Source organism: Lepisosteus platostomus, chromosome 11 (assembly GCF_059453375.1).
Source record: "Lepisosteus platostomus isolate fLepPlt1 chromosome 11, fLepPlt1.hap1, whole genome shotgun sequence".
Classification (NCBI taxonomy): Eukaryota; Metazoa; Chordata; class Actinopteri; order Semionotiformes; family Lepisosteidae; genus Lepisosteus; species Lepisosteus platostomus.
In genome coordinates, this window is record NC_142621.1 from 9,973 (window position 1) to 79,793 (window position 69,821).

General features: G+C 43.8%; 5 long non-coding RNA genes across 14 annotated transcripts; 2 read left to right on the forward strand and 3 right to left on the reverse strand.

Annotated features, from left to right (window-relative positions):
• Positions 1-14,698: 14,698 nt before the first annotated feature.
• On the reverse strand, positions 14,699-20,942 carry LOC148651667 (uncharacterized). 4 transcript variants are annotated; one of them, XR_015925107.1, is made up of 5 exons: positions 20,674-20,942; positions 19,770-20,550; positions 17,022-18,560; positions 16,650-16,691; positions 14,699-16,350 (listed from the first exon to the last, which is right to left on the reverse strand). It is a non-coding gene; the product is annotated as an uncharacterized LOC148651667 (long non-coding RNA). The 4 variants fall into 4 exon arrangements; XR_015925109.1 differs by having other exon boundaries at positions 19,770-19,818; positions 20,350-20,942; XR_015925108.1 differs by having other exon boundaries at positions 19,770-19,818; positions 19,947-20,942.
• Positions 20,943-21,118: 176 nt separating this feature from the next.
• Positions 21,119-53,356, reverse strand: LOC148651668 (uncharacterized). 3 transcript variants are annotated; one of them, XR_015925118.1, is made up of 9 exons: positions 43,024-45,022; positions 40,582-40,716; positions 40,269-40,372; positions 28,937-29,054; positions 27,196-27,327; positions 26,661-27,081; positions 24,459-24,896; positions 22,122-22,250; positions 21,119-21,345 (listed from the first exon to the last, which is right to left on the reverse strand). It is a non-coding gene; the product is annotated as an uncharacterized LOC148651668 (long non-coding RNA). The 3 variants fall into 3 exon arrangements; XR_015925116.1 differs by lacking the exons at positions 21,119-21,345; positions 22,122-22,250; positions 43,024-45,022 and adding an exon at positions 51,736-53,356 and having other exon boundaries at positions 23,959-24,896; XR_015925117.1 differs by lacking the exons at positions 21,119-21,345; positions 22,122-22,250; positions 40,582-40,716 and having other exon boundaries at positions 23,959-24,896.
• Positions 28,567-32,940, forward strand: LOC148651669 (uncharacterized). 5 transcript variants are annotated; one of them, XR_015925110.1, is made up of 5 exons: positions 28,567-28,655; positions 29,866-30,024; positions 30,214-30,340; positions 30,947-31,007; positions 32,835-32,940. It is a non-coding gene; the product is annotated as an uncharacterized LOC148651669 (long non-coding RNA). The 5 variants fall into 5 exon arrangements; XR_015925113.1 differs by lacking the exon at positions 32,835-32,940 and adding an exon at positions 31,874-32,260; XR_015925114.1 differs by lacking the exon at positions 32,835-32,940 and adding an exon at positions 31,890-32,260.
• Positions 53,317-56,672, forward strand: LOC148651670 (uncharacterized). Its single transcript, XR_015925115.1, has 2 exons — positions 53,317-53,433; positions 56,143-56,672. It is a non-coding gene; the product is annotated as an uncharacterized LOC148651670 (long non-coding RNA).
• Positions 56,673-57,767: 1,095 nt separating this feature from the next.
• LOC148651671 (uncharacterized) lies at positions 57,768-60,305 on the reverse strand. Its single transcript, XR_015925119.1, has 3 exons — positions 59,988-60,305; positions 58,765-58,866; positions 57,768-57,869 (listed from the first exon to the last, which is right to left on the reverse strand). It is a non-coding gene; the product is annotated as an uncharacterized LOC148651671 (long non-coding RNA).
• Between the last annotated feature and the right edge of the window lie 9,516 nt (positions 60,306-69,821).

Here is a 69,821-nt window from a genome sequence, read left to right on the forward strand (position 1 = left end):
TCTCGCCTTTCAGTCCTATCACAAGATGCAAAGCCTCTCCAGAAATACATCACAGACTTTCGGGTTCTGGCCTCCCAGCTTGCTTGGAATCAGGAGGCCCTCATTCAATTCCGCCGGGGTCTGTCCCACGCTGGAGAGCTTTGTTTCGCTGGTCGTAGAGTTAGACGTCCACCTGCAGCAACGTAGGGCTCTAGCCAAACCCCTCCCATTCCTACTCTGGCTACTCCCCCTTCGGTCTTATTCCTGAAGAACAGAGCCGCCGACTCTGAGGGATGCTGTCTTTATTGTGGGGCCCCGATCACCTCAGAGCCTCCTCTCTAGTCCAACCCCTTCGCACCACCCATCCCCCTGCTAAGGTCAGTATCCATTCTCTCAGTCCTTCCACATCCGGGCTCTCCCTCCGTGCTACTCTTTCCTGGGGCAGTTCTCGGGAACCCATCTTGGCTTTTGTTGATTCAGGTGCTGTGGGCAACTTTCTAGACTCCAGTCTCGCCACCTCTAAGGATTCCCCTGCTGTCAGTCTCCCCTCTCATCCACATACAGTCCATCGACAGCTCCTCCCTCTCTCCGGGATTGGTGGAATGGCATACGATCCCCCTCTCTCTGCATATTGGTATTACTCACCAAGAACAGATCCAGCTCCTCCTCATCCATTCCCCATCTCTTCCACTTAATCTTGGTTTTCCCTGGTTGCAAGTACACAATCCTCGTATTTCCTGGCTTGCCGTGATATCACTGCCTGGAGCCCTCGCTGCATTACCCATGTCAGGGAACCTATAGGTAGTATAGGAGGATCCTTATGCTTGACCAGAATTCCACAGAACACAGAGTAGCAAAGGGACGATCCGAAAGACGAAATCCAAAGGCTGGGTCGATTAGGGAGGCAAAGGGTTTGGTAACGAGAGATATCCAAAAACAATCCAAAAGTCAAAATCCAGAAGGCGAGGTCAAGAGGCGGAAGCAGAAGATTCTAACGGGAGATCAGTCAAAAGGCTAGGAAACACACACTGGAGAATACTGCGAGAGGCTTCTCAGTAGTGAGCGTGGGAAGGTGTGTGAGGGGAGTTTAAATACTGAAAGGAAAGGGGTGTGATTGGATGATTGTTTAGGGAGTGAGAATTTGAGGAATCTGATGCATGTGAGAATGTGATGGGTTCAATCAGGGATGAGATTGTGAAGCAGATTTTCCCAGAATGTAACGTCATTTGCAAGGGAAAGTGTGGGGTGTGACAGGGACAGAACGGCGTTTGAGGTACAGTGTGGGGCGTGACAACCCATTGTTGTCAACTTCCCCAGAAACTCCCAATCACCCTCATCTCTCAAGATATCCCATCCACTATACCCCCTGCTTACGCCAATCTTCATCTGGCAGTTTGTAAACAGAAAGCACTGTCTCTCACCCCACATCACCTTTACAACTGCCCAGTCGATCAAAATCCAGGTACCTTACTTCCCAGTGGATGCATCTACCCTCTCTCTGTACAGGAATCCTAGGTCTTAGAAACCTACATCCAGGACTCTCTGAAATCAGAATTTAGTCACCCCTCCGCCTCCCCTGCCTGTGCAAGTTTTTTGTTGGTAAAAAGGATGGCTCCTTAAGACCATGTGTGGATTACCACAGGCTTAATGCAATTACCGTACAGAACCATTACCATCTGCCTCTTATCCCCGCCGCCAAAGAATCTGTCCGGGCCGCCACCATCTTCTCAAAATTTGACCTACGTACTGCCTACAACTTTCATCCGCATCTGCAAGGGCAACGAATGCAAGACGGCTTTCATTACCACTCACGGCCACTACGAAAACCAGATCATGCCTTTCCATCTCACCAACGCTTCGGCTGTTTTTCAGAATTTCATGACTGACATTTTTCGGGATATCATTAAATCGGTATGTCCTGGTCTACCTGGACAATATCTTGGTCTTCTCCAGCACCCTTCACGAACACACAACCCATGTCCAGGAGGTCCTTGGTCGCCTCATTGAGGACAAGCTATATGCCAAGTTGGAGAACTGCCTTTTTCATGCGTCTAGGGTGCAATTCCTAGGTGACATTTCTCCACTTGGTGTTAAGATGGACCCTGCCAAGATGGAAGCCATAAGGGACTGGCCCACCCCCAAGATCTTGAAGCAGATTCAGCACTTCCTGGGTTTTGCCAATTTTTAACGCCACTTCAGTTCTGTTGCAGCCTCCAATACCTCCTTGACTGCAAGGGCTCCAAGCAAGGCAAATGGACTCTTGAAGCACCTTTCATCACCTTTTCACCTCTGCTCCACTCCTCCACCACCCTGACCCCTCTCTGCCTTTTGTCCTGGAAGTTGATGCCTCCTCTCACAGAGTCGGAGCTATCCTGTCCCAGCATCATGGGGACAGGGGCGCTCCTCACCACTGTGCCTTTCTCCCTAAGATTGTCTCCCACCGAGAGGAATTCTCTGGGTGACAGGGAGCTACTCTCCATTAAACTCGCTCTCGAAGAGTGGAGACACTGGCTGGAGGGGGCCCTGCATCCCTTCACCATCCTCACCCATCACAAGAATCTGACCTACCTCCAGTTGGCAAGGCGACTCAATTCCCGACAAGCCTGGTGGTCCCTGTTCTTCACCCGATTTGACTCTCTCATCACTTACACTGCTGGCGCTAGGAATGTCCAGGCTGATGCCCTTTCCTGCCTGCATGATCCTTCCGACTGAGTAACCCCTTAAAACCATTATCCCTCCCCGTAAGATTGACGCCATCCGCTGCAACATTGAGAACCTCGTACGACGCTCACTGTCCAACCAGTCCGTACTCCCCCCCCAGTGCCCTCCGGATAAGCTTTTCATTGCTGACCAGGTCCGCTCCGACATTCTCCGCTTGGGCCATGACTCTCGCGTTGCCTGACATCCGGGGGTTCGATGCACCAGCGAGGTCATCTTCCTCTCGCTTCTGGTGGCCCTCCCTCGAGACCGATGTCACCGACTATGTTAAGGCTTGTTCCACTTGTGCCAGGATCAAGACACCTCAGGATCAAGACATACCGACTGATATAGTCTCTGACAGAGGCCCTCACTTTACGTTCCACTTTTGGAAACCTTTCTGCAAGGCTCTAGGGACCTCCGACTCCCTGCCTACCGGCTACCATCCCGACGCTAACGGCCAGACCGAGCGTCTGAGCCAGGAGCTTTTAACCTACCTGCGAGCTTATGTTTCCCCATCCCAGGATATCTGGACCTCTCTGCTACCTTGGGCAGAATATGCCCATAACTCCCTCTACTCCTCCTCCACCGGCATCTCACCCTTCCTCTGCTCCTTGGGGTATCAACCCTCTCTCCTCCTGAATAGCAGCCCCGACTGACTCGGATATTCCCTCTGTCTGTCAATATATGTCTTCTCTCTCCTTAAACTCTGGAAAATGATCCGGGCCTCACATCACTATAAGAGGGCAGCCGACAAGCACCAAAGACCCTTTCCCAGGCTCCAAAGGGGACAGCTTGTCTGGTTATCAACCAAGAACATTCCATTACGCCAACCCTCTGTCAAGTTGGGACCCCATTTTGTCGTCCCTTTCTGGGTTGTTTCCAGGATCACCCCGGTTAGCTTTTGTCTTGCTCTCCCCCCTACCCTTCGAATCCACCCAACCTTCCACGTTTCTCTTCTTAAGCCTTATCACCGTCTCCCCTCTCTAGACCCCAACCTCGGCCGTCTCATCGATGGCACTTCCACCTTTACCGTGAATAAGATTCTGGATTCTCACTGGCACAGGGGGCAGTGCCAGTACCTAGTAGACTGGGAAGGATAAAGTCCCAAGGACAGATTGTGGATTCCAGAACGGGACATCCTGGATAAGTCCCTCATCAGGATCTTCCGTCAGTCTATGGCATCCAGAGCCGCCCGTGAGCAGGGCGGGGGTACCGTCACGAACCGCACTCCCGCGTGCACCTCTCCACATCAACACCTGCACCCTAGTTAAGCAATTAGCACTGCTCACACCCTCTTTCCCATTTAAACCCTCGCTCACTGTTGAGATGTCTTAGCCTCTCTTGTGCACTTACCTTACTGAACTGACTTCTGGATACCGACCCTGTTTTGTCTTCAGCAACGTCTTCATTTTTTTCTCACGGCTTTTGGATTTGGATACCTCACAGACCTGACTACTGGATACCCGACTGCTCTGTCTCCAGCTTAGTCTTCGTTTGTCTCGCAGCTTTTTGATTTGGACACCATACCGACCTAACTACTGGAAATGCGACCTACCCTGCCCATTCAACCTCGTATTCTGTCTTTCGTCCTATGGATTTCTGGACACCTATTCTCTCAGCACCGCATAGGGTCTTAATACCTCCCCCCCCACAAGTCCCTAGTGACTTCAGTGACATTTAGCCAGTTGTGGGTCAACTTCAACATCTGTCCAACTGTTTTTGATCATTTAACTAGTGCTTCTTTAAAAAAGAACAGGAAAAGGTCCTCAGATTAAAATTAAGTATTACATTAGTTATATTGAGTGAATGGCCTCCTATTGTTCATAACCCTTTTAATGGTTTTAGATTCCAGGCACTATTGATAAGTAAACAGCTACCCCACACGGCACAGCATAATAGCTATATTTGAAAACAGTAATGAAAAGTACATCTTTTCTCTGGATAACTCCCCTCACAAAGAAAGCCAAGTAACTGTTTCAATACTCCCAAAAAGCAGTATGTCTTACAAAACTTAACTTTCAGAACCAATGTGAAACTGAAATAAAACACAGGAAACCCAGAAATTACTGGAAACACTCCCCATCCCAGTGTATTACCTGCAGTGTTCTTCTAAAAAAAAAAAACAAAAAAAAAAAAACAGTTTCTCAACCCAAAGCAAGGTTGAATAAGGTGACGGGGGCTGTGTGGTGTGTAAATGCTATAGAGTCATGAAGAAGCCCCCAATTCCAGTATTACCTGTAGTGTCATCTTCAAAAAATAGTTTTACAACACAAAGAATGACTTGCAGCTGCTAATAAGCTGCCGATTAACAATTGGAATTTTCCTGCTGTCAGCAGTATTGTGTATATAGTTGACCCTTACCTGAATGAAAACAGGACATAAAGGGTTTCAGAAATCAAACAAAGCTTAATTCCCGTGCTTACAGTCTTGGTAATTAGAGGCTGCGCTGTTCTGCTTCCTGTGGTGATATAGGAGTTTTTCCACACAAAGCTGTATTGAGCAGTATTTCTCGCATTGTGAATGCGTGTACACAGCGCCCCCCCCCCCCCCAGGTTCCAGTTAGTGCATAATTAGGCATTAATGAAAAACCAGAGGTTTTCAAAAAAGAATTAGCTCACTGATAGTTTTATGTGGAGGCTGTGAACACTTTCACAAGTTGTGGTCTTTAAAATGCATTTGTTTGAAGGCTTTCTGCACTTCCCTTCCAAAGATATGGACAGAAGAATAATCGAGCGTGGTAAAAAAAAATGGCTTAAAAATGACAGTGAAGGCTGTGAAAACAGTCACAATGTACTTTGTACACAGCCAGTGTTTTCGTAACTCAAGGAGGTTTCGTGAAAAAGCTACAGGCATGCCAATGTAATCATTTTTATTTAAATAACTTTTAGAAAAGTGTCATCTATACAAAACAGTTGCATTTAATACCACTTGATAGTTATATTAGAGAAGTTCTCTATTAAAGCTCATATCAAAGATCAAGCACAGATCAAAATGGCAATATCTCACACTGGGTGTCACCATGTTGGAAGGGACAAACCATGGAATGGCAGGAGAGCAGAAAAAGACCCCATGCGAAGAGGCAGAACAGGGAGTTAGCCCGGGCTCAGCAGTGCAAAGAGTTCTGGATTGCCATATAGAAACCTTTTGTCACGGATGTCGGAAAGGACGAACCATGGAATGGCAGGAGAGCAAAAAGACCTGGGCTCAGCTGTTCAGGAAATGCCGTATAGAAACCTATGCCCTCAGTTAGCGGATGTGGGGCGACCTGGTGCTAGGCAGATTTCAGGACATCCAAATGTCAATGCTGAGTGAGTAGCAGAGCAGAAGCAGGAAATAAATAGGCTACACAACAAGACAAGAATAATCACAGGGAACTAGGAACAGGAGGAAAGTAGAGCGCCCTCTAGGTGTACTGGGCGTGACACCTATGCCCTCAGGCCACGGACGGAGCAGCGACCTGGTGCTAGGCGGGTCTCAAGATATCCGAGCATCAATGCTGAGCGAAGGAGAATAAGTTACCCAGAAATATATAGCCCCTGGGAGAGAGAGACACCAGAAGGAAAGCAAAGCACAGGAAACTAGGGACAAGACAGTAGGAGCACCCTGCAGAGGACGTGACAGTACACCCCCCCCTTAATGGGTGGCTCCTAACGTCCATACAAATAAGTGAGCTGCATAGCACTTGGGGGAGGAAAAACATCATTTAACAGAAAGGAAACCTCCAGGAGTCCACAGCTGAGAGCTGCCCCCTCCTCCAGGGTATTAAAACTTTATTGGGTAGAGGAAGGGGGGGAGTCAGGTAGAGCTCCGGAGACTTGCCCAAAAAAAAAAAAAAAGCACAAACCACAACAGAATTAAACCTGGGAGACCATAAAGAAGGGGAAACCGTGAAGTGAAAAATCAACACCAAGCAAAAAACATGTTCAACATTCCATCACTGATATCGGAATGAACAACCCAAGGAGAGCCAGGCAAGGAGCCCGCTCACAGACAGATGTCCGGAGTGATATCCGGCAATAAGAATAGGAAAGCCAGCTCAACATTCAATCACGGAAGCCAGGAGAGACAACCCGAGGAAAGTCAGATATTCAGAAGTGTATGTCAGGACGGCATGACACAGACTGACCCGCTCACAGGCTCGGAAGTCAGGAGTAGCATCCCGCGAATAGAATAGAAGAACTGAAAAAAAAAGGCACAGCGAAACAAAGAAAAACTACATTCATTATTAATTCTATTAGTAATATCTTCAGTAAAGACTGATGCAGAAAATATTTGTTAAAGGTGGGTTGTGTGCTTTTGTCCAATTGAGCAATCTTGCTTTCATCAAATATACCCTTTTTAATGTTGGATGATTAAGATGCTGTAATACACAGTTTAAAGTCTAGAGAGTATACAACTTCAAGTCATAATTGAATAAAGATTGTCCCTCAGCAGTGATCGGGATTCAAAACTGGCAATTTCTGGTGACAGCTCAAATGCTGGACATGCAAGGTTAAGCTTTATGACCTCCACCTGGTGGTTTTACAAGGTGATTCCGGGTACTATTAACAATCTAATTTGCATACGGTCAATTGCAGTATGACACGAAATTGCGCGTTTTGACGCAACACGCCCACCGCGTTGTACCACAGCGTACCCAGCTCATTTTGAATGGCTGCATCTGTACAAATCGAAACAAACCGACCCCCAAAACTAACACCTCCCTTCCTGCACAATCCCCTTGCTAAACTAATGTAATTGTGCACACTTCCATCAAGAAAAAACCAAACTGCCTCCACAATCATAGAGCAAATAAATGCTCCAATTTCAGTTCTACATTGTAGTGCATGACTCAAAAAAATACAATACAAAGCAATAGAAATTCCAAAACATGAAAATTGCAAAGTTCCAACATAACACAACCAAAACAGGCTATTCACATTGAAAATTAAGACTGACTTAATTCAAAATGTCAAAAAGAACATAAGCAGCACATTCACCTAATAAACCATAACAACCATTAACAAATTGTTAGTGTAATAAGGGTATCATTAAACACATCCAAATATATACAGGGCTTTACTTACAATGACTCAAAAAAGGTGTGAATGGTGCAATTAGCCAAAGAGCTTACCACCAGGAAAACAATAGTTCAAAACAAAGCTACTTCGGATATCATTCAGCTAAATCATAACAGAACATCTTCAATATCTACTAGAACCAATAACATTATAGCCATTGAAAATAAGTGAAGCTCCAACTCTTCTCTGAATCCAACATGGCCTCATCATTCACAACCACCCTCACTGTAAATCAGCATACCTTACTCCACAAATTCAGAGTACTAATCTAAACAATGTTACCAAAAACATTCATATTAAAAAAGCAAAATAGACTAATTTCCACATCAGCTAAAAATGACAAAACTGAAACATCAAAACAACCATAAACATCTAAGCATGTTTCAAAATACTCATATTTAAGCATAAAAATTCACAAAAAAAAAGGATAACTCCTAACCTTAAAAAAAAAACACCACATTCATCAATATCCAAAAAGCTCAGTGCAGCCAACCTGAAGCTCCTCCTCACTTTCACATCAATACTATTCATACTATCCTTTTAAGTTGCCCAAGTAGAGCATCGTGTGTAACGCACAAACTTCACATTGGCACCCAGGTTATTTCCATCACCATTCCAAAAGCCACAAAGTCAAAATTGACTCTCCTTCATTATTCCAGTCACTTAAACATTAGACCCACAAAATACACCAGCAGCAACATACTGAACCTCCAGTACAACCATCACAATTCAATAAGCTTTAAATACCACACATAACAAAACACTTGACCAAATTAGTCCCTAACCCTTTAACTCCTTCTCCCATCTAAAAAGGAAAAACCATTGTGTAATTATTCCAAATGTCAACTTCCCATCAAAACAGTTTAGGCATACAACAAAAAGGAGTTGCACACCACAAACACACATCTCAATTTCCCCAACTCAACGCTTGCCTAAACACTGAACCAGATCTAAAATACTACCTATTTGCCAACTCATTTTACATTCTCTTACCTGCCACCTTTTTGAAAACAATCATCCAAGACTGTAATGTCCTATAGCCTTGACTGCTTACAAAAACCAATGAAAATTAACAAATTCAGGTCCAAACAGGTTTAAATCCTACCACCCTTTGGAAAACCCATTTACAAAGATGACCTTATAGAACACAACCCATGGCTGAAAACATTTCAATTCAAAGAACATAACCCTCACAAGCATAAACATCAGATTTCAGAACACATTAAAATAAACTAAAGTAACTTTTCTTCCATATCTTCAGAAAAAAAACTCTAGTTTCAACTGATTATACTACCTTTAAACTCAACAAGTACCACAAACCTTCCCAAACCCACATTGCACAAATATTCTAAAACCCTTCAACCTACTTCAAATTACCCCCCCAAAAGAAAAGCATAAAAAACACCCACCTTTCTCAGTCTTTGGGCTAACACAGCTGCAAGCCATGACCTCCTACCCTTACAGGAACCAGAAACAGACTGACTACTAGACCCAAGGCTGCGTTTTTAAAACCCTCATCATTAACTCAGAGGTGTGGCTAATTCACCAGGAACCTACCACAATATGTCCTCAAAATGGTCAATTTGCAAAGCCCTATTGTTCATAATGTTACACACACCTGTTTCCAATGACTAAACAAGTATTAGCCAAGCCATCTACAGATCCAGCCATTCAAAATGCACGAGTGATAATGTGGGGACTACTTAGAGGTTCAGGATCTGCTGGGTAACAATTTGTTTTTTACAAACACTTACTTGTGGGACTGCACTACTTTGTGGAACATTTGGACAGTCTTTAGAAGACAGTCAAGTTTCAACTGAATATGTTACCTTTCCACCCATCACCTATAAAAACCCTTCCCAAACTCACAGTACAAAAATATTCTAAACACCTTTAAAAACTTCAACCATCAAAAACTTAAACCTACAACCTTCTTCAAATTACCACCCAAACCCAACAAACACATCAAAACCACTCACCTTCCATAGCAGTCTTTGAGCTAACACAGCTGCAAGCCAGGAGCTCCTACCCATCCAGGAGCCAGAAGCAGACTGACTACTAGTCTCCAAGGCTGTGTTATTAAATCCCTCATCATTAACTCAGAGGTGTGGCTAATTCATCAAGAACCTATCCCCACATGTCCTCGAAATGGTCAATTAGCAAAGCCCTATTGTTCATAATGCGACACACCTGATTCCGATGACTAAACAAGTATTAGCCAGCCCATCTACAGATCCAGCCATTCAGAAGACACAGGTGATAATGCAGGAGTACTTAAAAGGTTCAGCATCGGCTAGGTGCTGCAACTTTTTACAAACACTCAGTTGTGGGACTGCACTTCTTTGTGGAATATTTGGAGAGTCACCAGAAAATGCCTGAGTTTAAATCCAAGTCAAAGGTAAGGAACAATTCTTTGCCAGTTATAGAAATCGAATTGTATACTGTGTATGACAGCATGTTAAATATCAAAGTACTTAAAAGTAGATAGAATAAAAACAAGATTGCTTAGTTGGATATATACAAATAGTTTATTATTATACTGTAGGGTGTGAACATAATGTGACTCTTTCAGGTTTACATCGACAAAGAGAAAATCCAAATATATAATTTTATAGCAGAAAGTAAAAACAAAACATAATATATAAATAATGTACACAACAGTATTCCACCTTCTTCATACATCTTTTTAGGCATCGAAATCTTTAAGTTGGTGAATTACAGTGGGATATACAAAAGTTTAAACATGCTGCTTCTAACACTATATAGTTTATATACATGTGAAATTATTTTTATCCTTTTCAAAGAATACATATTAAATACCACTTGCTGTTATAAATAATGGCATTGAATTAATACCACTTGATTATATTAATATGGAATCATGTAACTAAGCAGCCAAAAATATCACAAATTGATGTTTTGGAAACATCTGGACTTTTAACTTTTAAAACTTTTTGAATCCCTATAGAGGTAAAGGACAATAGATAATAACACTTTATTGGCCATATATATTTTTAGGAATTTGTCTTTCCACATACCCCGTGTATGAGACACATACAGGGAGAGAGCTTGGGGTCAGACTGCAGGGTCAGCCATTTGTACAGCACCCCTGGAGCATTTGGGGTAAAGGGCCTCACTCAGGAGCCCAATGAAGTAGGATTCCTGTGCCAGCTGTGGGATACAAACCAGCAACCTACCAGCCACTCTCAGATCCTTAGCCATAGAGTCACCACACCACCCCATGGGAAAATGGGATTTCATGGCCCATGCAGGAATTGAACCCACAACTTTGAGCTCGTTAATACCATGCTCTAACCCATTGAGCTATCCAGCACCCAACAGCCCACCTCATAATGTAGCGAGCTCTACCTGTTATTCAAGCCTAAAGATTTTTTTACTATCTAGTTATATAAAAATCTTAATATACTATACATATTTACTATTTCATGTTTTTAAAAAGTAGACTTTGTTTATTAGAAAAAAAAACTTCAGCCCTAAGCAGGAATTGAACCCAGATCTCCCAGGGGGGTGAGAGGACCACTCAGCTAAACCCACTGCACCAACAGAGCACTTGGAACCTCTGCTGAAACAGACAGGTCAAACTGTTCCAAAAGTAATCAGGACTGAATGAGTCACAAAATAAACATTTACAAAGAAAACAGACTAAAGTTATACAATCAGTTACAGAAATCTTTAATATTTTGATCCATTAATGTGATTACTAATTTCTTTTACTACATATTTCTATTTCATAATCCCAAGAGGAAAGTGTGGTGGCTCTGTGGCTAAGGATCTGCACCTATGGCTGGAAGGTTGCTGGTTCAAATCCCACAGCTATCAGAGGGCTTTTTCTCCATTGGGGCCCCTAAGCAAGGCCAATTGCTCCATGTATAATGGCCCCAGACCTCTCTGTATCTCATGGACAGCAAGTTTGGGTTATGTGAAAAAGACAAATCCTTTTATAATTGTATATGGCTACCTTACCTCATTCGGTGGATTCTAAAAAGTACATGTATTTTACTGGAATAATGCAAGGATTCATAGAGAAGATTTATATGCTTTTTAAAAGAATCCATAATATTTTAATCTTAATAATGTTTTAAATTTAACATAGTCAGAAAGAGCACATCAAAACTTAACCACATAAAGTGAGTCTTTGATGCATAAAATGTTTGTAAAGTGCAATCCTTCTGTGTACTTTTTATTTAAGCTACCTCTATCAGTCTTAGACATTAAGTATAATGTTTATATTTCTAAATCAATATAATTTATGATGATATGATGTTCAAAAATTTATGCTCCTGTTATTTTTATGCTCAGCTACCAAAATTACCCTTTGGTTTTAAAATTCGATATAAAGATTCCATATTAACCAGGTTTAAACATGCACTTTGAATGCCTACATCTGTATAAATCTCTTGATCAAAAAACACAAAGAGGCTCAAAAGTGCAAACAATAATCATCAATGAATAGCTTCCCACATATGATTCAATCAGTCGCACTTTATTTAACCCCAAAATGAGAAATTCATTATCCATCTTCAAATGAATAGATGTATTATATGAAGTTTGTATAACTGTTGATTTAATTCAGCCAGCCATAATATACAGTTGTGAAGGTTTCACCCCTCACTGGACTTGGTACATTCTGAGGGGGAGGAGCCAGCCCAGCTCAGAGGATAAAAGAGCAGACTTCCTGTGCCTCTGTTTTCATTCAAGAGTCCAGGAGCTGAGGAGAGTGGTAAGTGGTGAGTACTATTTACTTATTTTTGTAAATCTTTTTTTCTAACAAAGTTTATTTTAGAAAAGGGGTACTTAGATTAAATACACTTGGCTCCTACTACAAACCTTTTGTTGAGCAAAGTATTTGTTATTTTATATTTATTAACCAAATCAACTACCTTTTTTGCAATAACCTACTCACACGTTAAAGTTTCTACTGACTTAATTGGTGGACACGTCCAAACAGGTCTATATAAATGAAGAGGATTTATTTCATAATGTGATCATTAAAAAAATCATCATTAAATCATTAAAGGTTTTAAGAATAAAAAGTGTTAAAAACAAAACCACAAATTAAAGTGTCTCTTTAGCTAAACCATGCACTTACAATTCAAAACCTACAAAGTAGGGTTTTTATGGTTAACATGGTACTTGAAAAAACTGGGATATAATTAATGAAATAGATTATAATTGTAAAGGTCATTACACTCTGTACTGGACTGACCCAAATCACACTAACCTGGGATTGGAGAAAAAGACCCCTAAACTCTAGTAGAATACATTGAGCAGCTAAGCTACTGTACCAAAAGTAGAAGAGTAATAAATCAACAAAATCTTGATAACTACCAATCTCATATGGCATATATGAATACTGGAGTGGCATATTTTATAATAAACTCAGTATGTCACCATTGTGTTTTCATTAATGAAATGTAATTACATCTACAAGCAGTTGAACTTGAAGAGGCAGGATCTGGACAACCTGACCTTTTCACACTTTTTTGGGTTCTTCTAAAAATGAAGAAAAGGTTGCTTTAACTACCAACTCAAGTTTATGATGTGATAACTAATGTGAAACTTATTTTTCCTATGAATGATGCATACCATTGCTTATTAAATGTCAATGTGCACATTCTTGCTTCTCTCCAAGCCATCATCATGGTTCCAAAGGACTCCTTCATGCAGGGCTCATGAAAATAAACACTCCTTACACATGGTACTTGTTACCAGTTTATTTTTCTACACATTACACTTTGTGGGACGACTGGAACAGAACCAGATTTGGGCTGCTCATGTAATTTTCTCTCCAGTTTGTGGCTGTCTCCGAGATGTGTTCTCTGCCACAGTCCAAGAACATGGAGGTAGGTTAATTGCATTCTGGCACAAGTAGATGAGGAAAGGAATGGCATTCCATCTGATCTTCATTGGTGCAGTGAGCAGTATGGTTAAACCACTGTAAATAGATTTATACTTCCTTGCTGGCAGAAATCATATAGTAACATCCACAACAGATCTATTGCAGAGACAGACCAAGCCCTCTCTAAAAAAGACCTCACTAACCAAAAATCTAATTAGTTTAAAAGGATGAAAATTGTGTAACAATTACATTTGCTAGACTTTAAACCTAATGTATAAATAATTTTACTGCCACCACTGCTAGCAGTTGTCTCTGCCCTAAATGGCAACCTCTATACAACTCCATACAATTCTGAAAACTCCTTTCTTAAATCTATTATATTCTCTTGGTCTATTCTATAATGCAGTCTCAATCACTACAGTATGAAATGGATTCATCTTGGCATTACTTCCAGTAGACTTTTGTTCTTTTAAAGACATCAAATAATACATTAAGACATACAAATAGCTGCACCCAAATTCACTACACATACAGAAAACCTTGTATAATGGACAGTTTAAGTAAACTGATTTTGGGACATTTTCACATGGAAGGGAATGGAAGACTTAATTGGTGTAATTTCAGTTGCACTGGAACTGCTTGTTTACTCTTAAATAAGTGTATCCATTGTGACTAATGGGAGGCACTGTAGAGAGCATCAGTAAAATAAGTCAGCCACCCCAGACGGAAAAGTACCAGTATGACATTAGCAACAACCACAAACAGTGGAAAAAATAAACCATAGTGCCAACATTACCTCCAGACTGGACTAACACTATTGAGCAGGGTGCATAAAGTAAAAAGCAAAACCTTACTACCCAAGATGCATGAGTTTGCCTACACATGGAGAAAGGCATAAAGAGACAAGCAAGGAGGAAATGAAACCTTACAAGGGTGCAATCCCCTCCAGGACTGTAGGAGTAAAAACTCCCTCTATAGGGGATGGTACTGCTAGTCACAGAGGGTGTCCAGTGTGGCTGTTACAACCCTAAGTTGTAACTTCTAGGATGGTTTTGGATGTTGGTGGGTTTCTGGTGAAAAACTTAGAAAGCATGACAAGTTTTGGTGCAAAAGATTTATTTAAAGTGACTGGTACATAAACAGGATAACATGGAACTAGAGCAGTGCCAAGTAAAAGAAAAACAAAATGAGGCTGGCTAATAGTGAGAAAGCCAACCAAACAAAAACCCAAAACACTCGGGTCTTTGGCATCTGAAACCCTGGCTAACCTTAACTACCCCCAGCCAGCCATATAAAACAAAGGCACTTGCCCATCCTAAACTAGTGTTTCTAATACAAAGACCAATGTACCCGACAACTTCAACTACGTTCACTTCAATACACTAGGGAACTACAACCAAAAGCAAAAAACAAAAGATGACAAAACATACTACAAAAGAACACAAAGGTTGATAACATGTTAGGACAAGGTAATTGCAAAAAAGTTCACACAAAAAAAAATGAAGCCAAAGCTAGACAAAAAAAACCCCAAAGTAAAACATGAGAACTGAAGAAAACCAAAGCCGAGCCAATCACAACCAATGACACCTTCATTCTAAAAACCTCTACATTACAAAGAAAATAAAGTACATTTTCATTTCTACACAACTGAACAAGGCACAAACCACCCAGGGGCAAAATCTAATAACTTTCATAAACCCAAACCATTAAAGTTGTGCTTTACATTGTCAATGCCCAAAAATATATACCAAAGCTTAGATGCCTAAAGAATGCTAATAAACATCCTCTACTTACATCAAATGTACCCAAAAAGTAGGACCTGAACCTCCCCAGTAGTAAAAAAAAAAAACTGTTAAACCAATCAATTAGGGAGCAAAATGTCCAAATAAAAACTACATGAAAAAGCAGATCCAGTGGCACAATGTACTTAATATAATTAACAGCAACTTATGTTGATGGTGGTGGTACAAGAAAAAAAATTGGTACTTTTTTATTAACATCCCACACAGACAAAAAGACATTCAATAGACGACAACATTCTCTGGCAAAGTATTTACAAAGCCACAACACAAAACAAAAATCCTCTCCCATGACAAGAGCTTTCTGTGCAGGTACCAAAAAAAGAGCCACACTCCGGTAAACTTTTCCTAAATGAGTGGATGGGATTAGTTTTCCTTTTATTCATCCCTACTTAATAGGTTTAATTCACTTTTACTCTACAGCCAAGGCAAGATTTATCTACGTGTGTGCACCCATGCAAATAAATCATTGCTTGACCTTAGCCTCTCAAACTCTTTTCAAAATGGCTAAGAATGTGCAAAGTAGCTACCAAGTTACAAAACTTGGAACTCTTTCTCTGTTTCTGCACCAAAAGTCAGTCTCCTCCCTGCCAGGTGGCTCAGGTGCTGGAGTTACAAGCCAAGGTCCTAACAGCCATTACAAGGCTGGTGTGCAGAGATTCACTCAGAGCTTCACAGCTCCTGTTGGACCATCAACAGCACCTGAACCTCTTTCCAGCCCACAATTAACCCAAAAAAGACCCCCCCCCCCTCATTTTTTTGCCTGTCATTAGAAACTTCTACAGCAGCTTTAATGATCCTCCGATGTGCCCATTGGCTTCTGGGATGGGAACAGATTCATCAAGATCTTTGCAGACAGAACCCACTACCCAGTCTGCTGCATCTGGGCTCCAGTCCTGGTGAAGGTCTTCTTGGCAGCAAAGGCCTGGTCATCCCCCTGACAGCAAAGAACCTGAAAAAAAAAAAACTAGACCGAGTCCTCTGCACTAGTCAGAAATAGTCCAGCCTACATTTCCACTTCAAACACCCAGTTTGACCTTAACTACTATAAATGTTCAGTACCACCTTTTCAGGACAAACCAACAAAACCACCCTAAAATGTGATAAAGCAAAAACAGAGTGCAGAACTCAAGTCCATTTCTAATACCTTGTTTAAAGCATTTAACATTCCCACACAAGTTCCCAAAAACAGCCAATTAAACCTCTCCCTTCCCTCAACCTTGAGGAACTAAATTGTTCTTGAATACTTACCAAGGACATAAATCCACTTGCTTCTCCTCCTAGGTGTGCTAGCTTAAGACAAGACAATTAAAACAGTTAACATTCTCAAAAATGCAATTCCTCATTAAAAATGCAGGGTTTCAGATTCCTCCACATTCCTCTGATAACAGGATCTTTCATGTTCATTTAATGTGTAAAAAAGTTTAGGCAAGAAAAAAAAGTTGTTTGTACTATACAACTCCCATGCACATGCCAACAGCTGCCTAACCAATATACTCAATTATCTAACTTGACATGCAATCTCCACAACTGTACCTAAACAAAATCAACATATACCCAAAGTACTCAAATGAAACCCCCCCCAAGTACCCAGTGTACTCAAAATGAGAACTTCTCACTCACCTGACTGGATCCTCTGATGCTGCCTTTAACTTGCAGTCTTCAGACAAGCACACCACTCTAGCAGACCTTCACTGAAAGACCCCAGAGACCAGCCCCATCTGTGCTCCACTCCTGGGCGATGAAAAGACCTCCCTCTGAAGCCCAAGCTTGCTCATCTCCTCTAGCAGCATAGAGCCTGAAATGAAGAGAAGGATTCAGACCAGGTCCTCTGCACTTCTTAGAAACAGTCAAGCCAGCATTTCCACTCCCAACATGAACACAATGCAGCACCTGTCCAGGACAAACCAACAAGAAAACACCCAGCAGAGAGCCAAGAAAAACCCCCTAGTCAAGGGTTCTTGGCACAGGATCCAGTGCAGTTCCTCCCCTGGGAGAAGAGCAGGTCCTGTGCAAACACCCATCAAGAGAACCTGGCTGACATGTGGTCTCCACAGAGCTGTAACCAGCAAGAAATCAAACTGAAGTTAGCAGCTGGTGTGCCAAGTCACCATTGTACTGCTCGGTATTTAAGTGATTAAATCCGATGCAAAGCAGTAATTGCCTTACAGAGCCAGTCAAGTGCACATTAGTATACAAATGCCTCAACCAAACAGGGAGGAAAAATTACCCAGAAGAAAGCCCAAAAAAGCTTCACCTCTAGAAACAGTTCAGCATGTTAAAGCGTGACGTTCTACACCAGAAGAGATCCAAGAGCTTAACATGTAGCCTACTCCAGAAGAAACTTTTCAGCTTCAGTAAACAGTTCTAACAAGCAAATACTAAAAGGTTATATAGCATCAAGTTTGAAATGGATAAGGTTAGACCGGAAAAGAGTGAAACTCACCTCTGCTCCAGGGACATGTCCTCTATTACACCACCCTTGCACCTGCTCCAAGATCCATGTGCATCCAGGAATTTCAAGGACTGCTTGCAGCACCTCTTCACTTTCTACTGTTCAAACCACAGACTTCATTGCTTACCAATGGGCATCAACCAGTCACACAGCTGGTATCCAGTGAGCTTCCTCTGAGCAGGGTCCTCCAAGCCTGTCACTGCACTGTGCATTCAGCTGGCCAGGAACTGCAGAGCACTGATTGAACTATAATCAAATGCACAGATCTGCATCACTGCTGACCCATCTCAGGAAAAACAGCTACACTTGCACCTCCTCTACTTACCTTCAAACCCACCTATACCTAGGCCTCAAGAGTGCACCGATTAGAGTGAGAGCAAATAACATATCCACACCGAAGATGAGGGTTACAACCCAAGCACGTCATCAGGCAGTAGGATGATTGGTTTACCCACCACTCTTTCCACCTTATTCAGAGGCTCGGGACTTTCTGTAGATGAGAACTTGAAGCAGGTGGATCACCTCACCTTACTCAGGACAAAGCTAGCCTCCTCTCTTCTGAGCTGGACCATCATGCAGCATGGCATCATGGACACAGACACCACTAACATTGACAGTTCTGGATCTTGTTGCAATACTCCAGGACAGTTCTCACCCTGGACTTAGATGCTGTTGCTTCACTTCCTTGAGATTAGCTTGGATACTGGCTGAAACCAGAAATGAAAACTAGTCAAATCGGTTGCAAAAGCAAAAAAGTAGAAAATTTGAGACACCCAATTAAAAACCTCTAGCTTAACCAACTGAGCCTTATAACCAAGATACATGATTGTTACCAAATCCATTTAAAGTAGTTCACCACGTAGATGTGCTGCACATCTTACCCATCATTAAAATCCAACCACCACTACCGAAAAACAGAACTGATTATGCAAAGCTGCATAGCCAAATAAAATAGTAATTGAAATTCAATCTTCAAGAGACCCTAAAAATGCATACCTAGTGCAGCAGAATTTTTGCCTTAAACTCAATTTGAGACGAGCCACTTCTGATTTTGCAAAAGTAACAAAAATTCAAAAACAGCAAGGATCCACAGCAGTATGAGATCAAAACACTATCAATCTTCAGTACCAAACCGCTACAGCCTTAACCAAGGTGAAAAGGCTTTAGAGCTTAAACAAATTAAACAATTGAAACAAGAGTACATAGTACTCGAAACTGATTGATAGGGCACCACGTGGATTGAGGTCTTTGAGCTGCATCACACACTTGACCATCATGGAGAGAATACTTTGAACACATACCGATTAACCCATGGTCAAACTAAGCCTCATATTCCTCAATGACTAGAAACACCTTTAAAAAAAGCTTTCTAGAAGATCAGCAGAACCACTTAACCAAGTTTCACAGCCAGTTTTACACCAATAACAGGTTTGTGCTCATGGTTAAAGTACACATCCAGTATAAGAAAGTCCAACAGTCTTCATGTAGCTCTCTCCCTCACAAGGCACAGTACACAACCACTTCTAATAAGCTGGAAACTCACTCCCCTTTGTGCACTAAACCTCTGACAGGACTTTGCTGGACATTCACAGAATAGTCTCACTGGGTAATCAGGAAGACACCATACTCTTAGTTCCTCCTTTAATTTACTTAATTCACTTCTAAAATTTCAATGTAAGATTTAGTTACATGTGTGCACCCATGAAATAAATCTTACATACTGACAATTCTCTAATTTCCCCAGTCATACCATATACAATTTTGCCAAATCCTCCCCAGTGCTTGCACAACACTTTCAGTATTTGACTTCCATCCCCTGATTAACCAGTACTTATGCTACAGTGACACTATCATTAAGGCTAAAAAAAAAACAAAGAACCCCAGCAGCTCCAGGCTACATCAGAGTCCCCTCTTACCTGGAACAAAGTCAACTTTGGCTCAATCAGCCAGGTGGCTCAGCTGCTCCTGGGAACAACCATCAAAAGGCTGATGTGTAGAGCAGCAGTCGGAAAAGAAAGCTGCTCAAGTGGTGTCAAGCCCACAGCTGCCCCACACAACCTCCCCAATCTACTCTTGAGTGGTAAGGAACTCACTGATCTGACTGGGTCTCAGACATGGTATTTCACTGTTTGAAAACATCTCCAAGGAGTCTCCAAGAGGAGGAGGCTGCTGGTGCTACAACTGCTTAAGCAAGAAACATCAAAACAAAAGCCTACAATAAAGAAACCCACAGTTCAACAGGAAGCTAAACTTGCCCAGTGAATCCCAAAACTAAGCCTAGTACAAAAGTGAAAAGGCATTGCATTTGGAATTTGCTAGCAAGACACTCACACCTGACTCCATATAAAGATGCATTTAATCAAACACTATAGTTTGATGTTTCAGTCATCTTTGATTTGGGAAAGTGTAGAGAACCAGTCACAAGGTGCAAAATGCCAAAACTCACCAATGATTAGACAATGTTCTGCACAACCTTCCCACGTGTTTAATACTCACAGAACACTCCCGATATCCTTTCGGACGGCCAATACTATTCAATGGAAGCGTCCATCAGCACTCTTTGCATTCAGGTGGACAGGGACTGGGGAGCACAAATCACAGCATTCCACCCTAAATCACAGAAACATTCCAGAGACCAAGACACTCTTCTCTTGAGACTAGGAGCATCTTGTCTTCAACCACTGCCACGTGCACCAACTGTAAAAGAAACAGAACTAACCACTCCCATCCTCCACACAGAGGGGACCAGGTTGTGCTGTGTAGGCTGCTCCCAACTTTAAAAGCTCTCCTCACACTGACCTGAATCTCTCCTTTGCTTACCTTCAGCTCACATTGTTCACTCGGCGCAGCCCAAGTTCACCAGCAGTAATGCTTCCTACTCCCCCGTTCTCAGTCTGACAGCTGCCACCTGCTCATTGGAATACACAGTGTAAAAAAAGTATTTCAACATCACTATCTTGCATCACAACACTGGCTTGAATACTGAAGATGCCCAACGGATTGCTACAGTTAAAATTAGTTGCAAAATCAAAGATTCTCAAAATATTCAATTTTCCATGCAGTAAACTAAAGAATGCTTGGCTTTCAGATTGTCCTGCATTTCTGACCCTGATTACAGGGTCTTTCAACTTCAAGTACAAACTAGAAGTAGCCAAGAGTTTGTCATACAACACTATGTCCCATGCCAAAAGCCATCTGCCCAGTACACATAAATATACACAATACAACAGTCTACACAATTGTACGTGAACTCAGAGTACCCAGGTGTATGTACTGTACCCAATGAAAATGTTCCCCATGTAGCTAGTGTACACATTGTAGTCAAACCTGAATCCTCTGATGTTATCAATGACATTCAGACTTGGAACAAGCTCCCCACTCCTCCAGTAGACCTTCATAGAAAGAGACCGGCCCCATCTGCGCTCCACTCCTGGTGATGAAAGGTCTTCCCTCAGGAGCACAAGCCTTCTCATCCCTACTGGCAGCAGAGAGCTTGAAATGGAGAGAAGGATTTAACCCAAGTCCTCTTCCTTTCTTAGAAACAGTCAAGTCCGCATTTTCACTACCAACAGGGTCCAAGTCAAACCAACAGGACAACACCCTGCAGAAAACAAAGGAAACCCCCCAGTCCACTGTCGTGCCACAGGGGAGCAAGTGCAGTTCCTGTGCAAACACCCATCAAGAGAACCTGGCTGACATGCTGTCTCCTCAGAGTTGTAACCAGTAAGGAGTCTGATTCATCAGGTCACAATTGAACCAAAGTGATTTATTTACATGTGTGCACCCATGAAATAAATCACATACAAAGCACTAATTTAGTCTTTGAGAGCCAGAATGACAGCCAGTCAAGTGCACGTCAGTGCCTCACCCAATCAAGGAGCAAACATCACCCAAAAGAGACAAGACAAATCCAAAATTACACCTCATTTCCAAGTGGATAGCATGTTGCAATGAGGTTCAAGAGTTTAACACTAAGCCTACACCAAAAGTACCTTTTCCTCCATTGTAAAATTCTTACAAGTGAGGGGGTTGTTTGATCAATTTGGACTAAGCAACATGAAAGATATCCGAAAGAGAAGCTCACTCACCAATACTAAATGGTTAGAGCATCAAATTTGGTTTGGATTAGGGAAGACAGGAGAAGAGTGAACTCACCTCTGCTCTGGGTAGTGCAACTGCTCCAAGATACATGGGCATCCAGGAAATGTAAGGACAGCTTGCAGCATGTCTTCGCTCTCCCGTTTTAAAGTTCTGCACTTTATACTCACGGTAGGGCATCAACAGGTCATGCAGCTAGCATCTTTTCGGCCAGACAGTGAGCTTCCTCGAAACAGGATTCTCCAGGCCTGTCACTCCACACTGTGCATACAGCTGGCCAGGGACCGGGAAGCACATCACTGCTGACCAAATGCACAAAAAGTTTGACTTGCAACTCACCTTTACCTTGGCCACATGGGTGCACTGATTGGGTTAGGATCAATGATCAGGTCAGCATTGAAGGTGCAGGTTATAGGTTAGGGTCAGGAATTTCAGGCAGTGGGATGATTGGTTTACAGTCTGTGAGTCTTAATTTAAGCTGATAAAAAAAAATTGAGCAGATGCATCACCTCAGCTTTATCCATACAATTAGTTAATTCACCACATAAAAGGATCAATGATCACTAAAACAAAACACTATTTTCATCCAATAAAGCTCAGGGCTACAGTACATCTGATTACACTGGCTTGCAAAAAAAAAAAAATCTAGAAAAATTAAAACCTCAAAAGAAGCTATTACTCTTACCTACCACAGTAATACTAACATTTTAAAAGTAAAAAACCACCACAAATCACAGGAGCGTCTTCACCTGCTGCAGCTGGGAACACACATGCTCCAGGGCTGCCTTATAAAACTCCTCAGGGCGATTAACAGGAGCCAATCCCAACCTGTGCTCAGTGTCCCACCTCCACACCCCCACTGTTTCCAATTCAACACAACTGCTTCCAATGACTAAACTAGCACTTACCACCTCATCTGTTAATCAGATGAGATTTGGATAATTAATGGACTACAATCAACCATAGAGAACTTTCCCACCACTATTAATCCATTAGTTATCTCAAACTAAAAAGGAAATTAACCTTTATTTAAAATAAGACAAGACTGGAGGAACAAAATTACTTAACCATGTGTTCAGCTTGGGAAGACTAGAGAAAGGTATGATATCTGAAACATACTTAAAGTAAAGCAGAAATATTAACCAGTACAGACAATTCTTTCCATATGACTTAATTACATGCAGCACTTTATGGTCCCAGGAACTAGCATGGAAACTGCCGAGCAAGAGACTTTAAGGCAGAGGTCTTAAGTCTGAAAAATTCCTTATCTGGAGCAAGCACAGCACTACCCATTGATTCAAACCAGTTTTAAACTGATACAATGCATGTAAAACCAAAAGATTCAAGCAGGAGGTGTCCATTCGCCTTAAGCTCACATCTCCTACCACTATATGGGTACAGAGTAACAGATTCCACTCTTAGACTCCATCACAGATAAGTACAACTGACACCCCTGCATGTTGTCACACTAAGTCCTTCTGGACCCAAGGCCTGCTCATCCCTTCTGACAGCAGAGATCCTGAAATGGAGAGAAGGATTTAGTCCAAGTCCTCAGCACTTTTCAGAAATACTAAGGAAGCTCAACCCCAAATCCAGGATCGCGCTGAACTTGCAAAATGTTCAGTATAGCACCTGCCCAGGACAAGCTAACAGGGAAACAATGTAGAGAGCAGAGAAAACCCCCCAGTCCAGGGCTCTTTCCACAAGGAAAAGATCCAGTGCAGTTCCTCTCCCTTGAAGAGAGCAGTTCCTGTGCCGACACCCATCAAGAGAACCTGGCTGACATGCCATCTCCTCAGAGCCTCAACCAGTAAGGAGTCTGCAGTGTGCCAAGTCACGGTTGTACTGCAGTGTATCCAATGTGATTTACTTACATGTGTGCACCCATGAAATAAAATCCCATACAATGCAGTAATTCAGTCTTTGAGTCAGAATGGCAGCCAGTTCAGTGCATGACGGTGTAGGAGAGCTTCAACCAAGCAGGGAACAAGCCCAGAAAGAAAGCCAAAAAGGTTTAACACATTAAAAACCATGTCATTTGCCACCAGAAGATATCCAAGAGGGGGGGTTGGGTGAGTGAAACCCACCTTGTCTCCAGGCACAGTGTCTTTCTAGACACTACCCTTCCATCTCCAAGATCCATGGGCATCCAGGAAACTTGAGGACAGCTTACACCTCTTCACTTTCCCCACTGTTCAAAGCAGAGGACTTCCATACTCACAAATGGACAACAGGTCACAAAGCTGGTATCCTTTTAGCCAGCCAGTGAGCTCCCTCTGAACAGGATTCACCAATCTTGTTTCTCCACACTGGATTAATCTTGCCAGGGATTGGGAAACACTGATCATTGTACTAAAATCAATTAACAATCCACACCAAAAGATCTTGACCTACACCTCCCCTCTACGTACCTTCAAACTCACCTTTACCTTGGCCACAAGAGTGCACTTGAGTTAAGAGCAATAATTGGATCAGCATTAAAGACTCTGGCTGACTGGATTACTGACCAGTATTTTCTGCAAACTGCCCATCACAGAGCAGCCAAGGTCAGGGATTCAGGCAATAGTTGAAATAGACACAGCCTTCCGCTTCCTCAACATTCTTCCTTTGACACGGCAGACGTCCAGGGAAACTGGATCCTTTTGCAATATTCATTAACGGTTGTCAACAACAACAACAATGAATCAAATTCAGTGCATCCAACTCAACTCCACCCCAATCCTGATGGATCACGGATCCTAACCCTCAATGCTGGATCCTTACTGGCTGTAAGAAAAAACAAAACAAATCCTTGTCCTGCTCACCCAGGACATAGATGCCCTTGCTTCTCTTCCTTGACATTAGCTTGCAAACTTCTGAGGCAAGAGATTAGAATTCTTCAACTTGCTTCCCCGTGCCACACAAATACTCAGATCTTTAGGTCAATTTACAGAAGACTAACATTCCTAAAGTAAAGGGGAAAAATAGTTAATGGAAGATATTTTTCCCCATCTGGACATAGGGTACATACAAGTACATCTAATGCACACCTAAATAAAACTACCAGTACTTCTACATAAAAACAGTAACAAGTTTACAGTACAGAGAATTGACAGACATTTCAAAGTTGTATACCCAAACAAATAGTGGTGGACAATGCTTTAAGAAAATGCCTCGACACACAACGAAAGAGGTGCAGTAAGTTTGCATTTACTACAAAGAGAGCAGAAAGTCCCCCCCCACCTCCAAAAAAATAATTAGGTTCCACAGCAGTACAAAACCAAAAACATTAACCAGCTTCAGTACCAACAGCAGCAGCCTTGACTGGAGTTCCATAAGAGGGGAACGGTTTGATTTTTAACACTTAAAGTTGATTTCAGCCTTCCAGCTACAGCATGCTCTATACCATTAGGGAGATTACAGCTTGTACATATGCAGAACAAGCCATTGGTAAAACTAAGCTTAACATTCCCTAATCAAGTCATTCAAGTATTCTAAGAGGTGTAAAAATAGAAATAGTTTACTACCATAGTATCTTGTATGGTCACAGGTCAATACACAGGAGCCAGGGAAAAATATGCAGTATAAAACCAGTTTAAACAGGAGCACAAACAATGAAGTCCTCCAGCACAAGTAAGTTTCCATACTGCTCTCTCTCCCTTCTCACAAGAGAATACATACTACTTCAATCACCTAGAAACTCATACCTCCCCTTTCTGCACTAAACTTCTGACAGCATGGCTTTTAGTGCAGATAATGGGGAAAAATACAGCCTCACTGGGCTAAATCAGGAAGTCCACCTTACACTAGACTGGAGCATAGGTTTCCCCATTTTTTAATTTAATTCAGTTCAGAATTTCAGTCAATGTTAGATTTATTTACATGTGTGCACCCATGAAATAAATCTCACATACTGTGAATCTATTTTTCACTGGTACCCTTAGCAAAATAATTTAGCCAGATCTTTCCCTGTGCTTGCACAACACTTTCAGTATTGGACTTCCATTCCTAATTTACCACTTCATTTAAGTTAAAAAACAAAGAACCCCAGCAACTACAACTAAACAAAGGCTGTAAAATCAGGGACCCCTCCTGCCTGGAACAGTCAGTTATAGCTTAACCAGCCAGGTGGCTCAGGTGCTCCTAGAAACAGCCACCCCAAGGCTGGTGTGCAGAGTGGCAGTCAGAACAGAAAGCCACTCCTACCTTTGAAGGAGGATCAAGCAATGTCAAGCCCAGAGCTGCCCCACACACAGTCACCCCGGTCTCTACTCCTGGGTGGTAGAGAACTCACTGAGCAGCTCTGACAGGGTCCCCTAACAGCTGTTGTCTTGGTTTAGTAACTAAGAACTCCTCAAGCAGATCTTCACTGAAGAGAAAGCATCCTGTCTACAGTGTACCACATCTGCACATTCCTGGCAAATAAAGGTCATCCCTCTAGGAGCAAAGGCCTAGTCAACCCTTCCAACAGCAGAACCTGAAGTAGAGATTTAGATTTGATCCTCTTCACTTTGAAACAGTAAGAATTTTTACTCCCAGTACCAGTTTAGTACTATACATGTCAGTATATAGTACAGCACCCAGAAGATAAGAAAACCTACACCTCAAATTAAACCAACACTCAAACATGATAGAAAAATCACCAGAAGTCTTCCAAAACTAACACTAAGCCAATTCTTAAGGGTAAAAATAAATAAATAAAAAAAACAGGATACAAGAGTGAAACTCACCTCCTCCTAGACACTACCTTTACAACTGCTCAAGATCCATGGGCATCCAGAATATTCAAGGATTGCTTGCAGCACCTCTTCACCTTCCACTGTTAAAACCACAAGACTTCAATATGCACAGGTGGGCATCAACAGGTCACACAGTGGGTATCCTTTTAGCCAGCCAGTGAGCTTCCTCTGAACAATTCTCCAAGCGGTGTCTCCATACTGTGCATTGAGATGGCCAGGGATTGAGAAGCTCCGAGTACTGCAGTGTAGTTTAACTCACAGACAATCAGAACCACTGCTGAACAGCCTTATAAAAAGCTGGTCTGTGCAGTTTCCACACACCGTTCCAACAAAATCTCATCTGGAAACTCCACCAGCATCCTCTCCTCAAGTGAATGTGCTCATTGTCACCATCTGCCTCTCAGAACAGCACCTGAAGGAGACAAGGGCAGCAAAACACTGATGGCCACCCCACTGCCACAGAGAGGGGACCAGAACAAGTGCCATACAGACTTCTCCCAGCCTTAAGAGCTCACCCCGCACTGACCTGCATCTCCAGTTTTCTACAGTCCAGCAGAGACTGGAACATCAGCATGTTGGACAGAGAAGGGTCTTCCCTGATGTCCCAGTGAAACTGTCAAGTCAGGATATAAAGCCTTTCCTGTTGCCAGTTTGAGCTCTACGAAGAGATCACAGTATTTACCAACAAGAGTTTCATACACTAGAACAAAATGTATAAGTGTTGGGGAAAACTAAAAATTGTCTAAACCAAAAGCAAATAGAGACTTCACACTAATCTTAACTTCACTCCATACTCTCAAGTATTGACACTTCTTAAAGTTTTTAAAAACACATCTTTGCAAAAGCTTTACAATTCTTCAACAACTCCTGGTTAAAAAAAGCATAGCAAAATAATTTACCTTATATAATATGACATTAAAAACTAACAACCACCACTCTAATAACATAAAGCCTCTCTTTTACCTGCTGTAGTAAGAGACAAAGAGAGCCAGACACCCACCCTCCTGGGCTGCCTTGTTATAAGCCTCATGATGACCTCACGGCTGTAGCTAATTCACCAGGGGCCAATCCCAACGGCTCCTCAAAGGGCCACTACCAAACCCCCAACGCTCCTAATACAACACACACCTGCTTCCAACGACCAAACAAGCATTAGCCAGCTAACCTATTGATCTCTCATCCCAAAGCCAAATTAATTTCCAAATGACTACCAAGAACACTTGTTAAATAGCACCCTGCTCCTGTTATTCAATTAGTTGCAGTTTCTTAGTGATTAAACCACCTTTTTATCCCTTCAAATTTCACTCATAAATGGTGAAAAGTGACTTGAAGCCAAACTGCAAATTATTCAAGATCCTTAAAATGTCCTTAATATAATTTCAAATGTTCAAAGTGTATATATATATATCCACACTGTATATCACATATATAAACACAACATGTTTGGTTGTGTAACAAAACATAACTGCAACCTTGATATTAACTTAACATAAAATTTTATTTGGTCAAAACCATCACTAATCACACAGAAAAAAAACACAAGAAAAAATAACACTCCTACACTCCTGAGGAAAAAAAAACATTAATTAAAAAAGTTAATTTATTTGACAAATGAACATGGTGGGAGTACAATAAGTAATGGTTGGGCTCTTAAATTTCACATTTATATCTGCAGATGACTAGAAACTCATCTCTCCTACATATGTGTGTGTTTACAAGGCTGTTTTTTTATTCAGTTCAGTTTATTTGTTATATACACAAGTACAATTAAATCCTTATTCACATGTATGGTCCTATAAAAAGACATTAAGGAACACCCCTTTTAACTGTGGGTTAAACCTGTTTCACAGCCACTACGACTGTCACCTGTGGATGCTTTGCTCCTCTGTTTTTGCTACATTCCAAGGGGGAGGTGCCAGCCCTGCTCAGGGTATAAAACAGATTACTCCCTTTGCTCCTGTTTCCATTCAGTGGTTCAGAACAGGGGTGAGTACAGGCTGCTCTGTGGGGTAGAATATGTTCTTGAGATTTGCTTTAAGTTTACAGGGCTGAACTAGTTGGCTTTTCACTTTCCCGGGTTAAAGGGGACTACCACTCCTGGACTGGAGCAGCAAGTGTTTGTATTGTTGCTAAATACTGATTTAAATGACTTTTTACAAGGTTGTTTAATCAAACACTTGATTATGACCATTTAGTTTGCATTCCTATAATAGTATAATCATTATATTTCATAGGTAAAATATAACTAGTATACTTTTCTTGATTACCTGGTAGAAAGCAGCTGAGCTGCATGAAGCCATCTCTGGTGGACTATTGATACTGTAGGTGGGTACCTGCATCAGCATGCGCAGTCTGCAAAGGAACAAGTAATATGCGTATTCCATGCTGAAAAGAGAAGAAAGAAAACACATTTCAACTGTGAAGCCTTCTTTTTGTTTCCAATTGATTTTGGCTTTTTTTTTTGCTTGGAAAACTGGTTTTACTCAGGTTTCTTGTGGAGGTGCCAGCCCAGCTTAAGGTGTAAAAAGTCACTGCTCCTGTGTTCATTCAGCATTTATAAAGTGGTGACATCTGGCTGTTTTTGGGACAAGCCTCTTTGTCAAGTGCTGTTTTTCTCTAGTTGACTTTTTTAATGAGTGGGGGCTCTTAGATTCGTTCACTTGGCTGGTTCTAGTAAACTGACTGGAGTGCCTGTTCCTGATGGAAAGGTCAGGATACTGTGAGCTGGGTAGGTACACTGTAGCAGTGTCCATTTTCCTTCATGTGGAATCCTTCTGTTAAGCTATGACACTTTCCACCTGCCCACCAAAGTGAGGGTTTCCCAGTTTATTGAAAATAACTTTTCCTGAATCTTGGGAAACAATTCCAGTGGCTCTTAACTCTAGAGAAGTGGTTCCCAATCCTGTTCCTGTTGACCTTGTTTCAGCTCAGCCCTTAGTTACACAATCAAACCCTTCATTGACTTTGGTTTGTTCCCTGCTCTTACTCATGTTGGAGATTTAAAGTAATATATTGTAAGTTAAATAAAGTCCCAAAGGTGTGCAGGTCACCAAGACTTGGAACTACTGCTATAGAGCATAGATACCCCGTCTTGGCCCGACAAACTTACTCTTCAGGTTTTCCATGTTTTTTTAAAGAATTGGCACCTAATGAGCAGTGTTAACCAGAGCTGCTGTCCTTGTCCTTCATTTCCCAGCTGGAATGAACCAGGGTTTGGGAAGGAGGACCCGTGGACCCCTGTGAAGTGTGATCCTGAGAACAGGAGGTGCTGTACTCCTGCCATTGTGGGAGTCCCAAACAGTGCTTAGCCACATCACGGAGGCAGACGCCTTGGGTTCTTTCAATAAAGGGCTGGGTAATATGCTTATGCGATTACACAAAAGCTATATAACCAAAATAACTTATTTGTAATTTTCCTTAATTGAACAACCATAAAATACAGATATAGGTGTACCTCTACCCTTGAGAAGGATAGACTATGGCTTTGACTACTAAACTTCAAATGGCCTATCAATAGTATCCCTTTTCCTTACCTCATGTACAGCATCAAACCCTGGGAGGTGGTTCATCTTCAGTGCTTCTGTCATTTTTGCAAAACGTGATGCAGAGCTTTCTTCCTGGTGCACACTGTTCTTTAGTAACACTTGCATCTCGTGTAGAGCATGGAAAAGGTGAGTAAATGTACTAGTTTCCCTGAATCACAGATTCAACTGCACAGGTTATAACTGTGTAATACTGTTTACAACACATACTAGTTTATGCCAAGTTTTGAACTATAATGGCATTTTAAGTGATTGATTCATCAATGGTGTAGTTTTTTAACCTGTTACTATTGTCTTTTTTTCCATAGGCAAGTGTACTATTCTAGGTTTATAAAAGTTATAAATTTTACCATCTTACTTGAGTGCAACATGTAACACTGCAAGTGTTAATCCAAGGGCTCAGTACTGCAATTAAACCGAGGGGGAAGTGGAGGTGAACGCTGGACACATTCCTACTGGAATAGTGCTCTATAGGCAATATTAAAATTATCTTCCGGTTGTAAGGCTCAGCAGTGGAAACCAATCTTGTTCACTTTGCAATTAACTCTCTTGTTCCTTTACAACCAAAAAACGTGGACAGCTTCCTCCTCAAGCACTTACTAGTTTAAAACATGATTTTTTAGCTGCTGTGGTACTAGTAATACATACCTACTACCTGCAACTACAACCAGCATGTGGTGGCAGTGCCAGATGAGATTAAGTGTCAAGTAGAAGTTCACACCCATGTCTTTCCAGGATATAATCTGGAGTTTAACTGCCTGCCTATGCTGAAACAAGCCATCAGTCCTTTAAAATGGTAACTATCATTGGTTAAATGTTTGTTTTGTTTATATAGTTAACTGACTGTTTTAGAAATGAAGCTTTTCCATTGCCTTTCCAGTCTGACCTTAGCAGAATCTCACTACTCTTTACAAAATCCACAAGGTGGCCAAGATCAATATTGTCTTCTGGATCTGTAGCAGCTTCACATGTGCACCTCAATGAAGGCTGACATCAGTAAGGAGGAATTGAGACCCAGTTTAATTACTGCAGTTTAATTTAGATCTCCTGTACCTATTGGGTGGAAGAAAAGTGATTTTTTTTGTGGAAGTGATTTCAAAAGCTAGGGCAAAGCCCACAGAGCTCAACCAATCGTTGACAATGTGGCAACTGCTTTACCTCAAATGTTTGTCTTCAGAGTACAAAAAAAGAATGAGAAAGCAGTTGGGGGAAAAAATACTCAACTCCACTTACATATTAAAATGTACCTTCTTCCACTGTTCTCTTTTGCCCAGTCCCACACAACCTTCCTTAAAATACAGGAGAAATGGTTTTGCTCAGAATGTTCATGACTAGACTAACCTATCAAGTTTAAGTTGTTTTCTGATAGTGGTAGGTTTTGCACCATGAAATTTGAAAATGCTAGATGTAAGTAGGTTACCTTTTTTCAGAGAGAAGTAATGTATTTATACATATTGTGAATTTTAAACATACAATTAAAGAGTGTGTTTGCATTAAAGCTTAATTAAAAATATTATGTGCGATAGCTTATGTAAAAAGCAAACAAAATATACAAAAGTGGATGACTGTAAAAATTAAGGTACAACAGAGTTCCTCACGTATTCAACCCTGGGTTCAATTTTAACTTGGCAATATCACTCTACACTGCATCTCCTGTTCCAGTTTGCTCTTTCTCCAGGCCTTCACTCTGCACTACAGCTCCCAGTTCCAAACCTGCACTCCAGTCTGCACTGTGGTTCCTGGCCTTCGCCCTGGAGCTCTGGCCTATTTTCTGCTGGTTCTCTTGCCTGAGTTTCCAATCTACGTTGGGAGGCAGCCTTCATCCTCTAGGACCCCAGGGCTCCTCTAGTGCAGGCACATTTCATTCTTACGTCAATGTAAACCATCCAATGAAATTAGCAGGTCTCAACCAACAGACTCACAAGTAAACCAGAATGAACAGTGGAAGAAGAGTATTGAGTGAGCTATCATGATCCTCACTGCCTACTCAACCATAAGACAAATCTCTTAATGAGCACTAGGACTGGCTAAAGAAATTACTGTTGTTAATAAGGTCCAAATTATAATTGCTAGACTTGGACTATGCAGAAACTGATTTAAAAAAATTGAAGTGATTCTCCAAAATTTGAGGTTCCAGAGGCTTCACTTCTGCTCAAAGTGACTGGGGTGAGACTTTACTGAGAACCCTCGGCAGTAGCTGTGGTTTTAGAGCAAAGCCATGAAAATACAGCTGGATGCTTCATTCACACATCCTGCTATACCATGGTAAAACCAGAAGGCATTAGCTCATGCTTAAGGATCTATAACTAGTAAGATGACAGAATATTGTAGGACATTTTTGCCTTGTTGTTTGGAGGTAATGCAGTAAAATTCCTGTGAAATCTGTAACAAACACTCCCAGTTTATCTGGTGTTTATCCACCCCTCAACTCTTCCTTCTCCTCAGCCTTGATCCCCTAGACATGTTTAAAACCAATAAACATGCTACCACTGTAGGTGGTACTCAGTCTTAAGGTGTGTTATACAAGGTTACAAGAACAATATGTTTACAAGTCCAATTGAATTATCAAGAGTGTGAAAGTTAGATAAGAGTTTTAACTGCAGTTTTGTCTTTAAACTTGAAGGTATCATCTCTGGAACAGAAGGTACTATGCTCACTGACCTCCTGGGACCATCAGGACTACACACCAGTGGGAAAGCATTTTGGCACAAACAGGCATTCAAAGGGTCTGAAAAAAGGCATCATAGTATTTCCAAGAGTAACTTGGATAATCACCATCATGGCCTGCCTGCACCACCCAAAAAGACAATTTTTCCTGTTCAAACAAGTTTGCCTACTTGTGCCACTGTAAAATCCTGGGAAGGTTATTCCGAAAGGAGCAGCTCTCCCCCTGTACTGTTCTACTTAGTTCTGCAGGACTGAGGCTACAAATCAGCACAATAAAAACTAAGTCAAGACCTGGCTGTGCCTTCTTGTTTCATTAAAGATGGACACAAGTAGGCAGGTTTCACATGCAAAAGAGCACAACCAATGAACAAGGTTCTGGACTTTAAATCATGCACTATGTACAACCAGAATTAGTCCTGAAGTGTGTAGAAGAACAATAAAAAAATAAATATGACACTGAGGACAGTAATGGAACAGCACAATCGTGTTCCTCAGGAGAACCTCAGATGGCTTTAGATAGATAGATACTTTATTGATCCCGTGAGGGAAATTGCAGTGCAACAGCAGCTTAACACAGACAACACAGCCACAGTGTAACGAATTACATAATAATAGTACAATACATACAATACAATACAAGAGTTACTCTCAGTCCGGACACAGAAAGAACAAACTAGAACAGAACAGTACACAGAAAAATCGTATCACACATATGAATATAAATATAGATGTAATGCACAGGTCCCTGGCATATATTGCACAAAAAACCATTGTAAACGGGGAAAAAGAAAGAGAACAGATCACTGTCAATGTTGCCTCTGCCCAGACGCAAGGTGGATGTGTTGTACAGTCTTATGGCAGAAGGCAAGAACGACCTCCTGTAGCGCTCCCTGTTGCACCGTGGATGAATCAGTCTATTGCTGAACGTGCTCTTCATTTCTGCAAGCCTGTCATAGAGGGGATGGGAGAAGTTGTCCATGATGGCCTCTAGTTTGGACATCATTCTCCTCTCAGCCACTACCTCCAAGGGGTCCAGGTCAGACCCAATGACAGAGCTTGCTCTTCTGATGAGCTTGTTCAGCCTTTTAGAATCCACTGCTCTAATCCCAGAGCCCCAGCACACCACTGCGTAGAAAATGGCACTCGCTACCACCGACTGATAGAACATATGTAGCATCTTACTACACATAATTCAGAAATGTATGTACTTGAAAAATAATTGGTACTGTTTCATCACCAACTTACAAATCCTTTTTGCAATCAATTTCAGTGCGTCTCTTATACCAGCCACACGAGACAATGAATCACTAAGTGGATGTTAAAGTTTAATTTATCCCATATTCCTTCTTCCTTATATTTTTCCACTTTTTGCACAAATTCAGGTAATTATCTTTTCTTGAATTTCCTGGAAACTAGTTAAAGAGATCAAAAGCTCTTGGGATCCTAAGAGGTGACCACTGCATTTAAACTTGAAAGTTTTTAATACCATAAACCGATATTGCACTAACCGGGAGCATTTCCAAATCCTACATGAAAAACAGACAGCTCTCCTCTTTCCAACACAAGCACAAGTCTGTTACAGATGGCTGCATTAGACTGTTTCCCACACATCAAATGCACTCTGTGCAGAAAATTAAATTGCTTAAGTTGATGATGTACAGAAATAGACACTGTGTACAGTACATCTTTCCAGACCCTATTCTGCTGTTCAGCCAGATCCTTCTCCCAGATAAACTCAATCGCATGACATGCTGATGTTCCAGAGATCCTGTTAATTCAATATAGTTGACAGGCTACATGTGTATAAGTTTTAAGTACACCTGTGAGCTTCTCCTCGATTCTGACGCTTTTAAAGTGTGAAGAGTGTTTTAAGAGCTGCACTGTGAGCTGCAAATCAGTTTTTGTTTGATTACATTTTTCATCAAATACACTCTGCTGAAAATTAAATTGCAGACGCTTATGATGAGCAGAAATAGACACTTTGTAATTCAACATAGTTAACGGGCTACATGTTTATAAGTTTTCAAGATCCCCGTAAGCTTCTCCTCAATTCTAACAATTAGGTGAAGAGTATTTTTACAAACTAAAGTCCAGCTCATAGTTAGTCTTGAAAAAAATCTAGGAGCGTTACTTGGAGACTAAACAATTATATGAATATTTGTGGATGTAATAAATTAAGATCTCTGTTGCAAGATGACAATATCCTTGCTGTTACAGTATATTGGAATTCCTCATTTGTAAAATGGGTTGATTGGAAAAGCAAATGTGGATGCTGCCGAATAAATATTGTATAACTAATAAGGTTAAGGAGGTTTCATACAAAATAATTAATCATACTTACCCAGTTGAGACCCTTGTTGTCCAGCGATTTAAAATTGAGATAAGTGATAAATGTGTTTTATTGTGACATTAGTAACTTTTCTATATTTATTTTGGTTATGTCCCATGGTAAAACCTTTCTGGACTAAGTTGCAAATTATATTAAAAAATAGACCAATATTTATATTTGCTTTGAAGAAATAGATGGCATGTTCAATCTCAGCCCCATCGAAAACGATACAAAAATATCGTTTGTAACTTTATTAGAATGGCACATTATCATGTACACAAAATGAAATAGTCTGGGAAAAATCCTATGTTTGAGCATTTTAATATGGATGTAAAGGAGAATCTGCAGACTGTTTCAAATTGTAAAAATATGAAAGCGGTGCAGACTTCAATTTGTTTCACCTTTTTATAATTTGTATTTATTTTATAATATGTACCCCTGTGATGCTTTTGTCTTGAAATGTTATCTGTACTCTTGTTTGTATTGTGTTCGATAATGCTTACATATTTTTTAAAATGAACTATTAATAAATAAAATTTAAGAACTAAAAACTATTAAACTTACATTCTGTTAACGGTATTTTCAATTTAAAAAGTTTTGAAGGTGAAATTTTGCTTAATGGCCACAAGGTGGCGCCATTGCACTATTTCTGTAAGAATCAAAATGTATTTTTCCAGTTTAATTCCACGGATCGGCCAACAGAGGGGGCACTTCTCCTACTGCTTCTATTGAATTCATTATAATTGCTTTCACTTATATCGCGCTTTTCTTTACGGGAAGATGTGATGAATTATGGAAAATGAAGCCTGTGCACTGTGGATTTGAAAACTATTTTAAGTTTCATGATGGATGAATTATGAGAAAATGTTACATTGTCTGGTGGTATTTGCAATATTCTCAAAATATACAACAGAGCGACATTTTAATCTCACACAACAAATATTAGAAGATCCTTCTTTTATACCTAAAAGCTTTCAGATGTTGAACAATTAAAATATTGCTTGCAGGAATCCAATTACTGTTATGAACTTTTTACAAGCTAATTGATTTAATTTTAATCTTGTGATATTATGCATAATGGTAATGTACCATTGTTGTATTTTATTATTGTCATGTATGTTTTATGTTTAAGGTTTTGATGAAAACAACAAATTAGCTTCAGGACACTAAAGATGAATTAAATTATAAAGTAGATAATTAAATCATAGTATTGCAACCATATTTACTGGCAACCACACTGTCTAATTTTGGTGCTGCTCTTAATCTTGTCAGTTGGGTTGCTGATTTCCTTACAGACAGAACTCAGGGCCTAAGAGTCAACCATACTTCGTCTCAAGCTGCATTCTTGCACAAATGCTTCCCGAGGATCTATATTATCTTCCTTTCTCTTTGTTCAGTATACAATTTGTACGTTATTACCAGTCAAGTAAGACACATTTGCAGACAACTGTTATTAGTTTCTTGCAGGCAGATGTGTAGGGTCATGGGCCAACTAGAGAAGATTTTGCCACCTGGTGCAAACAAAACTACTCCAAGTAAGTTCACTGTCAGCTCAGCTCAGCTCTGGGCATCAGTGTGGTGGACTGTGCTGTAAGAGTGCCTTCACTGTCAGGCCCCACTCGGATCAAGAGAACACAGCAGCACAGGGACACACTGACACAGCCCAGCCAGCTGCATGACCTGCACCAGGCGTAGATGGACTCCAAACAGCCACGAATGCCAAAGAGCCCTAAAGACAAACTTCAAACAAAATAAACTACATTTCAAAACTCAAAGAAGGCTCCACAGCCAAAACATTGTTTTCTTTCGTCTCTTTATAGCAGGGAATAAACCCATTACTTGATCCCTTACATTTCAAAACGCTCTGTATCAAACCAACAAATCGTTCATAAATTTAAACCATGTTTTTGAGAAACTAGCCTTAAAATCAAAATGACTACATTCATATGAAACACACTCAGAAACAATATCAAATGGTTTGATACAGAGTGCAGAAACAACTGAAGAGAACTACCAGAACTAAAACAACACCACACCACTCTGAACTGCGCCTCAGATACTGTGAGATGGTTGGACACTACATGCACACCCTAAAGAAGATAAGCACATACACAAACAGACAACTCTCAGACCATGAAAGAACTGTGGCCAAGACACAGTCAACAACACCTGACCCAACTGCAGCTCAGACCTGCAGCAAAGCCTGCTCAAACTCCTCAACCTTGTCCTGACGGCCGGCTGTTTCCCTGAGTCCGGGAATCAAGGACTGATCACGCCTGTCTGTAAGAATGGAGACAGACTCGACCCCAACAGGTACCGAGGCTTCAGTGTGAACAGTAATCTGGGGAAGGAACTCTGTCGTATCTTGAATATCTGATAACTGGCCCTCCTTACTGAGCACAATGTCCTGCATTAGAGTCCGACTGGCTTCCTACCAAACCGCCACACATCCCATAACATTCACAACTGGGCTCTGATGGCCCATCTGGACCCAGAACAGCAGAGCCTGGCACCGCTGGAGCAGCACTGTCACACCTGGGCACTGCCAGCCCATCTGGACCCAGAACAGCAGAGCCTGGCACTGCCACACCTGGGCACTGCCAGCCCATCTGGACCCAGAACAGCAGAGCCTGGCACTGCTGGAGCAGGACTGTCACACCTGGGCACTGCCAGTCAATCTGGACCCAGAACAGCAGAGCCTGGCACTACTGGAGCAGGACTGTCACACCTGGGCACTGCCAGCCCATCTGGACCCAGAACAGCCTGGCACTGCTGGAGCAGGACTGTCAGACCTGGACACTGATAGCCCTTCTGCGTGAGACCAGAGTCATTGGTTCCCAGAACAGATCCAGATCTCAGGAAAACAGTTACAACTTCACAGTGAACAACAACACTTTGAAACACATACTTCTAACAGACAATCAGTTCATCTGGGAGTTTTCCTGGCAGTGAAGTCACTGAAGGAGAAGGCACACAGGGCTTTCCATGGCAGTAAAAAGAGGCTCTACAACATCAGTCCCCCAAATACAATTGGCTCTGAATATTCAAAAGTGCAATCGAACCCTTTACCCTATACTGCAGTGAAGTGTGGGATCCCCTCAGTGAGCAAGATTACACTAAATGGGACAAACAGCCTGTAGATACTCCATCCAAAAGAGTAAAAACATCCTCCAAACTGGAATGCTACAGAATCCTAAACAGACGATCCACAAAATAAACACTAGCTGGATATTTGACCAGGCTAAGAAACAGCAAAGAGATACAGACCCTGTCAAGTACAGGTTCAGAGACACAATCAGGCCAGAGCAACTGGCTGACAAAGACCCGAATGTCCAGAGAGGACAGGCTGTGCTCCCATTGCCGAAAGAAAAAAAGGAAAGAGAGATACACTTTCTGCCGCACGGTGAGAAATATTCTGGAACAAGACGAACATTATTCACCAATAAAACAGATCATATCGCAAACCTGTCAGAATCAGAACAATGTCGAGTCCTGCTGGGAGAGAAATAATACAGTGTGTGATCTCCTGTCCCAGCCTGAGGAACAGTGAGCCTGTCTCTCAATAATAATAATAATACAGTGTGTGATCTCCTGTCCCCAGCCTGAGGAACAGACAGTGAGCCTGTCTCTCAATAATAATAATACAGTGTGTGATCTCCTGTCCCCAGCCTGAGGAACAGTGAGCCTGTCTCTCAATAATAATAATAATCCAATGTGTGATCTCCTGTCCCAGCCTGAGGAACAGTGAGCCTGTCTCTCAATAATAATAATAATACAGTGTGTGATCTCCTGTCCCAGCCTGAGGAACAGACAGTGAGCCTGTCTCTCAATAATAATAATACAGTGTGTGATCTCCTGTCCCAGCCTGAGGAACAGACAGTGAGCCTGTCTCTCAATAATAATAATACAGTGTGTGATCTCCTGTCTCAGCCTGAGGAACAGACAGTGAGCCTGTCTCTCAATAATAATAATAATACAGTGTGTGATCTCCTGTCCCAGCCTGAGGAACAGACAGTGAGCCTGTCTCTCAATAATAATAATACAGTGTGTGATCTCCTGTCCCAGCCTGAGGAACAGACAGTGAGCCTGTCTCTCAATAATAATAATACAGTGTGTGATCTCCTGTCCCAGCCTGAGGAACAGACAGTGAGCCTGTCTCTCAATAATAATAATACAGTGTGTGATCTCCTGTCCCAGCCTAAGGAACAGTGAGCCTGTCTCTCACTAATAATAATACAGTGTGTGATCTCCTGTCCCAGCCTGAGGAACAGACAGTGAGCCTGTCTCTCACTAATAATAATACAGTGTGTGATCTCCTGTCCCAGCCTGAGGAACAGACAGTGAGCCTGTCTCTCAATAATAATAATAATAATAATAATAATAATAATAATAATAATAATAATAATAATACAGTGTGTGATCTCCTGTCCCAGCCTGAGGAACAGACAGTGAGCCTGTCTCTCAATAATAATAATCCAGTGTGTGATCTACTGTCCCAGCCTGAGGAACAGAGAGTGAGCCCGTCTCTCAATAATAATACAGTGTGTGATCTCCTGTCCCAGCCTGAGGAACAGTGAGTCTGTCTCTCAATAATAATAATACAGTGTGTGATCTCAACAGATGACTCTTGGGCATGTGCCTGTGTGTTGTTAGTTTGTGTGCTTTTCTATATATTGCCTGCTGCCGTGAAACACATCCACCTCGGGGATAATGAAGACTCCCTCTCTCAAGAAAACACAACGCATCTGAAAATGACTTTTCTACAAATGTTTTCACTCCTCTGGTGTCAAAGTACGGCATCTGCAGGAAGGGGCGACTTGTCCATCCATCGTCCAGCAGGCCCACTCTACAGCACATTAGACAGATGCCTGTGAAATCAGCACCTTCAGGCTGCTTTACAAATATATTATGTAATACAATGCGTATTTTTACGGTCACGTTAACTTGCACTGTTAGTGTGTGTTGTGAGTTCTGGTGTGAATGAAACATGGCTGCTGTGATCAAATAACATTCAGAGAAACTCCAGCTCTCAGTGTTTAAGAATATTAAACCTTTACTGACCACAGTGGTGTTGAAAGCGAAGCTCCACTAATGTCTGTCAGGAGCTCCTCAGAGCCTCAGCTGCAGAGACCGGCCTGGAGACGCCCATCCTTCTCACTTGAAACCTGACAGGTGATGAACAGGAAAGGTTTTTACTCGTGTGTCGGGACACCTGGAGTGACGGACTGGTTGGCATTGCAGCCCTGGCTTTCTCCTCAACTGGGATACGATCAGGTGGGGATTTTGTTTTCCTGGGGGTTTAAGTGGTGCACCTTGACTTGCAAATTCGTTTTTACTTTATGACAGTTTTTTTTAGTTGTTTTAAAGAACTTACTGTTTTGATTAGATGCATCAGAGATTGTGACTCTGCTTTTAGCTTCCCATTCCTTCCAAACAAAGGGTCTTCTGTTGTAGAGAACAGCACAGCATATCCAAAGCGAAGCGGGAGGGGACTGCAGTCCAGAGAAACCTTTAATTTTACAAAGAATGGAGGCAATTTCACACCTCTGGTTGTGCCAGAGGGTCCTCAGTGGAAGAGATACCAGGGTCCCCAGCACTGCTGTCACCTCTTCTGTACTCCTCCTATGCTAACAACTGTGTATCTACTGCTGTGAAAGGAATCAAGTCTGCAGATGATCCCACCGGAATAAAAAAAAAATCTGTAGAGGAAGGAGGTCACTGTTTTAATCAACTCCAAACAGACAGCACCCCAGGAACAATACCCATGAGAACAGGGGCAGAATATGCAGACACCATACAGACAGCACCCCAGGAAACCAAACCCATGAGAACAGGGGCAGAGCATGCAGACTCCACACAGACAGCACCCCAGGACACCAGACCCATGAGAACAGGGGCAGAGCATGCAGACTGCACACAGACAGCACCCCAGGAACCAGACCCATGAGAACACAGGCAGAGCATGCAGACTCCACACAGACAGCACCCCAGCACACCAGTCCCATGCGAACAGGGGCAGAGCATGCAGACTCCACACAGACAGCACCCCAGGACACCAGACCCATGATAACAGGGGCAGAGCATGCAGATTTCACACAGACAGCACCCCAGGAAACCAGACCAATGAGAACAGGGGCAGAGCATGCAGACTCCACCCCAGGAAACCAGACCCATGAGAACAGGGGGCAGAGCATGCAGACTCCACACAGACAGCACCCCAGGAAACTGAACCCATGAGAACAGGGGCAGAGAAAGCAGACTCCACACAGACAGCACCCCAGGAACAGGACCCATGAGAAAAGGAGCAGAGCATACAGACTCCACACACACAGCACCCCAGGAAACCAGACCCATGAGAACAGGGGCAGAGCATGCAGACTCCACACAGACAGCACCCCAGGACACCAGACCCATGATTACAGGGGCAGAGCATGCAGACTCCACACAGACAGCACCCCAGGACACCAGACCCATGATTACAGGGGCAGAGCATGCAAACTCCACACAGACAGTACCCCAGGAAACTGAACCCATGAGAACAGGGGCATAGCATGCAGACTCCAAACAGACAGCACCCCAGGACACCAGACCCATGATTACGGGGCAAAGCATGCAGACGCCACACAGACAGCACCCCAGAAAACCAGACCAATGAGAACAGGGGCAGAGCATGTAGACTCCACACAGACAGTACCCCGGGACACCAGACCCATGAGAACAGGGGCAGAGCATGCAGACTCCACACAGACAGCACCCCAGGAGACCAGACCCCTGAGAACAGGGGCAGAGCATGCAGACTCCACACAGACAGCACCCCAGGAAACCAGACCAATGAGAACAGGGGCAGAGCATGCAGAATCCACCCCAGGAAACCAGACCCATGAGAACAGGGGGTAGAGCATGCAGACTCCACACAGACAGCACCCCAGGAAACTGAACCCATGAGAACAGGGGCAGAGCAGGCAGACTCCACACAGACAGCACCCCAGGAAACCAGACCCATGACAACGGGGCAGAGCATGCAGACTCCACACAGACAGCACCCCAGGAACAGGACCCATGAGAACAGGGGCAGAGCATGCAGACTCCACACAGACAGCACCCCAGGAAACCAGACCCATGAGAACAGGAGCAGCGCATGCAGACTCCACACAGACAGCACCCCAGGAAACCAGACCCATGATTACAGGGGCAGAGCATGCAGACTCCACACAGACAGTACCCCAGGACACCAGACCCATGATTACAGGGGCAGAGCATGCAGCCTCCACACAGACAGCACCCCAGGACACCAGACCCATGATTACAGGGGCAGAGCATGCAGATTCCACACAGACAGTATCCCAGGAAACTGAACCCATGAGAACAGGGGAAGAGCATGCAGACTCCACACAGACAGCACCCCAGGAAACCAGACCCATGACAACGAGGCAGAGCATGCAGACTCCACACAGACAGCACCCCAGGAAACCAGACCCATGAGAACAGGGACAGAGCATGCAGACTCCACACAGACAGCACCCCATGAACATGACCCATGAGAACACAGGCAGAGCATGCAGACTCCACACAGACAGCGCCCCATGAACAGGAACCTTGAGAACACAGGCAGATTATGCAAACTCCACACAGACAGCACCCCAGGAAACTGAACCCATGAGAACAGGGGCAGAGCATGCAGACTCCACACAGACAGCACCCCAGGACACCAGACCCATGAGAACAGGGGCAGAGTATGCAGACTCCACACAGACAACACCACAGGAACTAAATCCAGGCTCCCAGCGCTGCCACCCACTGCGCCGCCGTCTCTCACCTTTTCACCTCCACCTGCAGATCATGACGCGACCGGAGACCGGAGACTCCTCACTCCTGCAGTAACACACCCCAGCAGGAGGAGGCGCCGACGGACTCGCTCATGGTGCAGTGATGTGCGGTGAGCGGTGTGAGGCTGGTGTCCAGCGCTGATGTGTCCCTGATAGTCCTGTCCCACAGCCTGCGAGTCACCGTTTCTTCCACAAAATACTCCAGCCAGCGCTTTTTAGACTAAAGTTTCTTAAGTTTCTGTTTTTCTCGCAGATTAGATTAAAAAAGCCGCCTGTTGACCTGCTGGAGGTCAGACCCGCCCCGGCAACAACTACTGCAGCTCCGTTGCCCCGGCAACCACGTTTTATTTAACAAAGTAAAATAAACACCGGAGAAAAGTTTGCAAACAAGACAAGAGAGCTCAGAAACCCACAGACACGACGGCAGTGGGTTTTGTTTCTGTGTCGAGTGGATAAACCAGGCAGGACGAGCGCTGCAAACACACTAGAGTACACATAACACAATCAGGGGTACACAAGACTCCTGCTTTTTACACAAACAGGTTCAACAGGTCAATAAAGAGCAGGTCGGCACAGCTGTCATGATGTCTCATTTACAAAGAGTCTGAAGATTTTCTCGTCTCTTCCCAGAGCAGCTTCACTCCGGAGAGCAAGGAACAGCTCCTGCCGAGTCCGTCTTGTAAGACAGACATAGAAATCCGCGACACGGTAAATACACTGACATTGTATAATTAATTCTGATGCTCAATCAAATCTGCGGAACACGTGCGGAGCGCAGTCCAGAGCACTATAAAGACTACATTTCCCACAAGCCCTGTGGCGACTTCCTTTTGACGTAATCGATTCGCGTCTTTTTATTTTTAATTATAACAACAATACATGCCATAAAAACAAGAATACATATAACACAGAGTATAGTCAGGGGTACATACGATAATACATGTACATGTTATGGAAAAAGATTAAACAAGTAATCTTGTTTAATAGTAAACAAAAGCAGATGAGGTCCGTACATGTTTCAAATTGTCTGTACAGACGCATTTACATCCGTTTTAAAGTGTTTAAACATGGGTCTCCTCTCACAGCATTTCGTTAATTATTATGAAGTATCATATTTTTTTTAAATACAAACGATATTTTCATATTACTTTCAATAGGTTTAAAATGTAGTATTATTTAACTTCTTTAAAAGTAATGTCAATATTAGTTTCCTTCTTTACGTTATCTTTCAGAGTTGCTGTCACAAACGTCACAGTTATCATCTGTATTGATTTTCAATCTCTGCACAACGAGGATCTGTACAGAGGCGCTATTGGACTCGCCGCCATAGACTCGTGTATCTCTGTCGCCGCCCAGTGGACATTTCTCGAAAGTGCAGTTCTTTTTAACTTTTTATGGTAGCAATAAAAATAGATACAATACAAACAAGAGTATATTTATAGCACATCAATAATACCATCAGGGGTACATAGTATAATATATTTACACATCTGAAAAAAAGATTAAACCAGGTTAATAAAGATAAGGGCTGATATAGTCTGTAAATACACTTTTACATCTATTTAAAATGTTCTAACGAAGCTGCCTGAGGAAAGAACTTACTGTTTTGATTACATGAATCAGAGATTGTGACTCTGCCTTTACCTTCCCATTCCTTCCAAACAATTTCAATTTCACACCTCTGGTTGTGCCAGAGGGTCCTCAGTGGAAGAGATACCAGGGTCCCCAGCACTGCTGTCACCTCTTCTGTACTCCTCCTATGCTAACAGCTGTGTATCTACTGCTGACTCCGTGAAAGGAATCAAGACTCCAGATGATCCCACCCAAATAAAAAAAAAATTCTGGAGTGGAAGGAGGTCTCTGCTTTAGTCGGCTGGTGCCGTGAAAACAACCTCTAACTCTATATAACTCCAACTGCCTGTGTCTCAGGAAGCCCTGGTCCGTTTGTAATGGAAAACCATTGAGAGCACTAGAATGACTGATTTCCATCTTCACTCTAGGTCCCTGTGCTGAACAGCACATTACTGTATTCTGCATATGATATGTCTGTTATTTACACCTTTTCTTTCTCACTTTGTCTCTCTGTCCGTTTGGATCAGGTATTTGGAGAGCACCACCACACCAGCCAAACTACCCAAACAGTTGCTTAGGCACTCAAGTGGACTTGATCAAATTAAACTTTCCAACCTAAACAGGAAAATGACAGTTTAAATGGATTCTGCTGCCTTATTAATCATATTTCTCTTCTAAATTCTTTTAAAATAAAAACAAATATTTCTGACATGATACACACAAATAGCTATTTTTATACTTTCTGGTTATATTTCAATCTTATAAATGAAGCATTTCTTTCCTGCGGTTTGAGGTTGTTAAAGAGAAAGACCCCATACTATCACAACCCCCTTTACAGGCTGGTGAAAGAGGTGAAATGAGGTAGCGGAGGTGTAATTGAGTCGGACAGCAAACTGTCACCTGCTGCTTGCCAGGACAGGAATCTTACAAAGGTCCACTCCTCCCAGGAGGGTCACAGTAACAATGATGATGAGTAACACGAATGATTACAGTTCAGGGCCCCAGCACTGCCACCCACTAAAATAAACATGACACACAAGAGAACCCACAAGACAGTCATGGAAATCCATGACACGATAAACACGCTGAAATGGTACAATATAATTAATTCTGATGTTCAATCAAATCACCGAAACACGTGGGCAGTGCGGGCCAGAGAACTACAGAAACTACATTACCCATACGCCCTGTGGGCGACTTCCTTCTGACGTCATCGACTCGCGCCTTTTGACTGTTATTTTAATTTTGGGTTTATTGTATTTATTTTGTATTTTGTATCCATGTACAATACATTCATTCATTCATTCATTACTCTTGTTTGCAATGCAATGTATTCTTTGCATTCTTTGCTGTTGAAAATGCTTAAATATATTTAAAATTAAAATAACGTATTAATACGAACATTACTAACGGTATTTTAATTAAAAAAAACTTTCGGTGAAATTTTGCTGAATGACCACCAAGCGGCGCCATTGGCACATTATTGTAAGACTAATCATTTCTAAGAAATTTTCCAGTTTAATTCCACGGACCGGCCATCAGAGGGGCACTTTACTCGTCCTGCTGCTTCTGTTGAATTAATAATTGCTTAAATTATTGTCTGGTTAAATTGTCTGGTGGTAAGTATTTGTAATATAGGATTGCTCATGTCTGATCTGGAACACGAGATGGAAGTTTAACATGTGTGATTCACTGAGGTGGAGGGGTGGGAAATGACTGAAAGAAGTCTTGCCATGCTGTATTACTAATAGTAGTAGCATTGTATTGTATTGTCATATTGTCATATTAACACAAATCCTCAGACTCACTAACATCTCCAATAGAACGACAATCTCACACATCAAATATTAGAGGACCCTTCCTTTATACCTAAAAGCTTTCAGTTGTTGGACAATGAAAAGAGTGCTTGCAGGAATCTAATTACTGTTGTTATAAACTCATTACAAGCTAATTGTCTCATTTCTTTTTTTTCTTTCTTCTCTTTTCAGCAGTAAATAAACCCATTACTTGATCCCTTACATTTCAAAACGCTCTGTATCAAACCAACAAATCGTTCATAAATTTAAACCATGTTTTTGAGAAACTAGCCTTAAAATCAAAATGACTACATTCATATGAAACACACTCAGAAACAATATCAAATGGTTTGATACAGAGTGCAGAAACAACTGAAGAGAACTACCAGAACTAAAACAACACCACACCACTCTGAGCTGCGCCTCAGATACTGTGAGATGGTTAGACACTACATGCACACCCTAAAGAAGATAGGCACATACACAAACAGACAACTCTCAGACCACAAAAGGCCTGTAGCCAAGACACAGTCAACAACGCTTGACCCAACTGGAGCTCAGACCTGCAGCAAAGCCTGCTCAAACTCCTCAACCTCGTCCTGACGGCCGGCTGTTTCCCTGAGGCCTGGAATCAAGGACTGATCACGCCCGTCTGTAAGAATGGAGACAGACTCGACCCCAACAGGTACCGGGGCTTCAGTCTTGAATATCTGATAACCGGCCCTCCTTACTGAGCACAATGTCCTGCATTAGAGTCAGACTGGCTTCCTACCAAACCGCCACACATCCCATCACATTCACACCTGGGCTCTGATGGCCCATCTGGACCCAGAACAGCAGAGCCTGGCACTGCTGGAGCAGCACTGTCAGACCCGGGCACTGCCAGCCCATCTGGACCCAGAACAGCAGAGCCTGGCACTACTGGAGCAGCACTGTCAGACCTGGTCACTGCCAGCCCATCTGGACCCAGAACAGCAGAGCCTGGCACTGCTGGAGCAGGACTGTCACATCTGGGCACTGCCAGCCAAACTGGACCCAGAACAGCAGAGCCTGGCACTGCTGGGGCAGTACTGTCACACCTGGGCACTGCCAGCCCATCTGGACCCAGAACAGCAGAGCCTGGCACTGCTGGAGCAGGACTGTCAGACCTGGGCACTGCCAGTCAATCTGGACCCAGAACAGCAGAGCCTGGCACTGCCAGCCCATCTGGACCCAGAACAGCAGAGCCTGGCACTGCTGGAGCAGGACTGTCACACCTGGGCACTGCCAGTCAATCTGGACAAGACCAGAGTTATGGTTTTCCAGGAGAAAGCCAGACCTCAGGGAAACGGGTACAAATTCACACTGAACAACAACACATTGGAGCACACATCCAGCTACACATATCTCGGTCTCACCATCAGCTCTTCTGGGAGTTTTGACCTGGCAGTGAAGGCACTGAGGGAGAAGGCACTCAGGGCTTTCTACGCAATAAGAAGGAGGCTCTTCAATGTCAACCCACCAACAAGAATTTGGCTCCAAATATCTGAAAGTGTAATCCAACCCATTGCCCTATACGGCAGTGAAGTGTGGGGTCCCCTCACAGACCAGGAGTACACTCTGTAGAAACTCCTCCTTGCGCAGAGAAAAACAGCTAACAGCGAGTGCAGGGCTGAATTAGGCCAGTACCCACTATTGGTAAACATACAGAACAGAGTAATCAAACACTTGTTACACCTGAGAAACAGAGGCCACAATTCATACCACCACTAGGCCCTGCTGATCCCAGAGTACAGCTGGTCTTGACACCAGTCAGTCTCAGGACAGCACAGCTGCAGCAACACCAATCACAATCATCCAAATGCGGAGGGGACTGCAGTCCAGAGAAACCCAGCATTTGACAAGGACTGGAGGCCATTTCGCACCACAACTGTAGAACAGGATTCTTTCTGCACACCCAGTACTGGGGGCTGTGTCGGAGGCTCCTCACCAGAAGAGACTTGCATTCCTGTTGGCTCCTCTCGTTCTGTGATGATTTTAGACGTCGAATCGGGCAGGAGGCAGGCGCTCTTCGGGAGCTCTCGTCCCGTGCTATAACTCGGACCACGTGTTGGCACAATTGCTTCCTACATCGAAACAGAAACTTCAAACAACAAACCCCAACAAGAAATCTGTGCACACTTGGACTCCTGCTGCAGCTGAGGAGCTGTCACGCACACACCTCCTGTGTGGGTAGTGTTGGCCGTAGGACGTGTTGTTCACAGAGAGAAAAAATACACCATAGCAAGTCAGCACTCAAACAAACCAAAAGGCCAGTTTTATTGAAGTTGACGCAGCTGGCCACACAAACACTCACTGCGTCTCTTCACCAGGTATCAGAAACAAAATAAAGGAACAATCATTTTATCATATCCACTCGCACCTTGCTCTCATTTCCAGACTCCTAACTTACCACTCCCAACAAACCCCAGTGCTCGCAACACCCTTTAAATAGGATTTGGCCCGTACCACTATGGATACAATAGGTGTAAAACAGAAAATTCACAAGACAAACAACACATAGCACAGCAGTCCGGACTACTTGGACACACAATTACATGAAACCCTTAACAATTCACAGGACAGACATTCATCAGATCTTCTATACCTAGTTGCCATTTTTCGCAATAACATTAGGCTCTGATAACCTCCCCTCTCAGCATTCCAGCAATGTTATGTTCCTCTAGCTAAGCTTCAGGCATATAACCAGTCTCCTATCTGTTTGCAACCTTTTGACCTTTCTGAGGACCCCTCAGAACAAATAGACACTGGCGTCTCCTCTCATGCAGTGCTGTTAAGACTTAAGCTAGTGGCATCCTACACTATGCTTTGTTCCTTTAGGGCCATTTCTCTAAAAATAGTGTTCTCTACCTTTTGATTCCCCTCCTGTCCACAGCTGGAACAACTGTTTGCTAACAAAGACTGTTTATCTGTCTGGAAAGGTCTCCAAACTGTTACCAATTCCAAAAGAAAATCCCCTCAGATACATCTTGATCACTCTCTACCAGATAACACATTTTACAGCAGGTCTGAAACACAAAGGATCTCCAACGACCTTGCCCATGGCAGTCTCGCAACTCCTCCAAATAATTCACATCCTGGGGATGAGCTATTGTCCCCCACTCAACTGGAGTGCCACACCCACTCACACTCAATCTCTCACGAAGACTTGACGCCGTTTACAAGTCTTGAGAATGCCCTGTGAAGCAAAGAACAGGATGTGTTAAGGCTATTCAAAAAGCAAAACTGTAAAAAGGCAGCAGGACCTGACTGTGTATCTCCAGCCACACTACAGCCCTGTGCTGGCCAACTCGCTCCAATCTTTACAGACGTTTTTAAGCAATCATTGTCCCAGTGCACAGTGCCAGACTGCTTCAAATCTTCTGTTATTGTTCCTGTTCCAAAAAAGGACACAAGAACCTGCCTTAATGCCTACAGACCCGTCGCACTAACGTCAGAACTGGCGCGTCTTCCCAACACGTTCGTGTCACAGTGAGGTGACCCCTCAAACAAGAATTATTTCCTGCCTCATATCTGACTACGGCACCTAGCAATGCAAACAGGGTGCTAGGGCCCCTCTCCATTACCACAGGTTCTGTTGATCTCCCAGATCCACCAATGCCCACACAGACCAGCGACAAGCATGTGTGTCGTATAAGTGACCTTTTTATTTTCTATCCACATTCACCATCAGCCAAAGACACAACGAAAACAGCAGCAACAAAAGGTCCTTCCAAGGATCATAATGAATCCAGAGGGACGGCAGTCTTTTCTGTCAAGTACCGAAGAGTGGCCACTCGAACGATTCTTCTTCGTACCTGTAAAGTCTTTGATGGCCCCAGTGAACGAGAGGCCGGTCCCATTTCCCCAGACTCCGTTCAGGTTCCACTAGAAATCCTCCGGCGAACTGTATTCCATTCCCCTCAGTTTGGAGCGGCAAGCGGGGCCGGTTTCTCGCTCCTTGCCTTCAGGTATTAAAAGTCTCTGTACAGTACCTCTGTTCCGATGCCACTGTCTCCCGTGGTCGTCAATCGGTCCTTGCCTCCGCGAACTCGCGCTCCGCAGCTTCCCTTGTGCTGCCTGTGTCGTCTCCCAGGTCTGGTGGGAATCGGGAGCCCGCTCCGTTCCGGCTCAGATGGTTTTATTCCTCCCCTCAGCCCATCTCCCTCAGGGGGTTTTCCACTGTCCCTGTCAGAAAGGGGCTTGCCCAGTATTTTACCAGGAGGAAGCTCGTGTGGCTGAAGAGTGTGAGAGTGCCGAGCTTAGGTGTTATGGGCCCTTATCACTTCTTTGTTCACTCTCCGGGTCGGAGAAACCTGAAAAGAGACAAACGTTGTGAGACCATTTATAAGCTCGGTGACCTCGAATTAAACAGAACAATAGCAACACTGTTCTACAAACCTTTCATTGAAAGGGTTTTCAAACACTGTCCCACTTGCTGGTTTGGCAACATCAGTAGCTGGAATTGAATATGCAGCCATTAGTCTGCCTGGCAAAAAACAACCGGTCTCTCCAGTGGTCTGCATACAAGTGAACACACAAACCCCATACTATTAAAACCCCCTTTAGGGCACACTCACACCACAACACAATCAACCCGACAGACTCACCAACACTGGACTGCAGAAGCGGCAGGAAACCCTTGAGAACATGAGCAGAGCATGCAAACTCCACACAGACAGCACTCCAGGAAACCAGACACATGAGAACATGTGCAGAGCATGTGCGCCGTCTCTCAGCCTTTCACCTCCACATGCAGATCAGGACGCGACCGGAGACCGGAGACTCCTCACTCCTGCAGGAGGAGGCGCCGACGGACTCGCTCAGCCCAGCGCTTACATTTCCCCGACAGTCCTGTCCTACAGCCTGCGACTCACCGCTTCTTCCTTTTCTTCTGCGAAATGTCCACAAAATACTCCAGCCAGCGCCGTTTAGACTAAAGTTTCGGCTTTGCCAGCTGTCTCCCTCCCGGAGGTCAGATCGAAACAACTTCTGCAGCACCGTTTCCCCAGCAACCACGTTTTATTTAACAAAGTAAAATAAACACAGGAGAAAAGTTTGCAAACATGCAGGCAGGATGAGCGCTGCAGACACATGCTGCTGCCCGGGTCCGTCTTGTGAAATAAACAGAATTTTGCACCCCAGGAACTAGACCCACGAGAACATAAGGAGAGCATGCAAACTCCACACACACAGCACCCCAGAAAACTGGAGCCACGAGAACATGAGCAGAGCATGCAAACTCCACACACACAGCACCCCAGGAACTAAATCCAGGCTCCCAGCGCTGCCACCCACTGCGCCGCCGTCTCTCACCTCCACTTGCAGATCATGACGCGACCGGAGACCGGAGACTCCTCACTCCTGCAGCAACACACCCCAGCAGGAGGAGGCGCCGACGGACTCGCTCATGGTGCAGTGAGCCCAGCGGTGTGAGGCTGGTGTCCAGCGCTGATATTTACCGACAGCCTGCGACTCACCGTTTCTTCCTTTTCTTCTGCATAATGTCCACAAAATACTCCAGCCAGCGCTTTTTAGACTAACGTTTCTGCTTTGCTCGCTGATTAGATTACAAAAGCCGACTGTTTACCTCCTAGAGGTCAGCTCGCACCAACTTCTGCAGCACCGTTTCCCCGGCAACCACGTTTTATTGACAAAGTAAAATAAACACAGGAGAAAAGTTTGCAAACAAGACGGGAGCTAAGAAACACGAGGACAGTGGGTTTGCTTTATGTGCCGGGTCGATTAACCAGCGCTGCAGACACGTGAAATACAAGAAAACATACACACAAGGGAACACATAAGAGAGACAAAGAAATACAAGACACGATAAATACGCTGAAATTGTATTAATATAATTCATTCTAATGTTCAATGAAATCAGCGAAACACATGGGCAGGGCAGCCCAGTGAACTACAGAGACTACATTACCCATAAGCCCTGTGGGCGACACCATTTTGACGTCATCGACTCATACTTTTGTATTTTTTATGAGACCAAAAACTACAAGAAAACGTAACGTAGCAGTCGTATTGTCAGGATACATGCAATAATACATGTACATTTTATGGAAAAAAAGATTCAACAAGGTAAATGCAGATAAGGCCCGTCCATGCTTCAACGTTCTTACAACACAGAAACAGACACATTTCAGAAAGACATTCTGAAATAAAATGTCTTTACATCCGTCTTAAACTGTTCAAACACGGTCTCCTCTCACACCATTCCCTTAATAATTATGTTGCGCAAGTATAATAATGTTTAAAAATACAAACGATATTTTCATCTTCCTTTTCAATGGGATTAAAATGTAACAAATTTATTTCTTTCCGATTTCAAGTCTTTCCGATAGCGCTTTGAGACTCAGCTCCGTGGACTCGTGTATCTCTGTCGCCACCCAGTGGACATTTCTCGGAAGTGTCACCGCCCGCCGGAATTCGGAAAAGTCCCGGGACTGAAGCTGTGTGACTGGACAAGAGCCTGTCTCCCGCCTCCTGCTGAAATCTCAGCGCCGATTGGACAAAAGCTGCTCACAGTCCGGATCCAGTGGAAGGCCGATCCACTCCGGGTTTTCCTTAGCCGGCAGTCCGGATCCAGTAGAAGGCCGATCCACTCCGAGTTTTCCGTAGCCGGCAGTCCGGATCCAGTGGAAGGCCGATCCACTCCGGGTTTTCCGTAGCCGGCAGTCCGGATCCAGTGGAAGGCCGATCCACTCCGGGTTTTCCGTAGCCGGCAGTCCGGATCCAGTGGAAGGCCGATCCACTCCGGGTTTTCCGTAGCCGGAAGTCCGGATCCGGTGGAAGGCCGATCCACTCCGGGTTTTCCGTAGCCGGAAGTCCGGGTCCGGTGGAAAGGCCGATCCACTCCGGGTTTTCCGTAGCCGGAAGTCCAGGTCCGGTGGAAAGGCTGATCCACTCCGGGTTTTCCGTAGCCGGAAGTCCGGATCCTTTACGATGCACGCAAGACTACGTTACAGATCACCGGAGTACATTACACAGGCAAATAAAGATAAGGTACGCACAGCTTTCATGTTGTGATACTTAGACATGGTTTGGAGACGTTCCCTCGTGTGTATTTTGAATTATTCAAATGCGTGTCGCTTCAATTTGGAAGCGCATAATTTCAGTGCATGAGCTTACCCGTTATATTGGGCGAGATTTCACACGGATAATCAAACAAGAACGAGTTTGCCCTGGAATCCATTCCACTGCCCAACCTGAAAGTCAGAGCATGAGAACGGACGGATTGTATGGCGATTGTGGTGCTGCTCGACCACATCAATTAGGCGAGAAGTACAATCTGCTACTACGACATACGGTCTAATTATTCAATTTTCGATTATTTCTCATCTTTAGGCTATTTATACATCTAATAACGAGCAAGTATAATGATTAAGCCAATGATACATTATATTTTAGATTCGGTTCAGCAGTATTGAGCAGTAAAATAACATCAATTTGTCTACAGGAAATGTCAGAATTAGAAGCCTTCTTTACACCATTTTGCCGATCTGTTCAGAGTGTTTTAACAACAGAACAAAACAAAAACAAACGTAAGGTTTCTGGGCTGCTTTGAGAAAGACAATTATCATCTATATTACTTTTAAATCTATGCACACTGTGTATCTTTATCGGGTCGATTCAATGTACAATTTTGTACTGACGCCTTAACCTTATTATTCATACAAAATCTGTTTGACAATAGTCATGTTTGATTCCACTCACTTTCCCCAAAGAGGTGCTCCAAAATAGTTTGACAAGATATTGTGAGATTGCGACAGGGATCTGAAGTATTTATTAGTACAAGTATAACTAAATTGTTTTCCTTGTAGTCTAATAAAGGTTGTAAATTCTTCCATAGTTTCTGATGGTATACTGTTAGTTTCTTAAAAGCATCAATACCTCTCTAGGAGTAGCTCTGGTTACGACGGATTGTTATCAGACGTATCACAAACATTATATCTATTCATAAAATCTGCTTGATTCTACATTTCATCATCCACACCAGTTAATTTGTTGACCCCGCTTATACTATTTTAAACCCAGTTTTCAAAGCACAGGTTTATTTTTTCTCTGTATTCTAGATGATGTATCTATGGGAGGTATGTTTATCTATAAGAGACCACGTGAGGAGAACTTCTTCATGGAAGCTGGCAAGTTTCAGGGGGGTTTCCAGCATCCAAATGACATTCAAGTAAAAAGTCTATACCCGCTAGGTCCTGAATGATTAAATTAGGGAAACATACACCACCTACTTTGCTTAATTTTGTAAATAGTACTCTGTCGGTATCGGTATTAGATGCTCTAAACCCTGTAGCATTTAGGCCTCCTTCTGCCCGTGTTTGACAAATAACAACCATGAATAAAGTTTTTTTTTTTATTTAACTAAGGTAGAGAACATCAAATCACAAAATCACCTTTTTGAAAATCTTAATACCAAGATATTTAATCACATCTTTTACATGTATATTACGTACGGAGCAGACACTTTTCAACAGCCACCAGTTCACTTTTCTGATATGTAAAGAAAGACCAGATACAGAGGAAATGACTTGTAAACGCATTTAATTGCTTTGTCCACCTCTGTGTGCTTTCTCAGAGAGAGAGTTGTATCCTCAGCCAATTGGGAACACCTGTAATCTCTTTATCCTGTACTTGAATACCCTGAAACTATTTGTTATAGGGGTGTAAGCAGTGGGAAGAGGAGTGGGCTCGTGTCGAATTGCCTTACCCGTTCCCAATCTGCAGGAGGTCCCACGACGGCAGGTAGCTGCTCCAGTCGCTGGAGCTCAGTTCGCTGTCGAGGGAGGACGAGGGCTCTGGCTCGGGGGAATCACGGCTCCACAGCTCCTACCTGTTGCAGAGTGTTTCTGCCCTCCCGATGGCCTCTGTGTTTTAGAAGGATCTGTCTCTTTTCGCTTGCTTACACCACAGGTTTCATCGACGATAGTGTGCATCCTGAAGCAGTGAGTTATCGGTCTTATTTCTACTGAGAAACAGTTCAAGCACTCACAAAACAATAACCAGGAGACGGTGTATGAAAAAGAATTGTAAGACTTGCAGAGTAGATTTGAATAGACAGTAGACGTCACACTGCGTGCTTGAATATCAGAGATTCAATTCATTCTTTCCTGTAGGTTAACTTCCTGTTTGACATTGTTCCGCTGTCACTTCTTCACAAACTCATAACTCGCCGTGTTCAATTTTGTGTTGAGTTACAGGAACCTCAGCATCAGATGAAATCCTCTTCAGCGCCCCAGGGAGACTGGGGGACTTGCCAGATTTTCAGCTTTATCACTGGGTCCTTCGGCTCAGGGCTGTTGAGCAAAGTGCTCCCCTCTGCTGGAGAGCCACAGGGGCACTACAGAGCGGCCTCGTGTTCCCTGCTCCTGCCCGTGCCTGTGGACGGCCAGTGTGACCGCGCGCGAGACAAAGTAGTGCATTCGTGGTGTAAATACAGAATGTTCACTAGCTGACTGAGGAAAGTTACAGAGACGGGAGTATACGTTCTGAAATAATGTGAACCACTGTTACTACACACAGACAGACTACTTAAAAATCATGTGGCTTTTTAAGGTTGTTTTGTCTGCCTAAAGTACGTTAGATTTGTCACAGCAAAGAGTTTGAATACTTACAGAATGCAGCAGCTAGAATTGTTACTTGGAGCAGAAAGAATGACCACATAACCCCCATACTTCTCTCTCTTCATTGGCTTCCTCTCAGGTACAGGGCGGACTTCAAACTCCTTCTACTTACTTACAAGGCTCTCAGAGGTCAGGCACCTGTCCTGCCTCGCAGGGATGCTGCAGAGGAGAAATACTGTACACAGCATAGTTTCAGAGGCCTGTCTGTCCTGGGCTGGGCACCATGTGAGTTGAATGCTGCATCAGTGCCATGGATCCAAGAGGGGCATCATGGATACAGCTGTCGTTTAGGAGGATTCTGCTGGTCTGCACAGACCTGCATGGGGTACTGACATACAGACGACGTGATGGATGGATGGATTAATACCCGCATTCATTTCTTTCTTTTTTTTTAATGATATAATGTTAGCATGCCCAAAGGGGTTGGGCAGCCAGTTGACCTTGGACCCCTAGAGGATTTTATTCTCCTTACTGAGGAGTCTTTGGTTCCTTTCCTCCATTGTCTTCAGTTCTGTATTCACAAAATGTATATTTACCTGCATTGTTCAGCGCCTTGGGGCAACCTTGTTGTGAAAGGCGCTATATGAAAATAAATTGAATTGAATGGAATGACAGAGTCACGGCTTTTCCAGTTTCCTCTCCTATTATCTTCTTTATCTGCACTCTAAAACACAGTGAAACCTTGAACCTTTCAACTGGACCACTGCCGTTCTACATCAAAATGACTTTAACTAGGACGGAGACTTGAATGGGATGAAAAAGGAAAAGGCATTATTTGCAGGAAGAAATTAAACTGTTCCACCTGATCACTTGCTAAACAAAGTGATTCACTGGAGTGGAGGCGGTGAAAGCTTTGTGAATCAACTTACAAAAGGATACATGTAAGAAACGTGGCTCCCATATTTAACCCTTGAAAAATCTATGAGTGTTATGTGGAGGTGAAAGTATTGTTCAATTATTCTAATAAAGCTCACTCAACTAAGACCCAGAAAAGTACCAGAGTATTCTCACCTAAGAGGAAATACTAACAAGTAGGATGCTAAAATGAAAAGCATTAAAAAGTGAATGATCTTCAGTAGCTGAAATGATTATTGAGCTCTGGGTCACAGTGCTCCTGAAAAAAAATCAAATTTCAGCAGACACCCAAGGACAGCAGGTGAGCACCATGCTGAGCCAGTGTATAAGTGTATGAATCACAGTTTCAAGGAGCTTTTTTCAGTTTCGTTCCACTGATCGGCCAACACGGGGGGAACTTCAGTCTTACTCGCCCTATTGCATTAAGAAACTGTACAACATTCTCCAATAAGAACTTGCGACCTCACCTAACGAAAAGCAATTTGCGTAGCAGGGAAAGAGTGGACTCCCACTGGGGATTTTTGTTTTTCATCCCGATGGTGATGTGCACTATATAGAACGTTGCTGGACCCATGTGCAATTGGTGTCATTTCTAATCTAGAGGTCAAAGCTGTGAAACTTTCAAAGAGATGGAAGATCTCTTGCGAGACACCAATTCACAGAAGGGGCTAATGAGATCTTTGCTTGAAGTCTCATTGTGCTGCACTATTTCATTTTTCAGTGGGCACGACTCACAGGCATCTAAAATCATCTCAGTGACAGACTAAACAGGCCTCTCGCAAAGACTCGGGAACAGACACAGACCTTATCATCTCTGCTCCTCGGGAAGCGTGCAGAGATCACATTAGATGTGTTGCTCAAGCTCTTTATTGTCACATACAGTAAACCCAGCAGTGTGGTCAGTGCGGGATGTGTTCTGTCCTGACGGCAGGGTCAGCAGCCAGAGGAGACCTGAAACACAAGACGGAGAGGTAAGACATTGATTCCGACAGAGAGAGCTTTCACACCGGATTACTGACAAGAGGAGCAATAAGAGAAGAGTTGTAAAGACACGCCGAAGAGAATATTCTCATCTAAGAGGAAATATTAACAAGTAGGATGTTAAAATGAAAAGCATTAAAAACTGCATGATCTTCAGTAGTGAAATGATTACTGAGCTCTGGGTCACGGACAGCAGGGGAGTGAATGAGTTGTTTATTTTGTTTCCTGTGAATTATGTAGAATTCACAACGTGTTCCATTTGTACAGGAAAACCATTGAGAGCAGATTCACTTCTTCTGCGCCAGAATGAATGATTTCCATCTTCACTCTAGGGTACTGTACTTTACAGCTCTGTATTGTATTCTGCATATATGTCTGTTATGTATACATTTTCTTTCTCACTTTGTCTCTCTGTCCATTTGTATCAGTTTGTTGGAGAGCACCGTCACACCAGCATCACAACATTTATTCTACTGCCTTATTAAGCAAATGTCTCTACTAAATTCTTTTTATATATAAAACATTTTTTGACATGATATACACAAATGGCTAATTATACTTTCTGATTATATTTCCATCTTAGAAATGAAGCATTTCTCTCCTGCAGTTTGAGGTTGTTAAATAGAAAACTGGATCACTCCAGGGCCGAATCTTCTCCCTCTCTTACACTCTCTTACATTCGTTCACGAATGATCACAAGAGCAAACACATAGACTGGCTTCTCACAAAGTGTGTCGATGACACAGTCCCGGTCAGCTTACTAAAGGACCCAGAAAATCACCACGGGCCAGTCTGAACAGTTTCACGGAATAGTCTGTTGACTTCTCTTTGATGTTTCATGTTACAAGAGCAAAACAATACTCACTGATTTGAGGATAATTGCGCCATCCCTCCAGCCTACTGAAATGAACCGTCAGACTGCAGAAGCTGTCAGTGACTACAGGTCCTTGGGCCTGGTCAGAGAAACCTGAGATGAGACAAACGTTGTGAGACCATTTATAAGCTTGTGACCTCAAATTAAACGGAAGTCAGACATTTTCAAAGGGGGCAACACTGCGGCACAGTGGTTAGCATCGCTGCCTCATAGCACCGGGGCCCTGGGTTTGATTCCAGGGGTGCTGTCTGTGTGGAGTCTGCATGTTTGTTTGCGCTGCAGGGGACACCTCACCCCCACAGACACAAACTCACACCACAGCCCGATTTTTCCACAACACAATCAACCCGCCAGTATCAGTTTGTGTTCAGTGCTGGGGAGGTGCCTTGTCCTTGCAGAACAAAAACAAGGTGATCAGGACTGACGGCAAGATTCAGGTATTCAAGTACCCAGTAAATCCAGGGCTCAAATGGGGGAACTGTTTCACGAGCTACACAATATCCTCACACACGATGACAGAGCCTTGGAAAGCCGTGTGGAGAGTGAGGTGCTCGTACCCAGCCGGAGTTAAAAGACCACGCATTGAGCAGAGCAACTGAGCAAAAGCACACTATCGATCTATCCAACCCAGAAAAGCACACATCTCTGTGATACAGAGGCTAAGGCAACATGTGAGTAAAGGATTTTGAATCAGCAATTGTGCTGATGAGCCAGTCAGCAATTTTTCAGAAACAGCAAACATGTCGTCAGCCTCCAGGAGCTGCAGAAGATTGTGAGATATAAAGGAGTGAAACCAGGGCAGGAGAAACTGATTCCTCGTGTAGGAAGCTGAGGAAAACGATGCACACCCTGCAGACTGAAAGGAAGACAGCACAAACTATCGGTAATGTCAGTCTAGAAGAAAGTGTAGTGCAGTGTGTTGCAACTAAGTTTTTGTTCAATATTTGTTTTGTCTGAAAGAGACTATTTTGATTAGATACATGCAATACTATTTCTTTCTCATTCTCTGTCTTTTTATGTCTTATTTGGATCACACCATAAAGTTCATAACCCAGCCAGTTGCTTTGGCTCTGAAAGCATCCCTCAGCAGGGACAGCCCTGATCCCCAAACACAGGGCTGCCCTTCCCACTGCCCGTCTGCTCTCTGCCCAGTGGAAGTAGCGTTTCTGCCCCGCAGCTGTGTGAGAGAAGATGACCTGAGAGCACTAACCCACCTCTGGAGAGGGAAGAGTCTCAGCTGGAAGGGAGGAGGAGCTGCCGGGCTGCCGCAGACAAGGCGCCGCTGAAATGATAGAGAAATCTTTTAGAATCAAACGTCACCTGGCTCAGTGTTTAAGCTGTAGTACATGATCACATTATATTATTAAAACATGCAGACTGCCATTTCCATTCTGTACAAACAAAGGGTTTTCCATTGTAGAAAACACCACTGCAAATCCAAAGCGGAGTGCACTGGGACTGCAGTCCAGAGAAACCCATCATGTTACAAGAACTGGAGGCCATTTCACACCAAAACTGGACAATAGGATTCTTTCTGCACACCCAGTACTGGGGGCTGTGTCAGAGGCTCCTCACCGTTCTGTGATGATTTTAGACGTTGAATCGGGCAGGAGGCAGGCGCTCTTCGGGAGCTCTCGTCCCGTGCTATAACTCGGACCACGCGATGGCACAATTGCTTCCTACATACAAACAGAAACTTCAAACAACAAACCCCAACAAGAAATCTGTGCACACTTGGACTCCTGCTGCAGCTGAGGAGCTGTCACGCACACACCTCCTGTGTGGGTAGTGTTGGCCGTAGGACGTGTTGTTCACAGAGAGAAAAAATACACCATAGCAAGTCAGCACTCAAACAAACCAAAAGGCCAGTTTTATTGAAGTTGACGCAGCTGGCCACACAAACACTCACTGGGTCTCTTCACCAGGTATCCACACCGACAGCACCCCAGGAAACCAGACCCATGAGAACAGGGGCAGAGCATGCAGACTCCACACAGACAGCACCCCATGAACAGGACCCATGAGAACACAGGCAGAGCATGCAGACTCCACACAGACAGCACCCCAGGAAACTGAACCCATGAGAACGGGGCAGAGCATGCAGACTCCACACAGACAGCACCCCAGGACACCAGACCCGTGAGAACAGGGGCAGAGCATGCAGACTCCACACAGACAGCACCCCAGGACACCAGACCCATGAGAACAGGGGCAGAGCATGCAGACTCCACACAGACAGTACCCCAGGAAACCGAACCCATGAGAACAGGGGAAGAGCATGCAGACTCCACACAGACAGCACCCCAGGAAACCAGACCCATGAGAACAGGGGCAGAGCATGCAGACTCCACACAGACAGCACCCCAGGAACAGGACCCATGAGAACAGGGGGCAGAGCATGCAGACTCCACACAGACAGCACCCCAGGAACAGGACCCATGACAACAGGGGCAGAGCATGCAGACTCCACACAGACAGCACCCCAGGAACAGGACCCATGAGAACAGGGGCAGAGCATGCAGACTCCAGACAGACAGCACCCCAGGAACAGGACCCATGAGAACAGGGGCAGAGCATGCAGACTCCACACAGACAGCACCCCAGGAAACTGAACCCATGAGAACAGGGGCAGGGCATGCAGACTCCATACAGACAGCACCCCAGGAAACCAGACCCATGAGAACAGGGGCAGAGCATGCAGACTTCACACAGACAGCACCCCAGGAAACCAGACCCATGAGAACAGGGGCAGAGCATGCAGACTCCACACAGACAGCACCCCAGGAACAGGACCCATGAGAACAGGGGCAGAGCATGCAGACTCCACACAGACAGCACCCCAGGAACCAGACCCATGAGAACAGGGGCAGAGTATGCAGACTCCATACAGACAGCACCCCAGGAAACCAGACCCATGAGAACAGGGGCAGAGCATGCAGACTCCACACACACAGCACCCCAGGACACCAGACCCATGAGAACAGGGGCAGAGCATGCAGACTCCACACAGACAGCACCCCATGAACAGGACCCATGAGAACACAGGCAGAGCATGCAGACTCCACACAGACAGCACCCCAGGAAACTGAACCCATGAGAACGGGGCAGAGCATGCAGACTCCACACAGACAGCACCCCAGGACACCAGACCCGTGAGAACAGGGGCAGAGCATGCAGACTCCACACAGACAGCACCCCATGAACAGGACCCATGAGAACACAGGCAGAGCATGCAGACTCCACACAGACAGCACCCCAGGACACCAGACCCGTGAGAACAGGGGCAGAGCATGCAGACTCCACACAGACAGCACCCCAGGACACCAGACCCATGAGAACAGGGGCAGAGCATGCAGACTCCACACAGACAGCACCCCATGAACAGGACCCATGAGAACACAGGCAGAGCATGCAGACTCCACACAGACAGCACCCCAGGAAACTGAACCCATGAGAACGGGGCAGAGCATGCAGACTCCACACAGACAGCACCCCAGGACACCAGACCCGTGAGAACAGGGGCAGAGCATGCAGACTCCACACAGACAGCACCCCAGGACACCAGACCCATGAGAACAGGGGCAGAGCATGCAGACTCCACACAGACAGTACCCCAGGAAACCGAACCCATGAGAACAGGGGAAGAGCATGCAGACTCCACACAGACAGCACCCCAGGAAACCAGACCCATGAGAACAGGGGCAGAGCATGCAGACTCCACACAGACAGCACCCCAGGAACAGGACCCATGAGAACAGGGGGCAGAGCATGCAGACTCCACACAGACAGCACCCCAGGAACAGGACCCATGACAACAGGGGCAGAGCATGCAGACTCCACACAGACAGCACCCCAGGAACAGGACCCATGAGAACAGGGGCAGAGCATGCAGACTCCAGACAGACAGCACCCCAGGAACAGGACCCATGAGAACAGGGGCAGAGCATGCAGACTCCACACAGACAGCACCCCAGGAAACTGAACCCATGAGAACAGGGGCAGGGCATGCAGACTCCATACAGACAGCACCCCAGGAAACCAGACCCATGAGAACAGGGGCAGAGCATGCAGACTTCACACAGACAGCACCCCAGGAAACCAGACCCATGAGAACAGGGGCAGAGCATGCAGACTCCACACAGACAGCACCCCAGGAACAGGACCCATGAGAACAGGGGCAGAGCATGCAGACTCCACACAGACAGCACCCCAGGAACCAGACCCATGAGAACAGGGGCAGGGTATGCAGACTCCATACAGACAGCACCCCAGGAAACCAGACCCATGAGAACAGGGACAGAGCATGCAGACTCCACACACACAGCACCCCAGGACACCAGACCCATGAGAACAGGGGCAGAGCATGCAGACTCCACACAGACAGCAGCCCAGGTAACACACCCCAGCAGGAGGAGGCGCCGACGGACTCGCTCATGGTGCAGTGAGCCCAGCGGTGTGAGGCTGGTGTCCAGCGCTGATGTGTCCCTGATAGTCCTGTCCCACAGCCTGCGAGTCACCGTTTCTTCCACAAAATACTCCAGCCAGCGCTTTTTAGACTAAAGTTTCTTAAGTTTCTGTTTTTCTCGCAGATTAGATTAAAAAAGCCGCCTGTTGACCTGCTGGAGGTCAGACCCGCTCCGGCAACAACTACTGCAGCTCCGTTGCCCCGGCAACCACGTTTTATTTAACAAGGTAAAATAAACACCGGAGAAAAGTTTGCAAACAAGACAAGAGAGCTCAGAAACCCACAGACACGACGGCAGTGGGTTTTGTTTCTGTGTCGAGTGGATAAATCAGGCAGGACGAGCGCTGCAAACACACTAGAGTACACATAACACAATCAGGGGTACACAAGACTCCTGCTTTTTACACAAACAGGTTCAACAGGTCAATAAAGAGCAGGTCGGCACAGCTGTCATGATGTCTCATTTACAAAGAGTCTGAAGATTTGCTCGTCTCTTCCCAGAGCAGCTTCACTCCGGAGAGCAAGGAACAGCTCCTGCCGAGTCCGTCTTGTAAGACAGACATAGAAATCCGCGACACGGTAAATACACTGACATTGTATAATTAATTCTGATGCTCAATCAAATCTGCGGAACACGTGCGGAGCGCAGTCCAGAACACTATAAAGACTACATTTCCCACAAGCCCTGTGGCGACTTCGTTTTGACGTAATCGATTCGCGTCTTTTTATTTTTAATTATAACAACAATACATGCCATAAAAACAAGAATACATATAACACAGAGTATAGTCAGGGGTACATACGATAATACATGTACATGTTATGGAAAAAGATTAAACAAGTAATCTTGTTTAATAGTAAACAAAAGCAGATGAGGTCCGTACATGTTTCAAATTGTCTGTACAGACGCATTTACATCCGTTTTAAAGTGTTTAAACATGGGTCTCCTCTCACAGCATTTCGTTAATTATTATGAAGTATCATATTTTTTTTAAATACAAACGATATTTTCATATTACTTTCAATAGGTTTAAAATGTAGTATTATTTAACTTCTTTAAAAGTAATGTCAATATTAGTTTCCTTCTTTACGTTATCTTTCAGAGTTGCTGTCACAAACGTCACAGTTATCATCTGTATTGATTTTCAATCTCTGCACAACGAGGATCTGTACAGAGGCGCTATTGGACTCGCCGCCATAGACTCGTGTATCTCTGTCGCCGCCCAGTGGACATTTCTCGAAAGTGCAGTTCTTTTTAACTTTTTATGGTAGCAATAAAAATAGATACAATACAAACAAGAGTATATTTATAGCACATCAATAATACCATCAGGGGTACATAGTATAATATATTTACACATCTGAAAAAAAGATTAAACCAGGTTAATAAAGATAAGGGCTGATATAGTCTGTAAATACACTTTTACATCTATTTAAAATGTTCTAACGAAGCTGCCTGAGGAAAGAACTTACTGTTTTGATTACATGAATCAGAGATTGTGACTCTGCCTTTACCTTCCCATTCCTTCCAAACAATTTCAATTTCACACCTCTGGTTGTGCCAGAGGGTCCTCAGTGGAAGAGATACCAGGGTCCCCAGCACTGCTGTCACCTCTTCTGTACTCCTCCTATGCTAACAGCTGTGTATCTACTGCTGACTCCGTGAAAGGAATCAAGACTCCAGATGATCCCACCCAAATAAAAAAAAAATTCTGGAGTGGAAGGAGGTCTCTGCTTTAGTCGGCTGGTGCCGTGAAAACAACCTCTAACTCTATATAACTCCAACTGCCTGTGTCTCAGGAAGCCCTGGTCCGTTTGTAATGGAAAACCATTGAGAGCACTAGAATGACTGATTTCCATCTTCACTCTAGGTCCCTGTGCTGAACAGCACATTACTGTATTCTGCATATGATATGTCTGTTATTTACACCTTTTCTTTCTCACTTTGTCTCTCTGTCCGTTTGGATCAGGTATTTGGAGAGCACCACCACACCAGCCAAACTACCCAAACAGTTGCTTAGGCACTCAAGTGGACTTGATCAAATTAAACTTTCCAACCTAAACAGGAAAATGACAGTTTAAATGGATTCTGCTGCCTTATTAATCATATTTCTCTTCTAAATTCTTTTAAAATAAAAACAAATATTTCTGACATGATACACACAAATAGCTATTTTTATACTTTCTGGTTATATTTCAATCTTATAAATGAAGCATTTCTTTCCTGCGGTTTGAGGTTGTTAAAGAGAAAGACCCCATACTATCACAACCCCCTTTACAGGCTGGTGAAAGAGGTGAAATGAGGTAGCGGAGGTGTAATTGAGTCGGACAGCAAACTGTCACCTGCTGCTTGCCAGGACAGGAATCTTACAAAGGTCCACTCCTCCCAGGAGGGTCACAGTAACAATGATGATGAGTAACACGAATGATTACAGTTCAGGGCCCCAGCACTGCCACCCACTAAAATAAACATGACACACAAGAGAACCCACAAGACAGTCATGGAAATCCATGACACGATAAACACGCTGAAATGGTACAATATAATTAATTCTGATGTTCAATCAAATCACCGAAACACGTGGGCAGTGCGGGCCAGAGAACTACAGAAACTACATTACCCATACGCCCTGTGGGCGACTTCCTTCTGACGTCATCGACTCGCGCCTTTTGACTGTTATTTTAATTTTGGGTTTATTGTATTTATTTTGTATTTTGTATCCATGTACAATACATTCATTCATTCATTCATTACTCTTGTTTGCAATGCAATGTATTCTTTGCATTCTTTGCTGTTGAAAATGCTTAAATATATTTAAAATTAAAATAACGTATTAATACGAACATTACTAACGGTATTTTAATTAAAAAAAACTTTCGGTGAAATTTTGCTGAATGACCACCAAGCGGCGCCATTGGCACATTATTGTAAGACTAATCATTTCTAAGAAATTTTCCAGTTTAATTCCACGGACCGGCCATCAGAGGGGCACTTTACTCGTCCTGCTGCTTCTGTTGAATTAATAATTGCTTAAATTATTGTCTGGTTAAATTGTCTGGTGGTAAGTATTTGTAATATAGGATTGCTCATGTCTGATCTGGAACACGAGATGGAAGTTTAACATGTGTGATTCACTGAGGTGGAGGGGTGGGAAATGACTGAAAGAAGTCTTGCCATGCTGTATTACTAATAGTAGTAGCATTGTATTGTATTGTCATATTGTCATATTAACACAAATCCTCAGACTCACTAACATCTCCAATAGAACGACAATCTCACACATCAAATATTAGAGGACCCTTCCTTTATACCTAAAAGCTTTCAGTTGTTGGACAATGAAAAGAGTGCTTGCAGGAATCTAATTACTGTTGTTATAAACTCATTACAAGCTAATTGTCTCATTTCTTTTTTTTCTTTCTTCTCTTTTCAGCAGTAAATAAACCCATTACTTGATCCCTTACATTTCAAAACGCTCTGTATCAAACCAACAAATCGTTCATAAATTTAAACCATGTTTTTGAGAAACTAGCCTTAAAATCAAAATGACTACATTCATATGAAACACACTCAGAAACAATATCAAATGGTTTGATACAGAGTGCAGAAACAACTGAAGAGAACTACCAGAACTAAAACAACACCACACCACTCTGAACTGCGCCTCAGATACTGTGAGATGGTTAGACACTACATGCACACCCTAAAGAAGATAGGCACATACACAAACAGACAACTCTCAGACCACAAAAGGCCTGTAGCCAAGACACAGTCAACAACGCTTGACCCAACTGGAGCTCAGACCTGCAGCAAAGCCTGCTCAAACTCCTCAACCTCGTCCTGACGGCCGGCTGTTTCCCTGAGGCCTGGAATCAAGGACTGATCACGCCCGTCTGTAAGAATGGAGACAGACTCGACCCCAACAGGTACCGGGGCTTCAGTCTTGAATATCTGATAACCGGCCCTCCTTACTGAGCACAATGTCCTGCATTAGAGTCAGACTGGCTTCCTACCAAACCGCCACACATCCCATCACATTCACACCTGGGCTCTGATGGCCCATCTGGACCCAGAACAGCAGAGCCTGGCACTGCTGGAGCAGCACTGTCAGACCCGGGCACTGCCAGCCCATCTGGACCCAGAACAGCAGAGCCTGGCACTACTGGAGCAGCACTGTCAGACCTGGTCACTGCCAGCCCATCTGGACCCAGAACAGCAGAGCCTGGCACTGCTGGAGCAGGACTGTCACATCTGGGCACTGCCAGCCAAACTGGACCCAGAACAGCAGAGCCTGGCACTGCTGGGGCAGTACTGTCACACCTGGGCACTGCCAGCCCATCTGGACCCAGAACAGCAGAGCCTGGCACTGCTGGAGCAGGACTGTCACACCTGGGCACTGCCAGTCAATCTGGACAAGACCAGAGTTATGGTTTTCCAGGAGAAAGCCAGACCTCAGGGAAACGGGTACAAATTCACACTGAACAACAACACATTGGAGCACACATCCAGCTACACATATCTCGGTCTCACCATCAGCTCTTCTGGGAGTTTTGACCTGGCAGTGAAGGCACTGAGGGAGAAGGCACTCAGGGCTTTCTACGCAATAAGAAGGAGGCTCTTCAATGTCAACCCACCAACAAGAATTTGGCTCCAAATATCTGAAAGTGTAATCCAACCCATTGCCCTATACGGCAGTGAAGTGTGGGGTCCCCTCACAGACCAGGAGTACACTCTGTAGAAACTCCTCCTTGCGCAGAGAAAAACAGCTAACAGCGAGTGCAGGGCTGAATTAGGCCAGTACCCACTATTGGTAAACATACAGAACAGAGTAATCAAACACTTGTTACACCTGAGAAACAGAGGCCACAATTCATACCACCACTAGGCCCTGCTGATCCCAGAGTACAGCTGGTCTTGACACCAGTCAGTCTCAGGACAGCACAGCTGCAGCAACACCAATCACAATCATCCAAATGCGGAGGGGACTGCAGTCCAGAGAAACCCAGCATTTGACAAGGACTGGAGGCCATTTCGCACCACAACTGTAGAACAGGATTCTTTCTGCACACCCAGTACTGGGGGCTGTGTCGGAGGCTCCTCACCAGAAGAGACTTGCATTCCTGTTGGCTCCTCTCGTTCTGTGATGATTTTAGACGTCGAATCGGGCAGGAGGCAGGCGCTCTTCGGGAGCTCTCGTCCCGTGCTATAACTCGGACCACGTGTTGGCACAATTGCTTCCTACATCGAAACAGAAACTTCAAACAACAAACCCCAACAAGAAATCTGTGCACACTTGGACTCCTGCTGCAGCTGAGGAGCTGTCACGCACACACCTCCTGTGTGGGTAGTGTTGGCCGTAGGACGTGTTGTTCACAGAGAGAAAAAATACACCATAGCAAGTCAGCACTCAAACAAACCAAAAGGCCAGTTTTATTGAAGTTGACGCAGCTGGCCACACAAACACTCACTGCGTCTCTTCACCAGGTATCAGAAACAAAATAAAGGAACAATCATTTTATCATATCCACTCGCACCTTGCTCTCATTTCCAGACTCCTAACTTACCACTCCCAACAAACCCCAGTGCTCGCAACACCCTTTAAATAGGATTTGGCCCGTACCACTATGGATACAATAGGTGTAAAACAGAAAATTCACAAGACAAACAACACATAGCACAGCAGTCCGGACTACTTGGACACACAATTACATGAAACCCTTAACAATTCACAGGACAGACATTCATCAGATCTTCTATACCTAGTTGCCATTTTTCGCAATAACATTAGGCTCTGATAACCTCCCCTCTCAGCATTCCAGCAATGTTATGTTCCTCTAGCTAAGCTTCAGGCATATAACCAGTCTCCTATCTGTTTGCAACCTTTTGACCTTTCTGAGGACCCCTCAGAACAAATAGACACTGGCGTCTCCTCTCATGCAGTGCTGTTAAGACTTAAGCTAGTGGCATCCTACACTATGCTTTGTTCCTTTAGGGCCATTTCTCTAAAAATAGTGTTCTCTACCTTTTGATTCCCCTCCTGTCCACAGCTGGAACAACTGTTTGCTAACAAAGACTGTTTATCTGTCTGGAAAGGTCTCCAAACTGTTACCAATTCCAAAAGAAAATCCCCTCAGATACATCTTGATCACTCTCTACCAGATAACACATTTTACAGCAGGTCTGAAACACAAAGGATCTCCAACGACCTTGCCCATGGCAGTCTCGCAACTCCTCCAAATAATTCACATCCTGGGGATGAGCTATTGTCCCCCACTCAACTGGAGTGCCACACCCACTCACACTCAATCTCTCACGAAGACTTGACGCCGTTTACAAGTCTTGAGAATGCCCTGTGAAGCAAAGAACAGGATGTGTTAAGGCTATTCAAAAAGCAAAACTGTAAAAAGGCAGCAGGACCTGACTGTGTATCTCCAGCCACACTACAGCCCTGTGCTGGCCAACTCGCTCCAATCTTTACAGACGTTTTTAAGCAATCATTGTCCCAGTGCACAGTGCCAGACTGCTTCAAATCTTCTGTTATTGTTCCTGTTCCAAAAAAGGACACAAGAACCTGCCTTAATGCCT